At 40.3% G+C, this 72,089-nt stretch overlaps 2 protein-coding genes across 3 annotated transcripts; both read left to right on the top strand.

Annotated features, from left to right (window-relative positions):
* Window positions 1-10,568: 10,568 nt before the first annotated feature.
* On the top strand, window positions 10,569-15,546 carry EIF4E1B (eukaryotic translation initiation factor 4E family member 1B). Of its 2 annotated transcripts, XM_074292199.1 has the most exons (7): window positions 10,569-10,629; window positions 10,794-10,894; window positions 11,254-11,349; window positions 13,765-13,828; window positions 14,451-14,564; window positions 15,049-15,188; window positions 15,356-15,546. In XM_074292199.1, the coding sequence occupies exons 1-7, from the start codon at window positions 10,609-10,611 to the stop codon at window positions 15,468-15,470; spliced, it is 651 nt and encodes a 216-aa protein (XP_074148300.1). In that variant the 5' UTR covers window positions 10,569-10,608; the 3' UTR covers window positions 15,471-15,546. The 2 variants fall into 2 exon arrangements, with proteins under 2 accessions (XP_074148300.1, XP_074148299.1); XM_074292198.1 differs by lacking the exon at window positions 10,569-10,629 and having other exon boundaries at window positions 10,642-10,894.
* Window positions 15,547-21,098: 5,552 nt separating this feature from the next.
* Window positions 21,099-40,391, top strand: TSPAN17 (tetraspanin 17). Its single transcript, XM_074292200.1, has 8 exons — window positions 21,099-21,342; window positions 23,706-23,756; window positions 23,903-24,049; window positions 26,011-26,181; window positions 30,088-30,213; window positions 35,206-35,253; window positions 37,376-37,492; window positions 39,751-40,391. Exons 1-8 carry the CDS (start codon window positions 21,256-21,258, stop codon window positions 39,814-39,816), a joined length of 813 nt encoding a protein of 270 aa, XP_074148301.1. The 5' UTR covers window positions 21,099-21,255; the 3' UTR covers window positions 39,817-40,391.
* The last annotated feature ends 31,698 nt before the right edge of the window (window positions 40,392-72,089 follow it).

Raw genomic sequence — 72,089 nt, forward strand, 5'->3', positions numbered from 1 at the left:
CCCCCAGAAAATGAGAGTCACCTAGTTTGAAACTAAGCAGCTTTAAAAAAAAAATCTCATAACAAAATTTCTCTATTGTTTCATTTCTGAACGTGTAGAATCTCTTTTCTGGTTGCTATTGCCATCTGTGGAGGCAACACTCACTGTGAGTTCTCTCACCTCATGCTACCCTCCCCTAAAAGCTGTGAAAGCAGCACCAGCTCAGTTCTTTATCACCAGTGAAAACCCAGGTAAGGTGGGGGCAGAGGTGCTGCTGAGAGGAGGCAGCACCTCCAGGACGGGGCCTACTCTGGTGCCCCAGACCCTTGAGGGGATTTAAATGAGAAATGAAGGGGCCGAATGTGCTGTCCAGGCCTCTTCCTAGGAGCCCCCATCCCTCTACTCCTGCTTCAACAGCCCCTCTCAAATATTTTGATAGAAAGGGACAGGAGAGCAAGAAGCCTATTCCAGGCCCGTCCTCCTTAGCCATTCTCTCCACTGCCATTACCTTTGATCTTCCCATGAAGGCACCAGTAGGTAATGGAGTGGCTGAGAGTCCTGGACCTGGATCAAGAAGATCTGGATTCAACCCCTCTCTCAGATATATATTAGCTAGATGACATTGGACAAGTCACTTAAGCTCTTGGGGTCTATTTCTTCATCTGTAAAACAAGAGGTTGAATTCTATAAGCTCTAAGGTCTCTCTCAGCTCTAAGTCTCTGATTCTATGATACTTTCTATGTTCAGCCAAATACCTTGACTTCCCCACCCCCACCCCTTTGTGTCTCTCCACTCTACCTTTGTTAGCATATTTACATTTTCTTTCTCCTAGTTCCATCTTTCTGAGGCTCCTTGAAAACACCTTCCTAATACTAACCCTCACTTTCCGTGTTCAGCCTTCCCCAAACCCTCTCCTCCTCTGTCCCATCCTTCCACTGCCCCCAGGAGTCCCTTTATCATTAATAGGCTCTCTTTCATCTTATAATGATTTTCCCCACTCCTTTGCTTTTTCTTGGGCTCCAGGAATCTTGGCTTCTTTCCAATAGATACTTCATCCTTTGCATCCTTCAAAGTGCCTCTTTCTTCATATCCATGTATCAGGTGTGAAAATGGAATGGTTAATGACTTTATTAATCACTTTAATTTGCTCAAGCTCCCTTACTATACAAAAAGGTTGGATTGACCTGGGAATCAGATATAAAACTGAGTATACCTTGCTGGGCTATCAGAAGTTCCTTGTAATATTGGTATATTGAACCTAGAATTTCTTCTGCTATGCCAGATAACCTTCTCAGACTGATTCATGTCAACATCTAGTTCTGAAAAACAACCTAATAAAGGCCTAATAAAGAGCACTACTCAAATACCCCCCCACCTCCCCCATGATTTTTGTCTTTATAACTCGTTGCCTATGCTTATACACATCTTTCTGCATACACGTCGGCTTATTTAGGAGGAATAAAGCCACAGACACACCCTGTGTTGTCTTTCTTAGATTGAACTCTGGGGGAAAAAAAGGGTTGATATAGGGTAGGAGAGGGATCCATGCTTCCTACCTTCTCTTCCCTTAAGATTCCTACATTTTTCACCTCTGAGCAGAACCTTGCTAGCCCTCTCCCTTCCTCTCTGTTACTCTGTCTCTTTCCCTATCTTCTGTCTTTGCCTTTCTCTCTGAAATGTTTTCAGATTTGTGATTTCTTTAAACTTCTTAGATAGGAAACTTTCTACCAATTCAAATCTATGCCTTCCTCGAAATGTTTAGATAGTTGCCTGGGGATGCTGAATGGTTAAGTGATTTAACCAGCTTCTCACAGCTAGTAGTTTCAGAAGCTGGAATTGAATACAGGTGTTCCTGAATCTCAAGCCAGTTCACTCTGTTATATTATTTTGCTTCTCTCTTCTTATTTTCTCAAGGAATTCATGGAGGGACTCAGTTTTTCTCTCTACCCTGGCTATCTTTTTATTTGTGCCATTCCTGCCTCTATTAACTTATATATGTTTTCTTTTTCTGTAGAAATATGAGTTCTGTGAGTCCTTTGTATACAAGCCTAGAGATTGGTACATAGTAAATACTTGATAAATGTTTTTTTTATTCATTCATTCACCCTAATCATTGCTTTCTATAATTAGGGACTTTAATATTTGTGTTACCAAAGATTTAAATCTCTGATATCCTTAACTCCTTAACCTATGTCTTTATTTTACCCTAGTCATTCATAAGAGTAGATACAGATAGATTTTTACCATTCAATTAAATTCAACCACCAGTTATTAAGAAACAATATGCCATAGTATCAATGAATTCCAGGAGCTCCCTATAGTCTTCCGGATCAAATACAAAATTTTCTAATGTTCAAATTCCTTCAAAACTCAGCTCCTTTCCAGTCTTCGTAGACTTTCTCCCTGCCAAATATTTTTCAATCCAAGATAATGGCCTCCTCGCTATTCCACGAGCAAGACACTCTGGCTGTCTCCCATGCTTGGAATGCTCTCTCTCCTCATCTCTGCCAACTGGCTTCCCTGGCTTCCTTAAAATCTTAACTAAAATCCCATATTTTTCAGGAAGCCTTTGCCAACCCTTTTTAATTCTACTGCTTTCTCTCTGTTCATTAATCGCCATTTATCACATATATATGTAGATTTTCATTTGTTTGCATATTGTTTCCTCCTAAGAGAAGTCCTTGTCAGGGACTTGGCCTCTTTTTATATTGCTACTACAATGCCTGGCATATAATATGTACTTAAGAAATGATTATTGCAATGATCAATTCTCATGGATGTGGCTCTTTTCAATGGCAAAGAAATTCAGGCCAGTTCCAAAGGTCTTATGATTTGAAAGAGTCATCTGCACTCAGAGGATTGTGGGGACTGAGTGTGGATCACAACAAAGTATTTTCACTTTTTTTGTTATTATTTGCTTGCATTTTGTTTTCTTTCCCATTTTTTCTCTTTTTGATCTGCTTTTTCTTGTGCAGCATAATTGTAGAAATATATAGAGAAGAGCTGAACATGTTTCACATATATTGGATTACTTGCTATCTAGGGAAAGGGGTTGGGAGGGAAGGGAAGGAGAAAAAAAAATTGGAACACAAGCTTTTGCAAGGCTGAATGTTGAAACTAGTATCTGAGTCAGGATTTGGATCTAGGTCTTTCTCTCAGTACACTCCAGGCAGCTATATAAGACTCTATACTTCAGAACAGGGTTAAGGGACTCCATGCACAGTCTGGAGTTAGAAAGATTCATCTTCCTGAATTTAAATGTGGCCTTAGACACTTAGTAGCTGTGTGATTTGGGTTAAGTCACTTAATCCCATTTGACTCAGTTTCTTCATCTGGAGAAGGAAATGGCAAATCATTTCAATATCTTTGCTAGGAAAACCCTAAATGGGGTCATGAAGACCTTTGTCACCCAACTAAAAAATGACTGAACAACAACAATCAGACAGCTGCTGATATGCGCTGGGGTGGGGGAATTTCTTACATGAGAATTCTCTACGCTTAAGAAATCACAGTTCTTTATTTCTCTCCCCACAGATATTTTTAAGGTGCTAAACAGTAGTGATACAAAGACAAAAATGAAAAACATTCTTCCCTTCCAGGAGGTTACATCCTATTAGGGAATATAACATATAAACAGATAAGCAAATGCAATATAATTAGAGGAAGGATAGAGAATTAATAATCCAAGGAAGGCTTTCTAAAGCAGGGAGTGCCTGAGTTGAGACTTGAGAGAAGGAAGAATTCTTAGTGGTAGGAGGTAGGAGGAAGAGTGTCATCCCATGTGGGTGACAGACAGTTTATGCAAAGGTAGATGGACTAACAGATTTGATGAGCACTAAGTAGGCCCGTTTATCCATGACACATTCAGGGCCTTCTGCATACTCTGGGTCCAGTATTTCTGGAAAATATGGCAACTTAAAAAGTTCAAAGGACCTTAACATTACTAAAAGTATACCATAGAAAGATGATCTTGGGACCTCTGGAGGGTAGATTAGAGAGGGGAAAGACTAGTAGCAATGCGACTATTGGTCAGAAGACTATTTTTTCTCTTTTTTAAAATCTATTTTTATTTTTCCCAGTTACACATAAAAATGACATTTCACTACTATATGGCAATATTTTCATTCTTTCTTGAAAGACTTTTTATTACACTAAGGAAGCTTCTCCTTAAATCTCAACCCCTTCTCTTTCAGCAGATAACCTTGATTACTACTCTTCCAGGAGAATCAAGGTCATTTGTTGTGAGTTCTGTCAGCTCCCCTAATTTATACCTCAAACCCCCTCCTCGTCTTCTCCTATCCTCTGCTCCTTTGTTCTTATTTCTGAGGAAGAAGCATCCATTCTCCCAGCCAAAGCCAAGTCTTCTACTGAGCCATCTCCCCTCACCTATTTTTTCCCTCATCTTTAACCTTTCCCTCTCTATTGGTTCCCTCCCCGTTGCCTAAGAACATGCTCAGGCCTAATGTAACACTCTTTGCAACAGCTTTTTGCAATGCAGCCAATACATGCTCCCCCTGCACTGGCTGCAAAAGGTGTCAAAGAGATGGGAAGTGTGGGGCTCTATGGCCTCAGGGAGTGACAGTACACTAGAGAGAGAGCTAGCACAAGATGTACTGTGACAGAAGGATTTTTTTAAAAAGGACAGAGGCAGGGCTTTATGCAGTTTTTGTCTCTGTTTGTCTGTCTGACTATTTCTCTGGAACTTGCTCCCTTGATCCTCCATGGGTTTGAGTTGGTAGTTAAACTTTAGTGCTGACTACCTATGACTCCAGAAGATGAAAAGACTGGTGTTCCTTGGGTAGTAGTTACAATACTTTGTGAGATGATACAGAGAAAAGGCCTGCCCAAGTTCCTTGGGGGCAAGTGGCTAAGGTATCTGATGGCATCTCTCCATGGGAGCAACTAAAATCTGAGGGTAGATCTATAAAAGTCACTGGTAGTGAAGTGATTCCTTCTTCTCCTGGGACTCTATCAATGTTTCTGGATATGATATTTCCCCTTTTCCTAGGAGATCAATAAAACATGCCACATGAAGAGAGGGTCACTGCTGCTTCAGAGCTTCTTTAGAAATAGCACTTTGTTTAACTTTGATTCTACTTTAGCAAATATACTTTCTTTTATATACACCCATAATATATGTGTGAATAATTTTTTTTAAGGTTACCCAAGTCAAAAAAGATTATGATCCTTTGGGAATAGGGATTAGATTGGAATTATCTCCAAAGGTTATAAAATTGTGCATGCTCTTTGATTCAGCAGTGTCTTTACTGGGTCTGTATCTCAAAGAGACCATAAAAAAAAAACAGAAAAAGACCTACATGTACAAAAATATTGGTAGCAGCCTTTTTGTAGTAGAAAGGAAGTAGAAACTGAGTGGATGTCCATTAGTTGGGGAATGACTGAATAAGTCATGGTATATTAATGTAATGAAATGTTATTATTCTATAAGAAATGTTGAGCTGACTGATTTCAGAAAAGCCTGGGAAAACTTACATGAACTGATGCTGAGTGAAATGAGTAAAACCAGGAGAACATTGTACATAATAACAGCAAGAATATGTGATTATTAGTTCTCAGAAATACAGTGATCCAAGACGATTCCAATAGACTTGGAAAATGCCATCCACATCCAGAGAGGTGGCAGGAATTCTGAATGTGAATTGAAGCATAGTATTTTCACCTTTTTCTTTCTTGTGGTTTTCTTGAATAACATGACTAATATGGAAATATGTGGGTTAAAAAAATAGGGGCTATAAATATTTAGTAGGTTATGTTTTTTTTGTTGTTGTTGTTAGAATCTTTCATTTAATGTACATAAGAGGAATTTAATGTACATAGAATGAGGAAATTCTCTCTACCTATACAGATCTATATCTTCTCTGAAGCTAGACAATTGTCTGGAGCACTGAGGTTAAATGAACATGCCCCACATCACCTAGGCACTAGAACTTGAAACCAGATCTCTGAGTCTGGCCCTTTATTTGCTGAGAAAAAGAAATGAACTATTAATAATAATTCATCATGCTATCAGAAAAGATAGGAACTTGGGGTTGTTTTATTAAGCCCAATCAGGAAGGTAGATCCCCAATGCATCAGTCCTTGCTTTCTATTGGTAGGTTCATAGTAGCAAGCTTCCCCATGGGAGATTCTGAGTTCCTATGAGATATATGATGTCTGGTTGCTGACAAATTAAGTCCTAGCCTGGCTGTCTGGTTTATGCTTTCAGGAAAAAAGCATACAAAGAGGTCTTAGTTGGATCAGAGCAAGCAAATCTTGTTCTTTGGATGTCAGGAAAGATCATACTGGCAGCAAGTGGGGAATAATGCAACAGTCACACTTTAATAAGGCATGGAGTACAAAGGCAGAAGATTCAAGGACAGTTCTGTAAATAGGGTAGAACAGAGAGACAGCTAAGTAGGGAACGAAACAGGGAAAGAAGAAGGGTACATTTGTTGTTGTTATTGAATCATTTTTCGTCGTGTTTGACTCTTTGTGACCCCATATGGGGTTTTCTTGGCAAAGATACTGGAGTAATTTGCCATTTCCTTCTCCAGATCATTTGACAGATGAGGAGACTGAGGCAAACAGGCTTAAGTGACTTGTAGATTCACTTATAAAACTTGGGAGCACTTAGACAGACAGCATGGACAGATGGTTGATAATGCTCAAGGAGGAAAATTTGGAGATATTATTCTTTAAGGGTCTAGTGGAGGAAGAAATGGACTAAGTCTTATTAAAGTAATTTTTTTCTAGTTTTACTATGTGTTTAGTGCTTATCTGCAGCTTGCAGGCCAAGTGCCATTTTGTTGGGATCTAACTGGCTTATCTCAATTTAGCACTTAGTCTCTGTATGTGGCTATAATTAATTTAGGAAACAAATTTAGCAAAAGGCTTTTATGTTTCTCCTTGAACCTTTAGCTCCTATTTCCTATTTATTGTTATCTTACTGACTACTTAAATAATTACTATAATACTGGTAGGGTAGTTATGGGGGCCATAACAAGATAGAATTTCAACGCAGGGTTTTCCTGAAAAGGGTAAAACTGGGGAAAGGCAGGGACCAAGCTGGGCCCACCCATGTATGTTGAGTTTCACCCAGCAGATGGCTGAAAACCAGAACCTAGAGTATCCTGGGCCCTGCACAATGAAGGAGGGCCAGAACTGCATGAGATTGAATTGCCACCTGGTGGCAAGAATATGCATTGCATTCTGACTAGTTTAAATACCAAAATAAAGCATTTGTTCCTTTATGTCTATGTGCCTCTGTGCCTTTTATACTAAAAATAATCTTCACTTGATCATACCATCCCCTTAAGCTAATGCTTTATTTCTCTCTTTCATTGTCAAATTCCCCAAATCATCTACACTCACTGACTGTGTTTTCTTAGCATCTATTCATTTCTCAAACCCTTGAAGAATGGCTTTGATTCTCCCTGGGAAAGTGCATGGTCCTTTTGGTGACCTCAAGCTATTCTTTGCCGACAAAGCCATCAGCCCCACTCTCTCTAACTGTTCTCCACCAAACCAGAAATCATTCATTATCTTTTTCCTTGAGCCCCATTCCCCTCCCATGGAATTTTCCTATTTCTGCCAAAGACATTGCCATTCTTCCAATGGCTGAGGTTTTTAACTTCATAATTTTCAATTCCATACTTTTATTTTCTTTCCTTTTTGCTGAGGCAATTGGGGTTAAGTGACTTGCCAGGGTCACACAGCTAGGAAGTGTTAAGTGCCTGAGTTCACATTTGAACTCAGGTCCTCCTGACTTCAGGGCTGGTGCTCTATCCACTGCGCCACCTAGCCATCTCTCCACACTTTTCTTTACCCAACATATCCAATCAACAACTAAATATTGCCTTGTGGTGTAGGGGAGTTCGGGAGATGTGAAGGGGGCTGGCAAGCTCCTTTTAAGGCTGTTCATTTATCTTTGGTGTCTACCTGCCACCCAACTCTTACCTGTGGTTCCAAGAAGCAGTAGCATGCATAAGGACCACGCCAACAGGTCTCAAAAATGTTGGTGAGGTAGAGGGATGTTTACTCCAAGCTTGTGAAGACTTCCCTCTGGAATAGGTGGATGAGGACATGTTCCTCTGACCATGAAGGTGACTGGGGGAGGCACTATGGAGTGCCTAGAGCTTGACCAGATATCCAGGATGCCAGTCTTTCCGTGTATCCTTGCCAATCATAGTTGTGACTTCTGTCTTGCTATTGGACTTTGATGACTCTGAAAGAGAATGAGGCTTACCACTTTGTGCAACCCTGCCTCATTTAAATTTAATTCATGTACAAGTCAAGGCGTCCCCCATGAGCTTATTGGTCCTATTAGAAAATGAAGAGTAAACAAATCTTGTCTTAAGATCTTCAGTACTGAACTAGAACATTTTTGATTAGGGAATCATGAGAGGTTGAGTTGATATATAGAGTAGTCCATAGACATGTCTTTTGCCGAAGCAATAGCATTATTGAATAGATTATAGATAATAAGGCAGGACAGTCAGGTGTAAGGGCCCTTTAAATGGGCAGGCACAGCGCAACAGGAGATTGAGTGGCCCAGAAGTAATCTCTGCCCTGTGGGTGGGATCCTGTCCATATTGAGATAGCTTCGTAATGGGTGATTCTCTCGTTGGTAGGCTGTGTGTGTGACCTCACAGGCCCTTTATAAGCCCACTGCAGACAGCAAGTCAATCTCTTTAACCTGGCTCCCTAACCTGGGGCGGCCAAGCCAAGCTGATGGATAGCCCAGAGAGATAAGGAGTTTGGTAGTGAACACGTGGGATTTCAGACCAGGTGTTCACTAGGGAACCAACAAGTCAGGGCATCAAGTCAGGGCATTATGTGAGTAGGTATAATAAAGGCTTTTAAGATTACATGTGGCTGTTCTTGAGTGCGCTACTGGTTATTAAACTATAGATTTAAGAAATCATGGCCAGAGATCTTTGAAGGCCTCAGAGGAGGCGAGCCGGGTAGAGTTGACACTGCAAAAATCAGTGGTCAAAGGTACTCTGTTGGGCCTAGGACAGACTGGTAATATAGTAACTGCTAGGAGGGCATGTTACAGTTAGGTTCCTAGGTCCCTATGGTAAACTGACAATAAATGGGCCAGATTCTAGGACTCACAAAGTATCTCATCATATAAAATATATATATAAGTATTTATGAGTACATATATGAATACATCATATAGGATCATTGATCCAGAACTGGAAGGAATTGAGTCCATCTAGTTCAAGCTCCTCATTTTATAGATGACGAAACTGAGGTTATATTATTTACCCAAAATAACATAGCAAATCAGTGGCAGGGCCAGGATTCACACCCAGGTCCTCTGACTTTAAAGCCAGGGCTCTTTTGATTACCCCACATTACCCTTTTCCCTTTGGGTCACTTGCTTCTTGTATTCAGAATACTGGGGGAAATATACAGGCAGGTAAACTCACAGAACGATGAGACATAGATAACACCTATGCTCAATATTATATGATATGTGCATAAGAGAAATACAGAAGGAAGTGCTATATGAGAGGACCACAAATTTAGAACAGGAAGGAACTTTAGAAGCCATTTACTACCCTTTCTTTCATAGGAGGAAATCAAGGCTCGGGGAAATAGAGTGACTATCCAAGGTCAAATACTAGTCAATGGTAGAGACAAAATTTTAATCCAGCTCATTGGACTCTAAATCCAGCATTCCTTTTACTATACTATGTAAACTTTATCTGGCACAATGGATAGAGAGCTGGCCTGGAGCTAAGAAGAGCCGGGTTCAAGTCCTAGCTCTAATACCTACTGGCTTTGTGACTCTAAGGCTATTAAGTAGTCAAGAATCAATTAATTAATGTTTATTAAGTCTCTACTATGTGCTAGGCACCGTAAATAGCACTACAAATACAAAGACATAGCCTCTGCAGTCACAGAGCTCACAATTTAATGGGAATGACAACAAATAAATAAGTACAAACAAGAGAAGGTGTCATCGTGGATTGGTAGAGGAAGTTTCCCTCTCTGAGAACTCCCCATATTAATGAAATCACAGTTGTAGTTCCTATCCTTACTATTATGTGATGTCTGAGGGGACAGGTTTTTTCAAGGGAATGCAGGACATTAAAGAAGAATTAAAGAAGATATTTGATTAAGCTTTAAAACATGGGTAGGAATTCAAAAGGTAAAGAGGTTGCAGGAAGGCAATAAGTCCCTGCATGTGTTGAAGATCGATGGGATAGGGCAGTCCAATTTGACTGGAATATAAAATGCATAGAAAAGGAATAACATTATATTAGTGTGAAATAATACACCTGTGCCAGTTGGCTGACAGAGCCTTGAATATCAAGAAAATGACTTAGTCAATGGGGAGCTAATGAAAATTTTCTCAGTAGAGAAGTGACTTGACTTGATTAAATATAGATTATTCCAGCTCCTACCAGGCTAAGCTCACCCTTGAGACCCTTTAGGTGCTCAGGGGTGGGAAGAGGAATGGAAGACAAAACTAGGGAGTTAATTCAACCTGAAACATACTACCTCAACTTTGGAGGTGAGGCAGCTAGGAGATGGTGACTGTTCCTTTAAGAACCATGCCCTCCTTTGTGGTCAGAGGATAAAAGGAGTCCCCTGGGCTGAGGGCTGAGGCTAAGCATGGCTACAGCTGCTCCAACTGTGAGTCTGATACCTCCCCCGCCTTTCTCTGTGTTTCAATACTTCCACCTTGTTTTAACTCCTACCACGGGCTTGGCCGTGGCTTGATGTTGAGGGGGACTAGAAGATAGCCCTTCATGGATCTTAATCCCCCATTCCCTATCTTCTCTCCCTCTTCTGGCCAGGTGCAGGATTTGCAGACTGAAGCCCAAATGCTGGAGGAATCCCCAAGGGAGAGGAAGTTGTCTTTTGTGGACAGGCTAGAGAAGCATCCTCTGGAGAACAGGTACTGCCCCATAGCACCCCCTTCAGTTTAATAGTAAGGCTCTTTTCTTCCCTTCCTGCCCTCCTTCCTTTGTTACTTCTGCTTCAGGGCTTGGTTCCTAAGATTTAGAGCTAGAAGGGGCTTAGTCTACTGAATCATCCAGCCCAATCCTTTTATTTTACAGAAGAGGAAACCTATTTTACAAAAGAGACCCTTGAGAATTAAAATTATTTGCCTGGGCACATATTGCATCAGTAGCAGAGCCAGGACTCTGGACACCAAAAGCCTGATACAAACTTTTCCTATCATATTTTTTCAGTACTATTTGACTGAGTTTCACTATTTTGCTTTGTCTCTTTCCCCTTCTCCTCCCTCTTCAGGTGGGCGTTATGGTTCTTCAAGAATGATAGAAACAGGAGTTGGCGGGACAACCTTCATCTGGTCACCGAATTTGATACTGTGGAGGACTTCTGGTCGTGAGTATCTGGGATTTGGTGGAAGGATTTTCAGCTGGACCCAGGGAGGGAAGAGGGGGTTGGGTGGTGGGGAAGAAATACACATTTCTACTAAAAAAATTTTCATTAGCTCCCTGTTGACTGGTCAAGCCATATTCAGTTGCCAAATTCTACCAGTGAAGGAACGATAGCTTTATCTGACTCTTTCTCTCACCTAAAAAATAATCTTTTCTCCCCTCCACTGGGATTGCCTTTTGTGAGGAGGATCCTATATTTTTCTGATAGAACATCTGTCAATTCTCCCTGTGACCAGTCCCTTCATAAAGATCCTACTCAAAAGGACAACACAATCTGCCATTTGAATGTGGTTTATTTACATAAGTGTCTGATTGACTAGCCTGACCCTAGGACCATTAAGCAGGAGTATGGGGTTTTCAATATTAAGACTTAGGCTACTCTTGGCTTATATGGGCCTAAAACAAAGAAGGGCCCTTGTTGCTAATGTGATCATTTTGTACTTGAACAGGAATCCTTCCTACAACATCCCTAAGTGGTCTTCCATCAATCTTCTTAAAGATTTCCACTGAGAGTTCCCTCCTGAAGCATCAATCACATCTCTATTTTGGGACAACTCTGATTATTAGGAAGTTTTCTCTAACATCCAAGCAAAATATAGTTCCTATCTCATTGCTTCTTATTCAGTCCTCTAGGGCCAAGCAGAGCTAGTTTAATCCTTCTTTTTACTAGACAGCTCTTCAAATCCTTGAAGACAGCTATCATGTCTTTGCTGAGTCTGTTCATCAATGATGGGAGGTAGTATGGGAAAGCAAAAAGAAGATGCTGTTTTTAGAGTCAAAAGATCAGAAGGTTTAAGGTTCCAACTTCCATATCTACAAACTTAACTAAATCAGTTAACCATGGTTAGCATAGGTAATGTGATCTGCCTATAGGGACAGAGGGCAACTAATTTGCACCATAGTGCACAAAGCAATGAGCTTGGAAGCAAAAAGACTCAATCATCTTCCTGAGTTCAAATTTACCTTAGACACTAATTTTTGTGTGACTTGACCCTGTTTGCCTCAATTTCTTGTCAAATGAGCTTCAAAAGGAAATGGCAAACAATTACAGTATCTTTGCAAGGAAACCCCCAAATAAGGTCATGGAGGGTTGGATGCAACCAAAACAACTTAAACAATTGTGACATGGTGAGTCAATTTGAACCAATCTGTAAAATGGGGACAACATCAATTTCTTCTGTCCCTCCCAGAACAGCAGTGAAGAAAATATTCACATCTTTAGAATTTGGTTTAAAGTGTAAATAAAAAGATCCCTTTTGGTTCCTGAAGAAAAAAGTTCCTTCTAGTCTTGTCTGGTCCCAGATTTTCCTTGTGGCCTGGGGGGGAAAACTGGCTGGATTTAGAGTTAGTGTCTGAGTATAATTTTTGGTTCTGTTGCTTTTTTCTCCCCTGTGTGACATTGGTAAATATGTTATGTGGGTTGCATGGCATTTGCTGGCATTCTTTGCCTTTGTAGGCTCAGGACAGATGGGTCCCTTAATGGAAATGAAAGGGAGCAATACACCAGCCTCTGTTGGCCCAGAAGTGGTTTTTGAGCCTGGACAAGCCTATACATCTAACACTGAAGAGTAATAAATGACGTCAATGAAGAAATGCAGCCTTGTTCACTTATCAGACCCAGGACCTTCACATCTCTCAAACTTGCAAGTTCTCCAAGACTGGACATATATTCCTCTAGTTTGATTGCTCAGTTGAAAATATTCAGAAGAGAAAATCAAAGCAGAAAAAATTAGCCAAGTGGTCTAGGTATAATCTCAACTAATTGAGTTCATGCTCTACATAGGAGCAACCTGGAGATGGGAAAGAAGTGATACTCCTTCTGTCTGACCAGAAAGTCTAGTGACCACTTGTGAGAAAATTGAAGGAAGAGAGCCAGAAACCCACTCTTTTTTTAGTGGATGGCATGATATCCTGCTTCTTTGCAGATATCATGGTGGGACACCTGGAGAGACTATGGGCCATATCGTACTAAAAAGTAAAATCTTTTCAAGGCTACCTTGTAGCTAGAACTAGAATTCTGAAGTGTCCATGAGGCATTTTCTGTATAACTTAAGTTATAGCTGTAAAAATGGGTTGGAGGCCTCAAAAATAGAGACTCCAAGGTGCTCCTTTCTAGCTTTTCCCTTTTAGGCTTCAGTCCTTAGAGTTCTACCCACTCATCTGGTACTTGTGGTTCTGTCCTGGGACTTGATCTTCTTCTAGGCCTTTTGGGTTAACATACAAAACAGTTTTTTATATAGTAATGGGATATTATGGTGTCTCTCTAGGGTTTGGTTTCATTCCCATAAAATGAGGGAGTTGGGCTCTATGGTTCCTAAGATCTCTTCTAGGTCTAAAATGATAAGGTTTATTTTCCCAGGATTTACAGCCACATCCAAGTGGCCAGCAAACTGACCTCCGGCTGTGACTATGCCCTTTTCAAGGTAATATTCTCTATCCAATCCCCACTGAGCCTTCCACCTGAGGGAGATTGGGGAGGGAGGGGGGAAGAAACATTACCTGGTAGAATTAGCATCACCTGGATACATTGTGGTGGAGTAGGAAGGATGAATGATCCACTTGATTGTGGAAAACCCAAGTTAGAATTAACTTTCTGTGTGAACATGAGTGAATTTCTCCCCCTTCCTGGGTCTGTTTCCTCGCCTATGAAATAAGGAGGCTAAATTAGATTTTAAAGATTCCCCTTAGTTTTAAATCCTATAAAGCTGGATGTCAAAGCTTAGCTAAGTCTAGCTTCCCTAGGGACAGGGCTGGGGTAGCTGGGGGTAGAGAGAGAGATATTCTTGGGATAGTTTGTCACATTGGCCCTAGAGAGACGTTATTCCTTTCAGCTTTTTCCCTGCTGGAGAGTACCAAGTCTGGGATGGGGCACAAATTTTGCTTTCTTAGGTGAGGAGGAAGTCTTCTCTATTTTGAGGAGCTGAGTGGCAGCAGGGGTCTCTGACTTCTAACAGAAAGTAGAATGCTATTAGCACAGATGGAGATGAACTAAATGTTTTCTTCCCTTCCCACCCTCTGTGCTAACCCCTCTTCTTTCTCCTCCAGGATGGCATTGAGCCTATGTGGGAAGATAGCAAGAATAAGCATGGTGGCCGATGGTTGGTCAGCCTGGCCAAGCAACAGCGCCAAAGTAACCTCGACCGGCTCTGGCTAGAGACAGTCAGTATGGGATTGAGGGAGTAGGGGAGGGAAAGAAGGGATCCCTTATAGATACCTCTGTATCCACCCCAACAAAGTTATACACATATTCATCCAGCTACTCCTGAAAATGAGGATATGAGATGGGACTTTCCCTGTGGCCCAGCCTAACCTGGAAAATTTTTTATTTGAAATTAGAACTCTAATCTGAAACTGCAAATCACTCAAAAAAAAAAAAAAAGTGACTTACTTTAAAAAAGTCACTGTTTATGTGACTCTAAAACCCATTCTTTCCTTTCCTTCTCTGTCCGTTCTCTTTTGTAAAATGAGAAGACTAGATCAATCACTAATCACTCTACTTCTCACCAGGAGCTGGGAAGGGGATTCTCCTAGCTATCCATAGCTTTTAGGAGGGGGCAGATCTAGGGTCTAACTTCAGAGAAGGATGTTAGGCCCAGGGTTGGCCATCAGGGCTAAATATATCATTTTATTTTTCTGGGGCCAGCTTCTTTGCCTGATTGGAGAGGCCTTTGAGGAATACAGTGAGGAGGTGTGTGGGGCTGTGGTCAATCTTCGCACCAAGGGGGATAAGATAGCCATCTGGACCAGTGAGGCTGAGAACCAGCCAGCTGTCACCTTTATTGGGTAAATATGTTGGGGGGGAGGGGAGAGGGGAGAGGGAAATGCAAAGGCTTTCCATGTGGAATTTATAGCCTTGGGAAGTGAAGAGAGGAACAGAAAATGATGAGCCTGGAGGGAGGAAGATACTGGGAATGCATGGGTGGAAAACTTAGTATTTCCTATACCCCCAGACGTGTCTACAAGGAGAGGTTGGGGCTCTCCCCGAAGGTTGTTATTGGCTACCAGGCCCATGCAGATACAGCCACCAAGAGCAACTCTTTCACCAAGAACAAATTTGTTGTTTGAGGTCTTGGCACATATACCAGTTCTTTCCAACTCAGGATCTCTCATTTTACCTGAAAATAAAAACAAATACAAATCACTAGGAGTGAACCTGTTTATTGAGCAGTTCAGACTTAATACTTCTAATGAAGTATCAAAGGGGATAATTGTGGAACAAATGTAAAAACTTATGTAATGTGAGTTTAGGGCAACTATTCTCTTACTCCTTTTTAATAAGTAACCACAGAAGTCAAACCAATGGAACCTGCAGGGTTGTGCTTTTTCTATCTCAAATGATGGGCCTAACAATAGGGGAAAATGCCCCTATCCAAAACAGCCCTGATCTTGGGTGACTCCATGAGACATTTTCTCCCCTTTTCCTCCTCCCATCCCAACCTGTCCCTATTAAATAAGAAAATTGGTTATCTGTCTCAACAGTTAGGCACTAAAAGGAACCTATCTTAAAGCATGTAAAACCTTATAGATAATAATAATTAACATTTATGATGCACTTAAGTGCTGGGGATACAAATAAACAGACAGTTCCAGTCTTCAAGGAACTTAGAATCTAATGGGGAAAGACTATACCCAAAAGGAAACTGAAATTGGAGGGTGACCTACTAAAGAGTTCAAGAGAAGTCCAGAAGCAGTGTAGTTAGTGGGAAATGAGAAGAAAAATTGGGTTGAGCTCCTGGAGCCCCAGTCCTGCTCTTACTGAGGGTCTGATCAGAGGGATATAAATACTAGGCAGATTCGATCTTGTAGCATGGTGACAATTCCAATGGTGAGTTTCCTAGGGAAGAGAGGAAGGCATGAATGATAGCTCCAGAGAAGTACAAAAACTGATAGGAGGCGAGGGGAGTCTTTTCATTACAATTATTCCATTTAAACCACAACAATACTGCAACATGAATGTTATCTCAATTTTACACTTGAGTAAACTGTGGCAAACAGGTTGAAAGACTAAACCAGAGTTACTCTCACTAACCCTTGTGGCTAGTAAATATTTGAGGCTAAATTTAAACTCTGGTCTTCTTAACTCCAGACCTGATGATCTATACAATGTACTACCTAGCTGATACATACACACACACACACACACACACACACACTGTACTCTTGGGTGTATTGTGCATTTATACATACATACCCACATGCATGATGTGCATATATGTATGTGCATGTATACCAAATGGGTATATGTCATATGTGTGTGTATATATGTATGTGTATTTCTCTGTTATGTAGAGTTGCTAGCCACTCTGCAATTATCTCCAGCCATCATCAGCTAAAGCTAGTTAAATTTTTATCTTCTTTTAAAAAAATGTCAGAAGGTGTTTGGCTTTGAGATTCGTGAGCTTAAAAGACTTAAAGGAGAGGCTGACTGGGGTAGAGAAGAGAAAGCTGGCCTAAACATCAAGAAGAAGCAGCTGGGCACACAGGAAACAGAACTTTGGGCCTAGAGCCAGAAGACTTGAATTTAAATCCAGACTGAGGGCAACTCTGGACAAATCATTTGACCTCTGTGTTAGTTTCATTTTCCTCTTGATCCATATCTGGCCCCTGGACCCAGATGGCCCTGGAAAGGAAAGTGAGGCTGGTGACCCTGCCCAGACCTCCCTTATTTAAATTCAATTGACTTGCATGTCATGGCATCATTTACTTGATGTCATGGTCTTCTTCGGAAAAGGATAACCAACCACAAAAACCAATTGTAAAAAGGATATACTAGCACCTAAATCCCTGGGTTGTTAAGAGAGACTGAGTTAAGGTTTGCAAAGCACATAGTAGGCATAATGTGAATATTAGCTATTATCATCATTTAGGTCATCTCACTAAAACTGGCTGTGTGATCCTGGGGCAGTACCCTCAGGCGATTCTCTTAAGACAATCCCCTACAGACTAAATCACAGATCTAGTGTGTCATCGTGAATTTTAAATGAAAACAGTCAACACAACAAAATGGGGGTCTTTAATCTGGATAGAAGAGTCACAGCTTGTGGTGCAGCAGAGCAAGGGCTGGGATATCCCAGGAGGGGCCAGGAACAGGGTTTATATAGAGCCCCAAGGCAAAGAGAATGACTAGGTTGTCTGTGGAAAGATTAGGGATCTCACTGCGTAGGTTGTTTTGCATAATAAGCCAAAGACTGTAAAGAAAGCTTGGGAGTCTCTGGAGGGAAGAGTTGGCAAGATCCACAAACTAAGCTGAGGCTGGGAGGGACATTGTCTGGTCGCTCGAAGCAAAAGGTTTAGAGGCCTCAGAGCAGCTTCAGTCAATTTAGTTAACCCTATTCGCCAAGCGAAAAAGCAAAAATAAATTAAAATGTAAACAATTAAGGTTGCCAGGGATATTATAGACTTAGCTAGGACAAGTAGGGCTCAAATTCCACCCAATAGACTAGATGTATGAATTAAACAAATCATTTAAGAAATGTGTTTCAGTGTCCTCATTTGTAAAACAGGAGAATTGATATTCTTCTGATATTCTTTTCAGCTCTAAATCTATTGTCCTATGATCTTTCCCAGAAAGGGGAAAATGTCACTTGTCCTGAGGTTGTACACTGATTTAATATAAGCTCCTTACTGGCAAACTATTTGTTTTAATCTGCTACCCTCCAGTTGCCTCAGCTCATTTTCCTGGGATGACATCTCGGATACCTAGAGGGGATTCATTATAGGAGACTGGTTGATGTCTAAGGAATTCTCCAGTTCCTTCTGGCTGTAATCTTCCTTTGTGCTTACCTCCTGAGTAGGGATGGCTTGAACATTTGAGCAAACTTGAAGGCAGTAATATTTCTGTTGAACTTTTTTCTTTGACTCCTTTGTAGGATTATCGAACGAGTTTCTGTCCAACATTACTGTGAAATGTATTTATCACAGTGCCAGATTTAGTATTGGAAAGAGGGAAGGTCAAACCTGCCTCAGAAACTTATTAGCAGTATAATTTTGGGCAAATTATGTAACTTTTCTAAGCTTTAGTTACTCATCTATAAAATAGAGATAAGAGTACCACCTCCTGGATTTGTTGGGAGGATAAAGTATAATATTTGTAAAGCACATTACAAACCTTAAAGTACAATGAAAATATTAGCTATAACATAATAATATGAATATAATACAAAATATAACAATAATATAAAATATTATTATTAAGCTCTAGTTATCTGATTTTCCCATCTGTACAATATTTTCTAGGCTCAAGGCCTCTCTTCGTGTTTAGCTATGAGGGCCTGTACTCTTGTGTGACAGCAGTTATGACCCACTGGAATGAATGGCTTTATCTGACATGTTTCAGATGAGAAATCAACACAATTTAGTAACTGGATGTGAAAGAGAGGGAAACATGAAAGATAGCCTCAGGTTTAGGAACTTGAGAGACTGGATGAATGAAGGTTATCTTTGGAGATATGGGGCTGAGGCTAGTTGGGCTGGGAATCATCTGCATAGAGGGGAGTGAATGTAATTGCCGAGGGACTGGGAAAGGAATACATTAAGAAGAGGGCTCAGCTAGAGGTCACAACAGATAAAGGCCTGGGAGGAATAATAAAACATATAATCTCTGAAACTGAGGTGGGGAAGAATGCTGGGGTAGGAGGGACCAGTGATGTCAAAAGTATGGATATATTGAGCCCCAGATCATCTGTAACAGTTGATGGGCAACTTCTGAAGTCACTGAGGTTTTTTAATACTGCAAGACTGAGAGTATAGGTAGGTGGGTGGAAGGAAGTAGTGTAGATAAGTTATTCAACAATTTTATTAGTGAATATCAGTGAATAAGAGAATAAAAGATTTGGAATAGTAGCTAGATTGGGAAGAGGGATATTTTTTTCCTTTCTTTTTTAGGTCTGGTGGGACCTGAACATTTTAGAAGCTTCTTCCCAGATAACAGAGGGGATGCCAGACCTATTTAATTTAATAAACAAGTTTTCTGTGTTCAAGGAACTCTGTCTTTTTAACTTGGGAACTTTGTAGGAAGGGGAGGGATTGAAAGTTTCTGAACAAGGAAGTGACACTATTATAAAGATCCAGGAAGGTGACCCACTGTGTGGATTTTGGGGAGGAGAAAATAATTAGGAAGAAGTGAGGAAGGATTGTCCTAAGGCATGGATGTGGAAGTGGAGAAAGGGAGTGAAAATAAAAAACTTTTTATCTTCAGTTTTTTTTTTAATAAAGCTTTTTTATTTTTAAAACATATGCATGGATAATTTGACATTGACTCTTGCATAGCCTTGTGTTTCAGCTTTTCTCCTTCTTCCTCCCACTCCCTCCCCTAGATGGCAAGCAATTCAATATATGTTAAACATGCTAAAATACATGTTAAATCCAATATGTATAAACATATTTATACAATTCTCTTGCTGCACAAGATAAATCAGGTCAAAAAAAAGAAGGCAAATAAGTAAGAAAATAAAATGCAAGCGAACAACAACAAAAAGAGTGAGAATGTTATGTTGTGATCCACAGTCAGTTCCTACAGTCCTCTCCCTGGGTGTAGATGTCTCTCTTTGTCACAAGACCATTGGAACTGGCTTCAATTATGTCATTGTTGGAAACAGTCACCTTCATCAGAATTGATTATTGTATAATATTGATGTTGTTGTGTGCAATGATCTCTTGGTTCTGCTCACTTCACTCAGCATCAGTCCATGTAAGTCTCTCCAGGCCTCTCTGTATTCATCCTGCTGGTCATTTCTTACAGAACAATAATATTCCATAACATTTGATTACCATAACTTATTCAGCCATTTCCCCACTGATGAGCATCCACTCAGTTTCCAGTTTCTTGCTATTACAAAGAGGTCTGCCACAAACATTCTTGCACATACCGGTCCCTTTCCCTCATTTAAAATCTTTTTGGGATACAGGCCTAATTATCTTCAATTTTAAAAGAGAAGTAACTAACACTCCAGATTCATTTTGCTTTTCATCCTTACTTTGATGAGTTTCAAAGTGGCACCGACCAACTGGGGGATAAATACATTGAATCCCATCAGTCGTTTATTAAATGCCCACATGCTGGGGATAGAGATACAATTGAAACAGATCTAGCCCTGGATGAGGGGAAACAAGATATATGCATATAAATACAAAACATATACAAAGTAAATTCCAGTGGAGGATCACTACCATTATCGGGGAAGATCAGAACATCTCTTCTATAAAACTGAAGGAAGCTGGGACTCTTAGAGGGAGGAGGTGAAGGTCCAGCACATTCCAGGGACAGCTTGTGTAAAGGCAAGAAGGAATGCAGTGTGGGAAGAATAGTGCCCACAGTCTGGCTGGAATTGAAGAGTGCCCGAAAGGGATGTATAAGGAGCTCTGATAGGGAAGGCTGAGCCAGACTGTGAAGTCTTAGATGCCGAACAGTTTCTATTTTATTCTAGAGATAATAGGGAGCCCCATAAGCTTCTGGAGTGGAGGAGTGACGTGGCTATAACTGTACTTTAGGAATATCTTTGTCCGAGGTGAGAGAGGATGGATTGGAGCCTGAGACAGAGCTCGATTAGGAGGCGCCGCATTACCTAGGCCCCCAAAGCCGGGACTACCCCGGAGGTCTCGGGTCGGCTGGCGCTGCTAGGTGTCCTAGCTGGCGGGGAAAAAGGAGGAGGAGGAGGAGGAGGAGGAGGAGGAGGCCGGCTGGCGGGCGGAGCCGGGGACGGGGGGCGGGGCCTCGGCGTGGTCTCAGCCATGAAGCCGAGACCGCCAGCCCAGGCCCGGGGCCGGCGCTAACCCAGGGCTGCTGCGGGCCACGGGCCCCGGCCCCGGGCGAGCGGCTCCCAGTGCGCGGCGGCCGCCCCGGCTGCTCACCATGCCGGCCAAGCAGCAGCGCTTCCAGGAGCCCGAGGTCGGCTGCTGCGGAAAATACTTCCTGTTCGGTTTCAACATTATCTTCTGGGTGAGTGGGGTGGGGATGAGGCCGTGAGGGGTGGGGCTGGGTGGGGGGTAAAGATCAGGCTGCACTCCATCTCGGGGCTTTCTGGAGGGCAGGGGAGGCTGCCCCGCAACCACCCTGCCCGGTTCATTTCCTGGGCTTCCCGGCTAGTGTCGCCCTCCCCTCCCTTCCCTAGGAAGAGGGGGAGGGGAAAGGAAGGGAAAAGCTACACCCCACCCCCTTCTTTCCCTGGGGTTCACGGGGAGCTGCCCAGCCCCCACCTACTTGGCTTTCTTTCCTGGGGAAGGGAGAAGGAAAGAATAGTGAATAAAGGGGTCTGGGAGGGGTCGTCCGTACTCTTGGCTAGCCACTCATAGGCTAGCCTTGCTGCTTCTCAGGCCTAGAGATCCCCCCTCATTGAGTGTGTGTGGGGGCAGCTCTCCATGGAATCGATTGCTTGAGGTTTTCTTCAGGGGCCCCGTTTAAAGACCCAGTCTGCTGGTTGCTCGAGGTCTGGGAAAGAAAGATTAAAGTGTGTGGGAAGGTATTTCTTTGGAGATTCTTAGAAATTCACCCCACCTCCCAACTCCCAATTTTCTCTCTAGGAGAGTCACCCTTGTAGGACTAAATTAAGGGGGACTTGAGTAGTTGTCTCTCCAGGTCACCCAGGACCAGGGTGAATGGAGAGAGTTGCAGAATCCCATCTCTGCCGTCACCTTTACATTTTGGGGTAAGGTGTGGCCCCTGTGTTGAGCAGGGCCTGTTTCTCCAGGCCAGTGGCTAGCTCCGGCCTTTTCTGTATATCATTATTTCCTACCCCTATTCTCATTATCAATTGTAATTTCCCCAATTCCCTTCACTTAATCTTGCTTTCCCTTTAGCCTGAGCCCTCTGTCCTCCTCATGGGAGGGACCTCTTCAGCTATTGTGGCTAATGGTCAGAGAGTGGGCACAAAAGGTCCCTTTTAGCCCTTTCAACTGACAAAAGAGCCTTGGTATCAGCTAATAACTGGATTTATAACAGGAAGGGTCCTTAGAACTTATCCTAAAATCATTGACTTAGATCTGGGAGGGACTTTTCCAACTCCTTCATTTTAAAAGGAGGGAGGGGTATGGACTGAACAGGCCAGAGAACACTTCAGCGCTCTAGAGATCAATAAGGAATAATTGGCTAGCTTAAATTTGAATACAGGATGTTTTATTCTTTATCTAGAAGGCTGTCCATATGGTGCTGTTATAACCTCATGAGAGAGAACCTGAGCAGAAAATTGGCCCTTCTACTCTGGGATACCATATATTTATTACTCATCCTACAGCTGAGCAGTCTGAAATTCCCTGATTTGGTCCCCTAGTTTCTGCCAAGTCATCTGTGACTTGTTTCCTTGCCCCTCAAAGTCAAACAGTCACTAACTTCTGTCCTCCCTCCCTGCTCCATTTCCTTATCTTCCTTTCCTTGAAAGATTGCATTGACTTCTTAGCCAGGCTTACCACCCTCAGGCTGTCTGTCCCATTCATTTGACAGGTTTCATTTACTACCTTGTCTTTCTAGTTGAAATCATCCTTTATGAATTAGCTGTTCATGTCCTTTAATGATTCCAATACTCTGTACAAATATATATAATCAATATGAATCGGGTTAGCTAATTTCCATATTACTCTATAAAGTTTTTAACACACTTTCCTGGAAACTGTATGAGACGTGGAGCCAGGATTATCACCCTCATTTTAACAGATTTTAAAGTCTTTGTAGGATAGGAGGGATAGGAGGGATACTCGCTAGATTTAAGGATGAGGAAAGACCCGAGTTTAAATCCCTTATCTGATACTTAATAATTGTGTGATTTTGGGGAGGTTACTTAGTTTATGAGACAGATGAGGACATCTGTAAAATGGGACTAGTATTTTTAATATCTACTTTCACAAGCTTGAGAAAAAAGTTTGAAAAAAGTATTTTATAAGATTGAATTTTCATTATTGTTGTCTTTTTTCCTTTTCTTTTTTCTTTCTTTCTTATCTCCACATCTTATCTTTTTATATAATAGATATTATTGTTCTTAGAGATGAAACTGAAATTCAGAAAGAAGTTTCTGGCTAAGATTACAAAGTTAGTGTTAAAAATGGGACACAGAACAATTGAATTAATGAAGAGGGGCTCCTTTTCTGTCTCACTTTTACTCCCTCTTACTCCAGACCTCCAAAAGCCCAGGTGGCAGGAAAGCAGAGGAGACCATGATCTGCTCTTCTGCTCTTTCAGGTATATAAGTTGGGGTGGCAGGGACAGGTAGTACTATCACTGAATTGGAGAACATAACAGGATAGCATAGTGTAGGGCTTTTGCTGCCCACTTCTAGTAGACATACCCTGAATTCCTTCTTCTTTCTTCTCCAGCTATTGGGGGCTGTGCTGCTGGTCATAGGCTTGTGGGCCTGGGGAGAAAAGGTAAGCACCTATGGTGAGGGAAAGAGACAGGGAAGAAAGAGGCTGGGTTGTTTGGGTCCAAGTCCTGAAGTGATGGAGGCTGCTGGGGTAGAGGTGGGACTGTTTCTGTGATTCTTAATCTTCCTTCCTTAATACCCTGTGTGCAGGGGGTCCTTTCCAACATCTCCTCACTCACCCACCTGAGTGGCCTGGATCCCGTGTGGTTCTTCGTGGTGGTTGGAGGTATCATGTCTGTATTGGGCTTCGCTGGCTGCATTGGGGCCCTTCGGGAGAACACCTTCTTACTCAAGTTTGTAAGTGTGAGGGGCTCTTCCCTCTCCTCTGGGGTGGAGGATGTGGAGTTATTTAAGGGATTGAAAGTGTCTGTGCTGGGGGAGGGGTCATATATTGAAGTGGGTGAGAAGAAAGTAAGGGCCAGTGACCCACAGCTGGACTCAGGGAGCTCAGCCAAGATGGAACAATTTGAGAAATATTTTTAAAGGGAGAATATAATTAGAAATAAATATAAAAGGAAACTTTCCTTTGCCAGATTAGGCAGTCCTTAGACTTCCTAAATCAGCAGTGTCACTAAATTGACCAGGCTAAGCTTGGCCTATAATACTTTCTTTGCTAGAAGCCCCATCAGGGAGTAGGAGTGGGGGTGGGAGTCCAGCTGCCTGGGGAAGAGATGGTGTGGTAGTAGGAAAAAACTGACCTTGGAGTGTGCCTCAACTTCCTTCTCATCTATAAAATGAGAGTATTGGGGTAAATGACTTTAAAGGTCACTTCTAATCCTGATCTATAATCCTTTGATTCTTTTGCAAATAAAGGTATTTGTAGTGCTACATTTGTCCTTTCTCCAACCCTCAATTGGAGATTTGTTTCTCTGGGACCATTGGCTCAGGATTATTGATTCATTCAGTAATCCCAAGATCCCTCTCTACCCACCAGGAAGCCATCTCATGGCATGGCAGGTTTAAGCAATTTCACCTACAAATGCTTTAAGATTCAGCAGTCAATCAGCAAGTTTCTTCCTCCCCTCCCCCCCCCTTTGTGCCAGGTATTGTGCTAAGTGCCAGGAATGAATTCTTGATAAACTTTTTTCGACTTCAGTCCTTCAGAAAAATGAAAAATCAATGATTCAGGGTTAGAACACGGCGGCGCCATTCCCTTCTAGAGGGGCTTTTCATGGGCTGCTGTTGCTCAAAATATTCATCCCCTGGTGATCATCTTCCAGCTGATGAGCCTCCAGAGCACATTTAGCTAGGCCGATCTTTTGACTAGAGAAGATACAAGTCCGTTGCTGAGCTATTCCTCCTGGGCAGGCCTTGTCAGAGCTGGGGCTGCCACTTGGTTGACAGAGCTTCCTGGAAGCCCGAATCATGCTGTAGTAAGACATTGTAAGAATTGTGATTAAAAAAAGGGGAAGGAGGTCAGGTTCTGGAGTCAGAAAACTTTAGTTCAGATCTCTCCCCTGATGCTTACTGCCTTTATGACTTGTGTAAAGTATTTTATCTACCTGGACTTTAGTTTCTTCATCTGTAAAATGAAGGGTCTGGACTGGATGCTCTCAGACGTCCCTTCCAATTCTAGAAATGGGACCCTATAATTTTGGGAGGGGCATGGGCAAGGTGTGTGTGTGAGGGGGGAGAGCACTAGTAGTTAAAGGTATCAGGAGATCTTTTATGTAAAAGGTATCAGCTGAGACAAGGAGGAAGTGCTTCAGGCATAGGGGCAGCTAGAGTAAAAGTATGGAGATGGGAAATGGAGTATTTACTATGCTGGAAGAACAGTAAGAAAACCAATGTAGCTGGGTCATAGAGAAGGTAAATACATTGGGAAAATATTTGTTAAATGCTTACTTTGAGGGCAACCCCAAGCAAATTGCTCTCGAGAAACTCACATTGTAACTGAGGGAGACAACATGTATAGCCGGGTTCGTGTTCTATTGGTGGCAGATAGAAAAACTGAGTGGTTCTCAGGGGAAGTAACCGGGCAGTTTACAAGGTCCAGAGGACTTGGAAGTAGTGAGAGATGGTGCTTTACCAAGAGTGTCTGAAGGTTAGAGTGCAGTAAGTCAAAAGTTAGTGGCAGCTCCAGGGTGACCCATTTCTTTCCTTGCAGTCTAGTGTTCTTTTCACTGCTCCAACCTGCATTTGCCCATGCCCATAGTCCCCATGATCTGACTGGGTGCAGGGCAGCAGGTAGCATTCAAGCTGGATTCTACCATTTTCCACTGATTCTGTCCCCTCTCTTCCCATTCCCTTCCTTGCAGTTCTCAGTGTTCTTGGGTCTCATCTTCTTTCTGGAGCTGGCCACAGGAATCTTGGCCTTTGTCTTCAAGGATTGGATTAGAGACCAGCTCAATATATTCATCAACAACAACGTCAAAGCCTATCGGGATGATATCGACCTGCAAAACCTCATCGACTTTGCTCAGGAATATGTGAGTCATCTAAGTTTTAATCTTGGTCCAACCAAGAGTGCCCTAGACTTATTTAGATCATGGATGGTAGGATTAGGAGGTTTGGGAGGGAGGTTCACAAGAGACTCCAGCAGCCTTACCTCCCATAGAAGGCCATGATCCTTAGCAGCAGTTTGGTTTAGTTCACAAATTTTTAGGTTAGAGAGAGGAAACAGGTTTGGTTTTTGTGTGGGGTGTGTTGTGTTTTTGTAGGAATAGTAACTTTTATCATTGCCTTCAAATACAAAGTAATAAAATTCACATTTCTGTATTACTTTTCAAGTTTGTGAAGTTCTTCACAAATCAGTAAGGTAGCACATTAAAAGTATTCACTACATTTTATAGAGCAGGAATAGACTCAAAAGGATTAACTATGTATCTTTTCCTTGGGTGGTAAGTGTTAGAGCTCACCAGCCTGTAGTTTGAAGAATTTACCTTTTTTTCTCCTTCTTGTCGAAAATTGGGACATTTGCCCATCTCCAGTCCAATAATACATCTGTTGCCCACAGTTTTCCAAATATCACTGAGGGTGGCTCAACCATCATATCTGCTATTCTTTCAGTATTGTTAATGTAGTCCATGTAGGCTAGAAATCCAAATCCTGCTCTCAGACATGATCTTCTTAGCCAGCTGTTCACTTCCCAAATCTGCCTTTCTTTTCTGAAGCCCTTGCACTTTCATGGGCAGTAGTGACGAAAATACACACCTGGGTCTCTAAGTATTTTATTTCATTCCCAGGGCTTCCAAATCTTTCATTATGCTTTCTGGCTTCTTTTAAGCAATATTGTTTTTATCCCTTATCCCTGGAATCTCTAGAAATGCCAGATTTGGCAAAATTTTGCAAAGCTTTCTGTCACATTCCAGATTAGTGTTCTGACAAGGCAGCATGCTTTCTTGTTTATTGCTCATGGTCATTGATAGATTATCTCTCAAGTATCACTATTTGTCTCTTTTTGCTGGGATCTGTACCCTGGTTTGGGTCCTCATTATCAGCATGGCAGGAGAAGTTGCTTTTGCTTCCAAGTGTGCAGTCCCACCCTTCTTGGAAAAAAGCCTCAGAATGTGACATAACTCCAGAAATTCAGCAATCCTTTCTTTTGTTCTCTGGAGTTTCTTCTATGCTTCAACCTTCTGACAAGAGCTTAGGAATTCTTTTCTTTGTCAAATTCCTTTTATTCATTATTTACTAAAAACACCTCCTATTCTTTCTAGGAGTCTTTCATTCACAAAGCTAGAGTCCAGTTTGGGCTTCTCCCTGAATCCTTAAAGTTGTTTATTGAAGCAAATATTTTACTAACTAAATTCTCATATAATTAGTTTAGTTTTTTTTTCCTCTAAATTTTCCTCTTAAATTTAAATTCATTTAAAAACGTTATTTTGAGAAGAAGATCCAAAAACCATAGTGGGGTATAGGACATAAAAATGGTCAAGAACTCCTGGTAGAGTGAAAGAAAGATTCCTTCTGTCTTTTTTACCTTCTTTAGTAGAGAGTCTAAATTTTGCATACATGCAGTTGTTTCTTCATTGCCTCTGGAAGAATCACAGATGTACAATCTTTAGGTCACTGGAGTACTTTCCTCACTTTTCAGATTTGCTGATCCTGGGTTCCTTACTTCTCAGTGGCTTTCAACCACTAACTCTACTAACTGGAGTTTGCAGCTGTCCTAGGCTCTTGAGTTAGGTGGGCACGACCCAAACTTCTCATTCTGCTTAGCAGGGTCTGATTCACAGATTACTTGCTTCTGCCTTAAAACTAACACAGCAGCTCCCCTCAGCCATTGTTTGTGAGAAGGTCTTCAGAGAAAATCCAATTTCTTGTCCTCTCATTGCTGATCAGACATCAGATACTAGTTGCTTTCTTTTTCTTCTGGTTTACCTCCTACTCCATTAACTCATAATTAACTAATATCATTAACTCCTGCTCGTAAATCCTTACCCTTATGTAGATACCCTAGATGAATCCCAGACTGCTTGGATTTTTTCCTGCCAATATGTTTAGTTCTATTTATTTTGGAGATGCCGGTTCCCCCCCTCTCCTCCCCATCCTGGTAGAGATTGACTCCATGACCTCATTTAGGATGGTAGGTCTTAATCTGGAGCTGAGTGAACTTAAAAAAAAAAAAAATAGATGGCTATATTTCTCTTTGTATAGATTTTAAAACATTTTTCTGTGGTAGAGTCTCTGGACATCAGAAAGATGAAGAGGATCCTGCCTCTGATTTTTTGGTCCCCTGATCCTTAATCAGTTCCTGTTCAGAAGTGGTGACTCTCACCTTCAGCCACAGCTCATATTTTCCTTTGTTTTCTAAACTCACCTGATTCTTAGACACTGCCCTTCAGCCCTGGGCTTCCTGACCTTCCTGTCAGCCAATATCTCTTGGTGTCTGGTTCTAGCACCTACTTCTCTCCTTTTCTTCTTCCCCACAAGACCAGACATTTCAGAGCCGGTGAATGTTTTCCTAGGATTTATTTACAACACTGAAGTATTATTTTCAAGAGAGGAAAAAAATATATAAATTCCTAGGTTTATAGGATTATAGACTTAGAGCTGGAAAGGACCTTCAAGGCCGCCATCTAATCTTTTTATTTTGCAGATAACGGAATCTAGCTTCTGGGAGGCTAGGGACATACCCAAGGTCACATGAGGTATTAAATGGCAGAGCTGAGATTTGATCCCAGGCTGAATTAGGGTAAGGTCATTTGGAGAGTATAGTTAAGTAATCTACCCTGTCCCAACCTAGGTAAGAGGGGTGGAGAAATCTGAGAAAAGTATTTATTATCTCTACTTTATTGATGGAGAAACTGAATGGTATGGGAGTAATGACTCCCATTAGCCATATAATTCCTAGAATTCTAGAATTTTAAATTAGGAAAGGATGTCAGAAGTCTGCCAGTCCAGTACTCTTTTTTAAAATGAGGAATTTTAGGATTTTTCCCAGGATTACTCGGTTAACAGTGGTATGATAATAGAAACAAGAATTAGATCTAGATCTCCTGTTCCGCAGGCCTATACACCTTTGTCCTCTTTTGCTGCCTCTGGGCCATGAAGGGAGATCTCTCAGAACACTCTTGTTTTAGTTTTGCCTACCTGGGCTCTCTAGGTAGAGCTCATTCAACAGAAAAAAATATGTACAAATTTATAAGTTCATGGGATTGTAGATTGAGAGGGAAGGGACCTCAAGGGCCATCTCTGGCTATTGAACCCTTTTATTTTCACATAAAAGAATTTGTGTCCAGAGAAGGGAAGAGACTTGGCATCCTTCTTTAATGGTGAGATTAAATGATCCGTTAATTATAGATTTTCTCTCTGCCTTGCTTATATTTCATTTTCTGATTAAGGAAAAAGAAAGAGGAAGAATGCATCATGCATTTTCCCTTTGGGCACACAGTTTATCCCCAGGTTCATAGTAGACACCTTTTTTTTTTTTTTTGATCACTGAGGCTTACGTCAATTAATAATGTAGGGTTTTTTAAACTTGTATTTAATTTTATTACTTTATTTACATACCTACTATATGCCAAGTTGTACTAAGTGTAGGAGATACAAAGACAAATGTAACAGGCCCGCTTTCAAGAAGCTTACACCTGGCTCTCTAAAGCCTTAAGTCTATTTTAAAACCTCCTTTCCCTGTGTTCTGCTGCTGGCCTGATTTGGACAGTGTGACCTTTTTTCCAGAGCAGGGACCAGAGGTCTGGGATGGATTGAGTACTACAGAAGAATGGATCAGGCACTTGATCAGCTGCATTGAGTCAGGGGGTCCTTGCAGATGGGGCCAGTCCTGGCAGGGTTTGGGTATCTTGTACTGGGGATCCTGCAGGGAACAAGAGCCCTGGGAGGTAGGAAGGTTTCTCATTGTTCCACTCTCTCATCTGGGCTTCCCTTCTCAGTGGTCATGCTGCGGAGCCCGAGGGCCCAGCGACTGGAACCTCAACATCTATTTTAACTGCACTGACTGGAACCCTAGCCGTGAGCGCTGTGGGGTGCCCTTCTCCTGCTGTGTCAAGGATCCTGCGGTGAGTGGGACTGGGATAAGAAGGGAAGGGGTGGGTAGGAGCTCTCCAGCCTTGTGAGAAGTGAGCTGAAAGAAGTAGACTGTCCACTCTGGCCTCCATCCTCAGCTCCCATGTGACAAGAACCCATCTTATTAGTATGTTCTAAACAAATGGTCATCTCTCTTTGCTTGTGAATTAGATTCAGTTGGCATTTGCCCTGGAGGTAGAGACTCTGCTTTTTGACCTTAGATTGCAAAACACCATCATGTGGGCAAAGATCCTACCACCCCCCAAAACCAAATCAAATCCAAAAAATCCAACTCAGTACTCTGAAAAAATGTTATCCACACTTTTCTATTTTCTGCACTTGTAGAAACCTAGAATGCCAGAACTAGAAGGAACCTTAGAACATACAATGCAATGTCAGGCTTTGAAGGGATCATAAGATATAGAATGTCACAAGTGGAAGAGATCTGAGAATATAATGTCAGGGCTAGGAAGGATCTTAGAACACACCATGTCAGAGTTAAAAGGGACCTTAATACACAGGATGTCAGAGCTGGGAGGGACATTTAGGTATAGCACTTTAAGATTTACAATAGTCCTGTGAGGTGGACCTGAGAGAAAATTTGACCTGTCAAGTCACACAAATAGAAACTGCTGGGGCTGAGAATTGAATGTAGATACAGTGACTCAAAGATGGCGGTCTGTCTATTATAGCCAGTAATCTCTTAACATCATAATTCATCGCTACTGGGAAATTCAGTGGTCTGGAGACTGTGGATGGACCTGCTGGGCTTTGAGGGGGTCCCTAGGCCAAAAGCCCTCAAGCTTCTGTGTTTTCCTGAGGAGTTAGAGGGTGGATCTGGTCCAGGCTGGATTGATATAGAAGCAAACACATAGCCTGGGGAAATTTCGGCATTGATTTTAGGAGTTAGAAGAGATTTTGGAGATTTCTTTGGTACCTGGTGCTTGGGCAAGAGTTCCTCTTATCTCTTCCTTGACAAATGGTCTTCTATAGCCTTTTCTTGAAGACCTTCTGTGATAGGAGCTTTCCCTCTTACCATCCCCCCCAAGGAAGCTCATTCTACTTTTGGATGGCTGTAATAATGAGAAAGTTTTTCCTCATATGGAGCCAAATATCTCTACTATTTGTAGTCACTAACACTAATTCTGTCTTCTGGGACCAAACAAAAACAAATCTAATATCTTCCTCTGGATAGTCTCTCAGATTACGAGCATAGTATTTCAGGATAGGGAGAGGACTTAGAGATTATTTAGCACAAACTCCTCATTTTACAGATGACACAAAGCAGGCTAAAAAGTGAAATAGCTTGTCCAAGGTCACTTTTATTTTTAAATTTTGGGTAGTTTTGTAAACTGTTGTCTCTGCTTTTTTTTTTTTTAAATAGTACTTTATTTTTTTCAAATATATGCAAAGATAGTTTTCAACATTCACTCTTGCAAAACTTCTGTATTCTATATTCCAAATTTTTCTTCCTCCCTCCTCCCCTCTCTAAGATAGCAAGCAATCTGATATAGGTTAACCATGTGCAATTCTTCAATATTTTCATATTAGTCATGCTGTGCAAAAAAAATCTGATCAAAAGGGAAAAAAAACAAGCAAGCAAACTACAACAGCAAAAAGGGAAAAATAGTATGCTTTGATCCACATTCAGTCTCCAGAATTCTCCTTCTGGATGCAGATGGCCCTTTCAAGGTCATTCTTTAAAGACCTTTTTAAGTATTTAGATACAGATATTCCCAGTTCTTCCATCCAACTTCAGGTGTCATGACTTCCTGGACTTTCCCCATGGCTTTCCTGAGGATTATCTTTCAGTTTGTCAGTGATGTTTCTGAAATAATAGAGTGAGTGTCCAGAAGTGATCGCATCCTTGAGATGCTATTGACCACATCTGAGGAAGACAGGACTAAGTCTCCTTTGTTCTTGAGACCTGAGTGCCTACCCTATATAAAATTCTAGATAACTGGGTGGAGGAAACAAGAACAAAGACCAAGGTCTGGAAAACATCTCTTAGAGTGGTGCTTTTAAAATATATATATATATAATATTCATACAAATAAATAAATATGTATATGTAAACTACTCATATAAATAAATGTGTGTGTGTGTGTATATGTATATGTATGTATGTATGTTTTTTCTCCACCTGGCAGCACATACCTCTCTAGTCCCATTCCTATGAGGCTGAGATTGGTGGGTTTCTCAGGGTGGGGAGTTCCGAGTTGCAGTCTGCACTATATTTCTCACCAATAAGGCGGGCCCCTGGAGAGTGGAAGCACAGGGTACAGGATGTTCTCAGTCTCCCAAGTGGATCATTTTTAAAGCATAAGCATTTGATGCTATTTACACTAAATACAGGCAGATGCCATCTGGTATTCATTGGCTCCTCATACACATGACTTCAAAGCATTAAGGGACAGTTAACCCCATGGGGTAAAGAATAATACAGTGGGGTTTTGCCACAGAAGGCTGAATTTTGGATGTAGCGTGGTCATGGTGTTTTTAGAAACAGTGTAATATAATAGGAAGAAGGGCAGTTAGCTGGAACAGTGGGTAGAATAAGAAGACCTTAGTTCAAATGTGGCCTCAGGCACTTCCTAGCTGTGTGATTCTGGGCAAGTCATTTAACCTTCTTAGCTTCAGTTTCCTCATCTATAAAATGAGCTGGAGAAGGAAATGCCAAAAAGCAATAACTCTAAGGGAGGTCACAAAGAGTTAAGCATAATTCAACAACACAAAGGTAAAGGGAATAATTGTATGAAAGGTAACTGAACAATGACAACCCTTGAGGAGTTTATATTCCATAGTGAACAGGAAAACATAAGCTTTTAGAGATTTTTAGAGATTTCCTTTTAAGATTCTTCAGTACCTTTGCCTGCATTTAAAAAGGTTGGTACCTCAACAAAAGATCTCCCTAAACAGTTTATGCAATAACAATAATGTTTAAAGATAAATAACTTTTGAAAGACCTAGGAACTCTGATCAACAGAACTGACCACTATTCTAATGGATTCATAATAAAATTCACTGTCCAGTTCCAAATAGAAAGCTGATGGACTCACTGCAGATTGAAGCATTTCTCCTTTCCTCCTCTTCCTTTCTCCCTTCTTTCCATCATCTGCCTAATGTGGGGATTTGTTTTGCTGGATTCATGATAGGGGTTTTGTTTTTATTGCCTTCTTCAGTGGGGTGGAGGGGAGAATTTGAAACTGAAAATTAAATCAAATTGAATAATTTTTTTTAAAAGGTCTAAGTTTGGTAATGATGACTAATTTAAAAGATGGAGTATTTTGGCATAACCAGTTGCTTCACAGAAATATGTAGGTTTCTTGAAATTTCTACTAAGAGTTCCAGAAAATCTAGTAATAATTTTCTTTTTTAAAAAAATTATATTTCTTTTTATACCATTTGTTTCCCAGTGTAGTTCTCCCCTTCTTCCCAGAATCATTTTTTTTAATTCATCCATTTATTTATTTATTTATTCATTTATTTATTTATTTATTCATTTATTCATTCATTCATTTATTTATTTATCCATTTATTTATTTATTTATTTATTTGTTTTATTTATTTATTTTTTGTGAGGCAATTTTGGTTAAGGGATTTGTCTAGGGTCACACAGTTAAGAAGTGTTAAGTGTCTGAGGCTAAATTTGAACTCAGGTCCTCCTGACTTCAGGGCTGTATTCACTGTGCCATCTAGTTGGCTGATCCAGAGTCATTCTTTATAATAAAATAGGAAGAAAGAAAAAAAGTTTCACAGAACTAAACAGCCTGTGGGAGGGGAAAGTCTGATGTTTTATGCAGTATTTTGCCCTCTGATATCTGCAGAGAACTAGGTGCAAGTATTTTTTCTTATCTATCCATTCTTTGGGGCCAACCTTGGTCATTCTGACTCCACAATATTGATTTTCAGTTATGCTGCCATTCTTTCCATTTACATGGTTGTATATTGAAGTCTTTGAGTATATTATTTTCCTGTGGCTCTTCATACTTTGCATCAGTTCATACATCTTTCCATGCTTCTGTATCCATAGTGTCCAAAGCTTTTCTTATGGTATAGGAACATGCCATTACATTTATGCACCTCATTTGTTTAGCCATTCCCTCATTCCTAGATGACCATGTGCTTAGTTTCTGGTTCCTTACTACCTCTATAAATACTTTGGTGTATGAGGACCTTTCTTTTTGTCACAGACTGCTGTGTGGTATAACCTTATAATAGATTTTCTGGATCACAGGCTCTGATTGTAAATACTTTCATGGGATAATTCCAGATAGTTTTCCAGAATAGCTCCACTAACAAGGCATTAGTACTTTCATCTTTCCTTGACCCTTCTAATATTGCCTGTTGTCATCTTTGGCCCCAGGATGTCTTAGAGATAACATGGTGGCCAGGGGCTTCATGGGCATTGCCATGAGCCTTGCTTAAAGGGTCCCTTATCCCCTGTGGTACCTCTTAAAGTCCTTTCCCTATCACTGAGAACTAAGTTCAGTCAACCAGCCATTTCTTTGTGATGAGTCCTGAGAGGAAGATGGACTGTACCAGTGTTTGGGTTGTGCCTTTAGGAGATTGATGATATTCTAGGAATAAGAGGCCTGTAGAGCTGGAAAGAACTCTGAGGGACTGTGTAATCCAACATTCTTATTTTCCAGTTGAGGAAACTGAGGTCTAGAGAACATAAATGACTATTCATTCATTAGTGGCAGGACCTGGGGCTTCGACAATAGCTTTTACTGACATGCTAGGGATGGTTTGGGGAGTATTGTCTGATGAGCTGAGCAGAGTTGGGAAGTACAGCTGAAGCCCAGAAATGAGGAAAATGTCAGCTTCTTGATGGCTAAACTGCTAATTTACTTTTCCATTTGTATCCCCAGCTCCTAGCAAAGTTCCTGACAAATAGTAGGCATTTTAGCAAATTAATGTTGGTTGGTTGATTGAAAGATAGAGCAAAAATCCAGTCTTTAATAAATCTTGTTTTTCCCTAGGAGGATGTTCTCAATACCCAATGTGGCTATGATGTCCGACTTAAACTGGTAAGGGGAACATATGGGAGGACCAGTGGGGAATGAAGTGTGTGTATGTTAGAGGATGATTAGTGTAAGATGCTATTCTGTAATCTCAGGGCTAGAACAGACCTAAGGGGTTATTTAGTATAACCTCTGACCATATGAAAAAATTCTTGCTTCCAACATCCTTGACAAGGGAAGTGAATTGTCTAACCTCTTCTTGAAGAACTCTAGTGATGGAGAGGATCCTAGGAATGGACAATTCTACTCAATTGGTTAAAAGCTCTTCTGTGTTTGAACCCACTTTCTCTCCCTGGTACTATTAAGCTAGTATTTTTTTTTAATAATAGCTTTTTATTTTCAAAACATATAAAAAGATAGTTTTCAATATTCACCCTTGCAGAATCTTGTGTTCCAAATTTTTCTCCCTCCCTTCCCTCCAGCTCTCTTCCCTAGACAGCAAGCAATCCAATATAGGTTAAATATGTATAATTCTTTATTTTTTTTTTTATAACTTTATTGACAGAACATATGCTTGGGTAAATTTTTACAACATTATCCCTTGTACTCACATCTGCTCTGACTTTTCCCTTCCCTCCCTCCACCCCCTCCTCTAGATGGCAGGCAGTCTTATACATGTTAAATGTTATAGTATGTCCTAGATACAATGTATATGTGCAGAACTGAACAGTTCTCTTGTTGCACAGGGAGACTTAGATTCAGAAGGTAAAAATAACCTGAAGAGAAACAAAAATGCAAACAGTTTACACTCATTTCCCAGTGTTCCTTTTCTGGGGGTAGCTGATTTTTATCCATCATTGATCAATTGGATCACAGCTAGGCAGTGTTAAGTGTCTGAGGTCAACTTTGAACTCAGGTCCTCCTGACTTCAGGGCTGGTGCTCTATCCACTGCACCACCTAGCTGCCTTGTGCACTTCTTTCAAACCTATTTCCACATTTACCATGCTACATAAGAAAAAGCAGATTGAAAAGGAAAATAAGTGAGAAAGTTTAAAAAAAAAAAAAAAAAAAAAAGCAAAGAATAACGGAAAGGTGAAAATACTACATCCAGTTCCCATAGTCCTCTGTCTGGAGGCAGATGGCTCTCTCCCTTACAAGTCTTGGAATTATATGTGACCGGAGAAGGAAAGACTGGTAGTTTGACTGGAATGTAGATACACTTTGGGAGAGATAAGACTGAATTGGGAGGACTGGAGTCAAATTATAAGTGGACCTTGAAGGCCAAGAATTTATAAACTTTATTTGTAAAACAATGGGGAGGCACTTTGTTCAAAGATATGACTTGGTAGTAGATATGAAAACAATGCTGGATGAAGTTAATTCAGTTTAACATTTGTTAACTTCTTGCCAAGAGTCTTCTGGGAATTTATATTTTACTTAAGGGGAGGGAGGTGTCTGGAACTCCACTTAGACTCAGATAAGAGGAACCTAAATCTAAATGAAATGCAAAGTCTATGAGGGTGAGGCAATAACACCTGGAGAAGATGGCCTAGGCCTCTTGTGCTTGGAGCCTTGGAGATAGGAGAGTGTTCCAGGCCTGTGAGAAGGTTGGGAAACTAGAGATGGAAAGGAAACCAGTCTGGCTGGAACTAAGAATGGGCTGGGATGTGAGGTGGGGGAGGGGGTTCTCTGGGTCAGCTTCTTCACCTAGCACATTTAGGGCTTGGACTGCAGAACTCCGGGCTCTGAATCCTGTGATCTTTTCTCACTTTGAGGATCACAGAGCTCTTTACTGAGGCAAGGTAGTATAAGAATAATTTAACTTTTGGTAGACTGGAGCCAGACTGTGAATAGGTTTAAATAACAAAGAAGTTCAGGAGACCACAGGGAGCCACTTAGAAGCTTCTAGGAACATCCCTGGAGCCCTGCTATGAAGGACACTTTGAAGCTGCAGGACTGGGAAAGACTAATGGCCGGAAGAGCAGTGAGGAGTCTGTTACAATGGGTTATATGCAAATCAAAGCGCCTCAGAGCCTCAGTTTCTTCTTCTGTAAAGTGAGGTGACTATACCTCCTGGGAGCAGTTTTGAAGAAAGTCCTTGATAAGCACTATGGGGGAGTTGGGGAAGCCACAGTGATCATCCATTGATACAACAGACAGTGTTAATTGTTTATGCTTTATTCAAAGGAACTGGAGCAGCAGAGCTTTATCCATACAAAAGGCTGTGTGGGCCAGTTTGAAAAGTGGCTCCAAGACAACCTGGTTGTGGTGGCTGGGGTCTTCGTGGGCATCGCCATGCTCCAGGTACTGCAGGCTGGGCCCTGTTTGGGGGCTCCCTCATCTCCGTGGTGCCTCCTGTAATCTGCAGGATTCTTGGGCTAACCCTCTTGGGCTGTTTCCTGAGGGAAAGGGAGGAGGCAGAGGAGACCAGGTCTTGTCTCCTGCCCTCCAGTAACTGATGATGTTCTGTGAGCCGGAGGTCCATAGGATAGATTACTCCCTAGTCCAAGTCTTATTTTCCCCAAAACTGAAAGCTAGAGAAGTTATGGGGCTTTTCAGTACTTAGTAGCAGAGCCTGAGGTCCCTGACCACAATTTCTGTTGTACTACTCTTCCTTCTACATGTGGGAAGAATGCTGGATTTTGACTCGGGCCCCCGGATCCTGTCTGTCTCTCATTAACTACATGTCCTGCTAGGATAACAGAGTCTCAGTTTCCTCTTCTGTAAAGAGAGGGTGTTGTATCTGCTGGCCTCTTCTGTCCTGTGAGCGACAAGAGCCAATCACTCTAGTTAGCCAGGCAGATTATGCACAGTCAGGACAGGAAAAGAGGGTTAGAGAAAATGTTTCTGATATCAAAGGGGGATGGATTTTTCTCTGCTTTGGGGAGTGGGGGCTGGGAGGAGAGGGGGAAGAGCCGGGTCAGGAAGAGTTCCCAGAGGAAGAGGGTCCTGAAGAGCAGTAGGAGAAGAAATGGGGGTGGGGGGGGAGTATAGATGATTACAGGCAGAGTTAGAGGGACAGCCTTCAGGAAACATTGAGTCGTCCAGTTTGGCTGGGGTATCTCTTGTGAGGGGGAGTAATGGTGATGAGGTTGAGGTAGCAATACCTAGTTTGAAGTAAACATGACAAGTTCACAATGTCCATTCTCTTTGTCAAAATGAAAGTTTATTGGGGAAAAGAGTTTACAGACAAAATAAGAGGTGAAGTAGGCACTAGGAGTCACAAATATGAAATAAAGTTGGGAGAACATATAGTAAGCAAGTTAAAAAACAAGTTCTCCAAGGGAGCTCACAGTTAACCAGGAGAAAGGAAATGCTCTGTGAAGTGGGAGTAAGCCATTTACTGGCAGGTTAGACGAACTGGAGTTAAGGAGAGTAAGGAGAAAGACACCATTAGAGGGACGGCACTATGAGTGGGGAGAGAGAGCAATCTCTTAGTGGGCTTAGTCCTGAAAAGAACCTAGACAAGATCTTCAGTATAAGCAGATCTTTTTTTAGAAGGAATATAGCCTTAGCATTTCTCAGGTACAAAGGCACAAACTCAAGAGGGAGAGTCTGAGAACTAAATGGAGTGCACCCTGGCAATCCAGGTCCCAGACCTGTCTATCTGCCAGTCAAGATAGTCTGGGAAAACTAACTTCCTTTTTGTATGCCATTATGGTTGATAGAATTTACCTATGACTTTTATTAACTTATGGTAATAAGACAGTCTGGGAAAACTAAGTTCTCATCTAGATTGTCTCAAAGGTTGTGAATGTGTTTCAAGATGCTAACTAGATTGGAGACAGGATGGATGAATTAACTCTGACTCTGACTTCACATTATTCTGTAGAATAGGATTTGGGCTTTTTTCTGACTGGGGAAGAGAGTAAGTCACATCAATGTGAGGGACACAAGCCCGGCAATTAATTTGGAGCCAGATTGTGGAGTTTGGGATATCGCTCTAAGGAGTTAAGATTTTTTCCCAACATCATAGGAGCAGCCCCCAGTTTTTAGTGATGGATTAGAAATAGCCTTGGACTGGGACTGAGAAGGGGCCAGATTTGACTCCCTGCTCTGTCCCTTATTAGCTCTGTGATTTTGATCTCTTGGGATCATCTTCATTACCTAGCAAATTTAGACCTTGACCTGGAGGATCAGTTCTGGGTCCTGTGGAGCTATCTCACTTTCAGGTTCACAGAGTTCTTCTAAGAATACTGGGAGCTAGGGTAGTATAAGGATTAATACCCCCATTTTACAGATGAGGAAACTGATCTTCAGAGAGCTAAGTGACACACCCAAGGTCACATAGCTTATAAAGGACTGATCTGGGAGCCAAACTCGGGCTTTCTAACTTTTTGGGCTCTACCATGGCCATTGAAGGAAGGAGAGATGGCCTTCCCTGACCTCAGCAGGGAGGATGGAGATGGGAAAATCTATCAGGAAGCTGCTGCAGAAGGGCAGGGTTGGCTGGGAAGGGTCTTGGACCAGAATGTGGGGACATAAGGGAAGGAAATGGGATTGGATTAGAGGGGTCTCCCCAGTGCTGGTTCTTTGACCCTTTGGTTCTGTTAATTCTCCAGATCTTCGGCATTTGCCTGGCCCAGAATCTTGTGAGCGACATCAACGCGGTGAAAGCCAATTGGTGAGGGCACAGAGGGCGACTCGGAGCCAACAGCCTCCCGGCCTCACAGGGTGGGCCGCCCCGGCCAGGACCCCAGGTGGCTGTACGGACGAGCTCCGGGGTGACTGGCAGGCCCACCTTGGGGGCCCCCACTCGGCACCACGCTGGATGGCCCTGGTGCCCCTGAGCTGTAGCAGCCGGGGGGCCATAGGGAGGGTATTTATATTTAGGTTACAGAGAACTGTACAGAGTGGGGGTGGGGCATGTGTCCATGCTGGGGCAATGTAAGGGGCGCAGCTGCTTATTCCCTCCCCTGGGCACAGCTGTGAAGTCCAGAGTCCATGACAAGGACTTCTGGGGTGGCTGGTTGTCATGGAAACAGCTCCATGTAATGAGGGGTAGGGGGGGAGAATAAAAGGTTCTAAATTGGGTACTGGTTCCTGAGAGAGCTCATAAAAGGAACAGTATCCTTCCCTGATGCTGCCCAGACCCAGATCCTGTGGTGAGGGGGAGGGTGTGTGCAGGGAAAGCTGGGGTGGGGAGGGGTTCTGCTATTGCCCCCACCAGCCCCATGAAGATAATAAACTGTCCTCACCCTCACTCCCTTGCTGTGTGCCTTCTGCCTGTTACTGATCCATGCTGGGAGGCCCTGCATGGATCCTGACCTTTCCCACAGGGGGAAGCAGGAGGCAGGAGGCTGCCTGTTTTGTTCTAAGTCAGGAGGAAGAGGTGTGGTAGAAAAAACACTGCGTTTGAGGTCCAAAGGCCCGAGTTTGAATCCTCACTGTCATGTCATCGGTGTACCTTCGGACCTCGGCATCTTCTGCTGTAAAATAAGGTTCTGGGAAGACAAAGAAAGGATGGGCACAGGGCTCTCTTTGGACCTCCCCTGAGGTCTCTTACAGACGAGGAAAGCTCAGAGAAGGAAGTGGTTCTGGACTTGTATGGGCCGAGGATGTCCGAGGTCCCATTGATGGCCATGGCCAGATTTGAACACAAGCCTTTTGCCTTCTACACCACACTGACTCTTTCGGTTCAGTGAGTTAGTAAGCATTCCCCAGGTGCCAGTTTTTACTGTGGATACAAATACAAACATGAGACAGCCCCCATCCTTGAGAAACCTCATTTATATAGAAGGCAACTGCCAAGTTAAAAAGGGGCTGAGAGCCTCTTCTGCAATCCTATGCATATGTATAGGGCCCTCAGGCAGTAGCATTGTTCATATTGATTTGATAACTGACAGCTGAGCCGAGTGAAACCTGGGGCAAATGGTAAGACCCATGTGTTGACTAACAGGATCCGAGGATGCTAGTTTGGGGGAAGGGGGTCATACAAAGGGGCCTTATGAGAGGGAAGGATTTGGGGAGTCTGACTCTAAAAATGTTTGCAGGCAAAGCTTTCCTTATCCATTTATTCACAGAATTGTCACTTTGGGAATGACCTCAGTGTCCAAGTCCAGGGGTCTTATGTGGGCCATTGCCAGCCACCTTGATCTTTGTCTTGGTACTGACCTCAGGTGCCTGGAGAAGCCAGGAAGGCTGACGACTTTGTGCAGCTCTGCCTCCCCCAAATCCACCTCACATGATGCTGGTGATATCATTGGTCCTCTTCAAGGACAGACAACAGGGATCTTAACCAGGTGTCTCCAGGGGCTTTGTGGAGATGAGAAAAAAAAATTGCATCTTTATTTTTACTAACTTCTAACTGAAACTTGGCTTTTCCTTTGATTGTGAATTAAAAAAAAAAAAAATTCTGAGGAGGGGCTTGACCAAAGGGATCCTCGACAAAAAATGTCAAAAGCCCATGTTGTTGTCTAACATCTCTTTCCGTACAAGAATCCCTTCTGTAGCATTTTTGATAGATGATTATCCATCCTTGCTTCGAACATCTTCAGTGATGGTGAGCTCATTGGGCCCATTCAGTTTCCAGATGATTAAAAAAAATCCCTTAGCCCCTTTTAAAGTTCATTAAGTGCTTATCCTTATTTCTGCCTGGTCCTGAGGAAACAGACCAGAAGAGGTTAAGTGACTTCTTATTGGCTAATACAGCTATGAAAGGACAGTCAGGAGCCAGATTCTCACTGCAAACCTGGTTTTCTGGGTTCTTCACTGTTTTCTCTGTGCTTCCTTTTTGCTTTGCTCTAGGAGTCAAGGGCCACAGGGAGCGCCTTTCTTGATTCATCTTCCTTTTAACCTTTTTTGTTTCCAGAGCTTGGGAGGAAGGGAGGGGCAGTGGGGAGAGTAGTCCTAAGTCCAACCTAGCAACTCCTGTCTTGCTACTATTAGGCAGGATTTCAGGACAGTTTCCCAGGCCTCTTCCATCTGGAGGACTAGGGAATCAGCTTCTAATTCTTCCCTTAGAGGAGAACCCATTCCTCACACCTTTATAGGGCAAAAAAGTTATTTTTGAGGGCCTAATTTGCTTTTCTTGAGCAACATTCCTCCTCTCCCTGGGTCTCAGTTTTCCTATCTATCAAATCATGGGTTAGATTAGATCTTATTCGGCTTTGGCATTTCTTTTTTTTCCCCCTGAGGCAATTGGGATTAAGTGACTTGCCCAGGATCACACAACTAGAAAATATTAAGTGTCTGAGACCAGATTTGAACTCAGGTTCTGACTTAGGGGTTGGTGCTCTATCCACTGCACCATTTAGCTTGGCATTTCTTCTAAGGGACCACCAGGCTATGTGAGATCCAAAGGGAAAAGGATCCTTTTACTCATTATTGCCATCAGGGAAGGCTTCCTGGAGCCAGTGGTATTTTGAATTGGGTTTTTAAAAATAGGTAGAAATTCATTCGGTGAAGAGGAGGAAGAAAGAAGATATTGTAGGCATTGAAAAGTATAAGCATGGAGGCCCAGGAAAGAAAAGGATTAGGGAAAGAGTAGAGCATTATGGAGAGACAATATGTGGAAAACGAGGTGACAAATTGTGGAAGGCCTTAAATGCCAGGCAAACCAGTTTTACCTTTATTCAGTGGGCAATCGAGAGTCACTGAAGACTTTTGAGCAAGGAAATAACATGACTAAATTTGTTTCGTTTCCATCTCTGTAGTTCTTCCCAATCAGCCAAGGCAAGAGAACAAAGAAAGCATTAAAACATGAATTGAAAAATCATGCTCATGGGGAATACAACATACAAACAATTGTACATGTTAGATAATAGGAGAAAGGCACTAGAATTAAAGGGGCATGAGGAAAATCTTTTTTGTGGAAGATGAGATTTTAGCTGGAACTTGATAAGAGCATTCTGGGAATGGGGAGCAGCTGGTGAAGTGCCCAGATTAGGGGGAACAGTGTCAGTAGATTGTAGAGAGCATGAAAGTGTAAGAATAGAAAGATGGAGTGGTGAATAATTTGAAGTACTTTGATCTTATGTATCATCCTGTAATAAGAAGCCACTGGAGTTTATTTTATTATTTTTTTTTTTTCCCTGAGGCTGGGGTTAAGTGACTTACCCAGGTCACACAGCTAGAAAGTGTTAAGTGTCTGAGACCAGATTTGAACTCCCGTCCTCCTGAATTCAGGGCTGGTGCTGTATCCACTGCGCCACCTAGCTGCCCCACCACTGGAGTTTATTAAGGATATGTGTGTGTGTGTGTGTGTGTGTATGTGTGTGTGAGAGAGACTCTGCTTTAGGAAAATCACTGATCTTTGGAGGATGGACTAGAGTGGAGATAGACTTGTGGTAGGAAGGACCAACCAACAGGCTGCTACAATAGTTCAAGTATGATGTGATGAGGATCTATAAAGAGAAGAGAAGGGAACATTTGTGAAAGATGTTATGAAGGTAAAATCAAGGTTTGGCAATGGAATGGCTGTGAGGGGTGAGAGAAAGTGAAGAATTGAGGATGACATTTAAGTTAGTGATTGGGCGATTGGGAGGACAGCTGTATCCTTGGCAGTAATAGGGAATTTTGGAAGAGGAGGTTTGAGGGAAAGGTCATGAATTCGGTTTTGGACATGTTTAGTTTAAGATGTCTGCAGGCTGTCCACTTTGACATTTGGAAATGGCAGACTGGAAGTCAATGGAAAGGTTAGAGCTTAATAAGTAGATTTCAGATTCTTCAGCATAGATATAATTGAATCCATGATAGCTAATGAGGTCTCTTAAGTGAAAAAGTAAGCATAGAGGGAGAAGAGAAGGCCATCATCACTTCTTGCCAGGATTATTGCAATGCCTTCCTATTTGGCTTCTCTACCTCAAGCATCTTCCAACTTCAAATCCCTCCTCCACAACAGTGAGGTCAGCACAAGGACCCTACCTCTCCTCTGCAGCCTCCCAAACACTGAGCCACCTCTGGCAATGTGGACACCCCACTGCACAATAATCCTCCCTTTCACACTAACCGCATCGCCCTAACCTCTGCTGCATGTGATTTGGGAGTTGTTTTAGAATCAGTTCTTTATACCAAGAGAGGTATTGTAATTACAAGCAACACAATCTCTGTGAGGACACGAGAAAACCCACAAACTTCAGCCATGAGAGACTTGAGAGCTCAGAGGCTGTGGAAGGTCAGGAAACCAAGTGGAGCCCTCCTGATCTAGAAGAGCCCAAACCCCTCCCCTCTGCCAGAGGACATCTAGAGCCATAGCTTTTAGTGTGTGGCCCTCAGTATTAAGGCCTTCCACTGTGCCTCTGGTTTCATTAGCAATTACTTGCAAAAAGTTGTCCATTTTATTCAGGAGCACCAGACCGAAACCTGCCCTATACATAGGCAATAATATGGAAAAAGTGTGTTTGGTCTCATTCACCAAAGGGGGAAGTGTAGCAGAAACCTGGTTGGAGACTCGCTTGCTTCACAAATGTGTGTGAGGAGGTAGGGTTGGTGGGGGTCCAAGGCCAAAAGGCACTTTCCCTAACACACATCTGCCTGCTTAATTTGAAAGGGGCCAATAATTCCCTTTTTGTTACACAGGAAATAAAATCCCTTTGAGGGTCTCCTTAAAAAAAAAAAAAAAATCACTCCTCTGTGCCAGGCCTCCCAACTTTAAAATTCCCAGAAAGCTCTTTCCCTCCTGAATAGTCACCTTTCATTTCAAGGATAGGGTGTGATTACATTCCTTTTGTTATCCCATTTCCTGTCTTTGTGTTCCATTTTGCTCATTACAACTGGCTGCCTGACAATATGTTGAAATCTTGGGAGAGGGGGAGGGAGGTTGAGAATTGTGAAAATTTAGTGATCTTTTTCTAATTAGAAGTGAATGAGGGTCAGTTGGGTATAGAAATCTATTTTACTCTATATGAAAGTAGGATAAAAGAATACAGGGTGGTGGTGATAGAAGGGAGGGCAGATTGGGAGAAGTAAAAGAGAAGCAAAACCGCTTGAGGGTAGAGTGAAGGGAGAGAGTAGATTAAGTGGGGGAAAATAGTATGGAGGGAAATACACAGTACTATGAAAAATCTCTGATGAAGACTTGTTTCTCAAATATATAAAGAACTGAATCAAATTTATTTTTAGAGCCGTTCTTTAATTGATCAAAAGATATGGTCAAAAAATAATTGATCAAAAAATTGATCAAAAGATATGAACAGGCAACTTTACAGCAAACTAAAGCTATCAATAATGTGAAAAAATTTTATTAATCAATATTGATTAAAGAAATGCACATTAAAACTACTGAGATTCCACTACACACCTATTAAATTGGCTAACATGACAGAAAAGAAAAATGACCCATTTTGGAGGGTATGTGGGAAATTTGAGATATTAATGCTCTGTTAGTAAAGTTATATGCTGATTCATCCCTTCTGTAGAGCAATTGGGAACTATGACCAAAGGACTAAAAGCCATGATGCATAAGCAATACCACTACTAGGTCTGTATCCCAAAGAAATCCCCTCCCCAAAAGGACATATATATGCAAAAATATAGCAGCCATTTTAGGCAAAGAATTGGAAATTGAAGAGATGATCATCAATTGGGGAATGGCTGAACAAGTTATTGTATATAATGGTGATGGAATACCATTGTGTTATGAGAAATGATGGACAAGCTACCCTCAGAAAAACCTTGAAAGACTCATTTGAACTGTTGCAAAGTAGAATGACAGAACCAGGAAGACATTGTACACAGTAACAGCAATATTGTAAAATGGTCAATTATAACGACTTAGCATTCTCAGCAATACAATGATTTAAGATAATTCCAAAGGAGTTATGATGAAAAATGCTGTCCATCTCCAAGAGGAAAAAATGATGAAATCTGAATGCAAATCAAAGTACATTTTCCTGTATTTTCTTTATTTTTCTTGTTTTCTTTGTTTTGTCTGTGTTTTCTTTCACAATATGGCTAACAGGAAATATGTTTTGCATGGCTACACATGTATGACTTTTATAAAACTGCTTTCTCCATGAGGGGAATGAGGGAAAGAATTTGGAACACAAAATTAAAAAAAAAAATCAAAGTTAAAGATTGTTTTTACATGTAATTGGGTAAAAATTAAATATTAAATCATTTTAAAAAGTGAATGAGTGGAAACTCATTTCCCCCCTCCATGGCAGTACAATTAGTTGGATCTACCTATGTCTCATTGATAACAAAATGAAAATTACACAAGTCTTGAATATCTGCCCTTGTACTCTTTAGAGGCATCTCTTCCCCAAAGGACAAAGGGACATGTGCACATATCTAGTAGTTGGTCCAATTAAAATCATGGCTGGCATGTTGGATCAGACACACATAAGTGTTGGGCATAAAGCATAAACAGAAAATGCATGGTAGATAACAGGTAGGAGATAGGTCCTAATTATCGGGTTCATATAAACAAGTGGTCAAAATCCACTGATTGATGTTGGGGTCCCTTTTCAGCTTAATTGTGTCCAGGGGCTGATTAGGGGTTGCTTCTTCTGCTTGGCTAAGCAATCACATCAGGCTTCACTTGGGAGTGATATAACCAGGTTGTCCACTCAACAGGATCTGGTCAGCAGGATCTGGAAAAGCCTTTGTCCAATGGCTCAATTGATATCTGCACCCCAAAATATGTTGTGTTCAGTTATTCTTCAATTGTGTCCAACTCCTCATGGTGCCTTTTGGGGTTTTCTTGGTAAAGACACTGGAGTAGTTGACATTTCCTTCTCCAGATCATTTTGCAGATGAGGAAACAGGCAAATAGTGTTAAGTGACTTGCTCAGGATCACACAGTAAGTGTCTGAGGCTGGATTTAGACTCAGGTTTCCTTGACTTTGGGTCTAGCCTTCTTTCCACAGAGCCTCCTTGCTGTTCCCAAAACATATTTGTAGCCCATAGATTTTGGCAGTTCAATAAAGTCAGTATGCAAGTTTTCAAATGGTAGAGCAATAAAGTCAATCTGTGGTTTTCAAATAGGATTGCCAACTTTCTTTCCCTTTTTGGCCCAATTTTCTTTCTAGTTAAGCTAGAGATTACTTAAGGGACCTCTGAATAAACACTGTGGGCAAATTACTACAGGCAAATTTGCAATACAAGGATCTTGGTTCCCATATTGCTATCAACCCAAATAGAAATAATAGGCAGCTTACAGAATAGGTATCTAATCCATCATACACACAAAACTAAGAACAAAATTACAATGGGATGAATAAAATAACCCAATATAACCATAGAGTTAGGGGTATCAAATCCTTTGGCAGTGTCCGTGATGTTTAGGAGTCTGGTAAACCTGTGTATCTCTCAAACAGCTGTGCATGGAGCAGGGCAAATATGTGGAACTATTTCTTCAACCATCCCCAGGTCACTTATAGAAATTCTGTAGATAATGTTGCTAAAGTCTGCTAATGATAAACTTAGTTCAATTTAGTAAAAAAAAAAAAAAAAAAAAAAAAAAAGTAATCAAATTGGCCTTCCAATAATTAGTTCATGTGGTGAAAACAGTTCAAATCTACTGGATCTAATCTTGATAACAACAGAGCTATAAGAAAAAGACCAAATCAGGAGCTCATAATTCATCTAAAACTGCAGAGAATTTCAGTTTATACAATACACTTGTTCTTTCTATCTTCACCCAAACTCTTTATGTGGTATGGACAATACAGTGACATGCTGAAGGAAGTATCTGAAAAAGGATTGATTGGAAAGAGAGCCTTTCTGTTCCTTCTTATTTTCAGTCTTCAAAATAAGAGAAAAGGTTAAAAAAATTTTTAAAAATAATTATGAATTTTATTTTATGTATAAAATCTTTAACTCAATTTTTAGGACTTATTACTAAAACATACTCAAAACCTGAATATCCATCCCATCAGAAACATTTGGAGGTCAATCATATGTGTGTATATATGTATATGTTTGTGTGTGTGTGTATATATATATATGTGTGTATATATATATATATATATGTATGTATATATACAGGCACACAAATGCACACGCACATATCCTACTAAAATTTCAAAGGTACCTCTCCAGTACCTCCCATTATGACATCCTAGGTGCCTCCCCCATTATGTTATTGTTGTTATTAGCCTATAAAGAATCTTGTGTATCTGGTTGCTTTCTCAAAGTTTACTTTTTTTTTTTTTAATTTACTCCTCTCTTTTGAGGGTATGAATATTGTCCTCATATTATTCAGAAGGAAGGGATATTTCAAGGATTTAATCGTATTCTTGAATATATATTTCTTTTTTCTTTTTTTTAACAATAGCTTTTTATTTTACAAAATATACACATATTTTTCAACATTCATCTTGCCAAACCTTGTGTTCTAAATTTTTCTCCTTCCTTCTCCTTTCTCCCTATCCCTACATAGAAAGTAATCTGATATAGGTTAAACATGTGCAATTCTTCTAAACATATATCTATATTTATCATGCTGCACAAGAAAAATCTGATCAAAAGGGGAAAAACAAGGAGAAGGAAAAAAAAACAAGCAAGTAAACAACAACAACAAAAGTGAAACTATTATATTGTGATCCACATTCAGTCCCCATAGTCCTCTTTCTGGATGTAGCTGACTTCATCACAAGTCTATTGGAATTATCCTGAATCACCTCATTGTTGAAAAGAGTCAAGTCTATCATAATCATCACATAATCTTGTTGCACAATCTTCTCACTTCAGTTCTTGTAAGTCTCTCCAGACCGTTCTGAAATCAGACTATTGATTGTTTCTTAAAGAACAATAATATTCTATAACATTTATATACCATAACTTAATCAGCTATTCCCCAACTGATGAGTATCCACTTAGTTTCCAGTTCCTTGCCACACAAAAAGAGCTACTACAAGCATTTTTGCACATGTGGGTCCTTTTCTCTTTTATATGATCTCTTTGGAATACAGACCCAGTAGGGACACTGCTGGATCAAAGGGTATGCACAGTTTGATAGCCCTTTGGATATAGTTCCATATTATTCTCCAGAATGTTTGGATCAGATCACAACTCCACCAATAATGTATTATTGTCCCAGTTTTCCTACATTCCTTCCATCATTTATCATGCTCTTTTACTGTCATTTTAGCCAATCTGAGAGGTATGTAGTGGATCCTCAGAGTTGTTTTAATTTGCATTTCTGTAATCAATATTTTCATATGACTTATATCCTTTCACCATTTACCAATTGGAAAATGGATTATATTCTTATAGATTTGAGTCAATTCTCTCTATATATTAGAAATGAGGCCTTTATCAGAACCTTGGATAGAAAATTTTTTTTCTCAATTTTCTGCTTCCCTTCAAATCTTGGTTTCCTTCGTTTTATTTGTACAAAACCTTTTTAAGTTAATATAATCAAAATTATCTATTTTGTGTTTCATAATGTTGCCTTTGGCTATAAATTCCTTCCTTTTCCATTGATCTGAGAAATAGACTATCCCTTGTTCTCCCAATTTGCTTATATTACCACCCTTTTTTGTCTAAATCATAAACCCATTTCACTTTTATCTTGTTAGGGTGTTAGGTTTTGGTTAATGCCTAGTTTCTACCATACTACTTTCTAATTCTTCCAGCAATTTTTGTCAAATAGTGAGTTCTTATTCCAGAAACTGGAGTCTTTGGAATTATCAAATACTAGATTACTAGTCATCCACTCTTGCACCTTGTGAACCTGACCTATTTCACTGATTCACTATTTGTTAGCCAGTACCGAATGGTATTGAAGACCACTGCTTTTTAATATAGTTTTAGGTATGGTACAGACCTTTGTTTGCATTTTTTTCCACTAATTCCCTTGAAATTCTTGACCTTTTGTTCTTCCAGATGAATTTTGTTATTATTTTTTTCTAGTCCTAGCAGTTTGATTGGTATGGCACTGAATAAATAGATTAATTTAGATAGAATTGCCATTTTTATTATGTTAGCTCCCTACCAATTAGGCCTACAAATGAGCAACTGGTATTCTTTCTTTGAATATATATTTATTAGCAAAGGGATAATAAGTCTAAGAACTCATTTCTTAGTCTCTTAGGATATGGAGTTCACCACAAATTCAGATTAAAAATGGTAAAACTTTCATATATACAAACCACAGAGCAATTTAGATGTTTTCGTATTAATTTATGTTAGTAGCTTTATATTGCAACAACAAAACTTCTACTGTTCACCTGTTCTGATCATAGAAAGTTGCTATTAAGAAAAAAGGGAGAACATAGTCATGACAATGTTGAAACTATCCCTTTAAGGGGATGGACTGACCTGACATAAGCCGTTACTGAGGTTGGGCGAGAGGGAAGAGACTTCTTTAATTCTGCTTGATTTCAGATAAGAATTATAGTTAACAGCTAATTGTGCAGCAAAATTCAACATTATTCACAAGTATCCTAGCCAGGTTCAGAATTTACCAGGTGAGAAAATTTTCTCATTCAGAAAGGAAATAGCACAAGGGAGAAATTGAATCAAGGGGATCTTACCTTTGCTTACCCAAGGTTGAACCTCACCTGTCTCAGACACACATATCCACCTGTAGCAGTTTTCAGACTGCATTCCCTTTAGGCAGTATGGCATTTCCTTGAATGATGAATTATTGATTTAATGACAAGTTAGATAATCATAACTGAAATAAAAATTCAGAATAATATCAAATTATAGTCCAAGAGATTTTACCTCAAATGGCAAAATTTCACTAGTCCTAGTTATATTAGGGCTAGTATATTATTATTACCTTTCTTATATTGCAATAACAATTAGCAGTGAGTACATATGAGGAAATCTTATTTATCCATCATTTATAAATTAAGAATAATCATAATATGGAGTTTCATTCATTCACTAAATATATGACAATTCATTCAAAACCGCAGAAAATGACCACAATAAGCCCTTGATTGGTTTTGTTTATTAATCTCAAAGACAAAGATGAAATCTTTGCATCTATTGTCTTTTATTAATAAGTAGGTTAAAAGATGTAACTTCAATATATAAATTCATTAAAAGGTACAATTATTAATTTTCATAGGTCAAATATTCTCAAAGAAAATTTACTCTTTACTATAAACAAACTTGCAAGTCATTACTTTGAGTGGGAGTGATTCTAGTTTCTCAAATTTCATTACTTTAGCTTTTACAACATACTATCAAGAGAGTTAATAAGATTTCATGACTGCCTGAATAGAAAGTCATAAAAGCTTCAAAATAAAGATAACATTTTTAAAAAATTTAAGCTTTTTATTTACAAAACATATGCATGGGTAATTTTTCAACATTGACCTTTGCAAAACTTTCTGTTCCAAATTTTCCCCTCCTTCCTCCCACTCCTGCCCCTAGATGGCAGGTATTCCATACATGTTAACTATGTTAAAATATATGTTAAATCCATTATATGTATATATACTTATATAGTTATCTTGCTTCACAAGAATAATCAGATTAAGAAGGGAAAAAAAAACCTGAGAAAGAAAAAAAAGCAAACAACAACAGAAAAAGTGAAAATGTTGTGGTCCATATTCAGTTCCCACAGTCCTCTCTCTAGGTGTAAATGGCTCTCTCTTCATCGCTAAATAATTGGAACTGGTTTAAATTATCTCATTGTTGAAGAGAGCCATGTCCATCAGAATTGATTATTGTATATTCTTATTGCTGTGTATAATGATCTCCTGGTTCTGCTCATTTCACTTAGCATTAGTTCATGTAAGTTTCTCCAGGCCTCTCTGAAATCATCTTGTTAATAGTTTCTTACAGAACAATAATATTCTATAACATTCATATACCATAATTATTTAACCATTTTTCAATTGATGGGCATTCATTCAGTTTCCAGTTTCTTGTCAAAATAAGGACAACTTTACAGGTGTTTTTTTTTACCTTTGCCCTCAAATAATAAGTTATTTTTATTTTCCATTTTTAAAGCAAAATATGCCCAATTAAATAATTTGTTTTCAACTATTTTTACCACATTTTAAAATAATTCAAATAATCTAACAGCATCCAGATTAAAAGAGAAGTTGCCTTTTTAATGACATAATTGTAATGCTCTTTGAGTACTAATTTTTAAGTTAATAGCATTTCTGGAACAATGATTTCCTCAAACTCACAATACAATTTTTTTTAGAAACACAATAATATCATATCCAATGTTATGTTTTAAAAACATGGAATTACCAGTCAGATGACATAATTCAGTTGAATGCATTTTCAAATTACTTTATGTAGAAAATTATTCATTTTAATCACTTTTGGTATTCTATACTGATTGCATTCAAGACTAATATGGAATAATTTTGATCCAATTACATCTTTAACGAAACTTATTTTTTCAGTTTCTAAACATAGTGCCTTAATGACAAATAACAGGTGTCTTTTCCATTAATGCCTGATTTCCTCAATTGATTCCATACTGCAAATATATATTTAGCTACTGGTCAGTAGTAGCTCTAGCTTACAGGGACAAAAGGTGATAGGAGGGGCAGAGATGACTGTGGGAGTGGGGATGGTGGTCTACTTGGCAGCTTATTCTTTATGGGGGGCTCCTATTGATGATCTGGAGGATATACCCTTATATTTCTTGGCAAATTCTCTTAAAGTGGTTTTTTACAGTAAAACATCTTGGCCTCCTTTACTACGGCCATCAAAATTTTTTGCTTCCTCAGACTTACCATTTTTTAAAGTTCCTTCTTCTCTGATTATTCCCTACAAAAGTAGTTCTTAAGAGTGCCATGGTCTTTGTTTTTGGAAATGGGGATTATTTGGACATGATAATGAGGGGTAGGTAGCCTCATTTTGAAAAATCCTGACCCACAGCATTGATAATCCATTTGCCTAGAATCTAGTTATTAAAGTTTAGTGTTTAGCACATGAAATTGACAGTAATCAAAGGTCTCTGAATTTATTTGGTCAAAATTTTTCCCAATTATCTTAGTACTGAGTCTATTCCAATTTGAATTTTACCATTAAAGAAAACCTTAGACAAATGGGAAATTTCCCCTTATTCCAAGTTTTTAACAGCTTACCTAAGTAAGAGTTAGTAGGATGGTTCTATTGACCTATGAGCTCATGTAGATACTTCTTGCCTTGTGGCAATATAATATTGGACAAGACCATTTACTCACCACTTCCCTGTCCTTTCCATGCACTCATTACTCCTTTTCTTCATACCTAAATGAAAAAGAATCAATTTTGGGTTTGAAACTGATTTCTCCTTATCTTTTCTGAGTTTGAGGAGTTTAATTCTCTAGTCATTTTGTGGAAGACTATCAGGGGAATCCACTTCAAACCTATGATTAGAGAAAGGGTTGACTGGCTATTGCAGAGTCAGAAAGTGGGCTCATTTAGTGATAGCCATGTGAAAGAGTGACTCCTGCCTGGTTTGCCAAATTTTAAAAGAAATCTTGGGTTAGACCTTGTCTTGTTTAATGAGGCAAACTCAAATAAAAGGATTTGATCTGGTGCACTGAGGCAACTAATTCAGTTGAGTGTGGCTGACCCCAATTTCAAATGTGATTCTTTTTCTAGGCAAGAGTAAACATTTTCCATATAAAAGCATAAGTATTTTTGATTGGTTCAGATAATTATGAGGAGATGGGATTGGTGCCCCCTCAGCTTGTCCCTTGTTAAAGCATCATAGAGACTTGGGGTTAGTGCATATGTACAAGCCATTGTATACTGATTGCCTGTCCCTTATCTAAAATCTTCATGAGATCACTCAGACTGACTCTGTACAGTGATTGACTTTGGACACAACCTGTGTGTGTTTGTGTTTGTGTGTGTGTGTGTGTGTGTATGAGAGAGAGACACACAGAGGGAAGGAGAAGGAGAGAAACAGAGACTATGTGAGAGAAAGAGAAACAGAGAGAGTGTGAGAAAGAGAAACAGTGAGAGAGAGATAAACAGAGAAAGTGTGTGTGAGAGAGAAACAGAGAGAGTGTGAGAAAGAGAGAAAAACAGAGAGAGAGACCTCTCACAAACTTCTCACAAAACCTCACATACTTCTCAGAATAATGTTTTTAAATGCTTAACATAAAATACATAACATACAAAGGAAGCCAATTATATTGAGAAACAGTTACCAAAATATTAAAAATCATGGACCCTAGGACAGTAACTTCTGTCTTTGAGTCAAGGCATAAATTAAGGAATATGAATTATTAAAATGATGTCTGTCTTACTAAGTTTCCTTGTGGTCTTGGTTTGAGTCTTTGACAGGATTTCACAGGCTCTCAAAAACTCCATCCTGGCAGAACTAGGCCTTATTACTCACAGTCAGCTCTGCTCTGTACATATTCTTCTCCCTTAACATGAAGGGGTGAGGTATTAAGGATTGAGGGAATAGATGTCCTCAGATTGTCCTCAGAGGTCATTAACCCCACCACAAAATCTCTGACAAGAAGACATTCACTCTTTGCCTGAAGATCTGTTATTTCTGTACCTACTTCTCTGAAGGGAAATAACCTATTCCACTTTCAAATGGCTCCAATTGTTTGGGTAATTGCACATTATCCATTGACTTCTTGTGGAGTCAAGTTAAGTCAATAAGCATTTTTTTTTTTTTTAAAGCACCAACTGTCTTAAGCATGGAAATGCAAAGAAGGGCAAAAATAGTTCCTACCCTCAAGAAGATTAGTCTGAGTGGGGAAATGAGAGCAGAAATCTGCCTTCTCTGCAACTTTCTACCTACTGTTCAGAGCTTTGTCCTCTGGGGCCAAGCAGAGTAAATTAAATTCCTCATTTCCATGGCCAGTCTGGAGATCTTTGAAGGCACTTTGTCATGTTCCCACTGAATCTTCTCATATTCAGACTAAATATTTCCAGTTCCTACAACTTATCTGTGCATGGCAGTGCCTTTAGTCTCTGTACGACATAGTCATTAGTCATCTTCCTCATCTTGGTTGTCTTCTAGGCCTCCATATCTTCAAAGTTCTTCCTAAAAGGCAGTGTCCAGAACCAGACAGTGCTTCAGAGAGGAGGGGCTGTGTGAAGATGGATGTCTGACCAGGGTAGGGAATATTGGAATCATCACCCACCCCATTCTGGTGCTGTACCTCTCAATACATACTAAGACTGCAATTAGTGTTTTGTGCTGGCCAGTCATGCTGTTGATTCACCTTGAACTTGTGGCTGATCAACCTTACATCGCTTCCTCATGAACTATTTTTTCTTTTTTTTATTATAGCTTTTTATTTACAAGATATATGCATGGGTAATTTTTCAGCATTGACAATTGTAAAACCTTTTGTCCTTCCCCCCTACCCCTTCCCCCGGATGGCAAGTTGACCAATACATGTTAAATATGTTAAAGTATAAGTTAAATACAATATATGTATACATGTCCAAACAGTTATTTTGAAAATAATAATACAAAAAGAATCGGACTTTGAAATAGTGTACATTTAGCCTGTGAAGGAAATCAAAAACACAGGCGGACAAAAATAGAGGGATTGGGAATTCTATGTAGTGGTTCATAGTCATCTCCCAAAGCTCTTTCACTGGGTGTAGCTGGTTCAGTTCATTACTGCTCTATTGGAACTGATTTGGTTCATCTCATTGTTGGAGATGGCCATGTCCATCAGAATTGATCATCATGCAGTATTGTTGTTTAAGTATGTAATGATCTCCGGTCCTGCTCATCTCACTCAGCATCAGTTCACCTCATGAATTATTAACAACAGTTTTCTCATGTTTGCCTTCCCTGATGCTCAGGATGATGAGTAGGATAATTCATTTGGCTGATAAGACTAGGTTCTCATGGAGGATTACTTGAAAGAATTGAGGATGTTTAACTCTAGAAAGAGAAGACACATAGAGGAGCCAAACTTCTAAGGTTCCTTCCAGTTAAGACTATGACACTAGCCATGAGAGATTTTAAGGATTTGAATAATGGCCCCATGAAATCAGTATTAGACTTGTTATTTTTGGCTCTACAGGGCAGAAATAGGAGCAGTGGGTGCAAAGCTGCAAGGGAGGCAAATTTAGACTGAATATAAGGGAAAATGTCCTAATAATTATAACTGTCTTAAAATGAGATAGATTGCCTAAGAGGTAGTGTACCTTCTCACCTGAGGATCAGTCTATAGACTGAGAATTCAAAGTTATCTCAGAGGTCTTGTCCATTCCCCTCATTTTTTTCACTTTTTCCACTTGCATTAAAATTCCTATTCACCTACAGCATGTCATTAAACTGAAATTAATTTTTTCTTATAAATAAATTTAACAAATATAGTTATATCTAAATAATGAATAAATGTACTTCAAGCATATTTATATATTATTATAAGCAAAATAAAAATATTAATAACATGTGAATTTATGTTAATATAAAACATAAACATACTTTAAATACTTATACACATGCATATAATATATGTGCACATTATACATATATGTAAATTATACAAGCAATATAACATATATTCATACACTATTGTATAACATGTATATACATATGTACAGGTATATATGTGATACATATACACAGAATACACATTTTATAAATGTATAAATATACATTTAGATATTACCCATTTGTTTATATATAAATTTCTATTGATCCCTTTTGTTTTCATAATACAGACTGAATTGTTCTTATGACAAAAAAAACAAAACATTGGATACAGAAGTCCAACAATGCATACTATATTCTGCCTAGTAGTCCTCTACCTCTCTACCCTGAAGGCCAGTTAATATTGAGGAATTTGTCAGACCAGACAATCTAAGATCCTCTAGGAGAGTAATGAATTCCTCTCACTGATATTCCTTTGACTGGAGATCAAAAATCTAGAGGCCAAGATAGAAGATAAAAAGTTTAACTAGCATCAGCTAATGTGTCATTGCCCCAGTGTCTAGCAACTCGGCAGAACAGAAGACACACACTTCTATAGGATTTTTTTCTGTTGGGTGGAAAAAAGAACTTGACAAGTGAGGCTGCTTAGCCACTTTCCTTATTTGGGAGCTTGAGTAATAGGGATAGGTTGGCAGGTAATTTGGGGGAGGAGAGGAAGAATGTCTTAATTTTGGAATAATCTCAGTATCCCTGTTTTGGTTAGGGATGTTTGTTTATAGTTAATCACATCAGGACATCAGAAGGTCTAGGAGTTTTCACCAAACTCAGCTATTGTCCATTTGCTTCTTATTTCTCACTTTGATACTTCCTTAGAAGGACACTTCCTTCATTGTGAAGGATACTTCATTAGAAGCTTCATCCAGTATGGACTACACAATGACTAGGTTCATAATGCAATAAATCAATTTGTGCAGCAAAATAGGAATCTTACTCTAAAGAGGGTTATGGTGGTTTAAAAACTGTGGAAAATAAACCATTTAAAATCCAGAATATTTTAAGAACTACATAGCAAACATCAGTTAATAAAATTATTTTACTGCAATCAGCATGAGAAAGAACAAAAACCATCAAAATAATTTGAATAAACAACTTACAAAAAGATTAGGACAATAAAAGATGCTAGATGCTGGATAGTACTTTATAATCAGAGGAACCAAAAATCAGCTTAAGGTCCATTTAGACAACAGATTTTTTTACTTGTTCCATTTGGACTTCGCTTTCTACTTTGTGAAGTCATCTATTTCTGAGAAAAATTTCCTTTGAAATTCCAAATCAAACTCGGTCTGCTGGAGACCACATATTGTCAGCTTTGACTGCTTATCCTAGGATGGATTTTTCTAATCAATCAATAGAAGTATTTCTCCTAGAAGATCCATTTTCTATATTCCAAGTCATGCAATAACACTAGTGCATATCCCCTATGTAATGCTGTATAAATATGTCAAGGATAAGATTTTGTATGATTTGTCAAGTTCTGACAAAGCCTAATTACTATGGCTTTCTGCTAATTAGTTCATGTGATGAAAATTAACTTATGCAGTTAATCTTATCAGATCCATAAGGGGAAAAGCCATCAAACCAAGGTACCCAGAACCCATGTAGAGTTTTTTTAATTTTAGTATTCACATATCATGCTCTTTCTAACTTGTCTAAACTCTGTAAATGATGATTAATAGCTGTCTATAGGTTAGACAAATAATTCTTGACCATACCTTCTGTCTCTTGATATTATCAGTAAAAGATCCCAAACAGGAAAAAAAGCACCATCATTTAAAATTTTTTGTGCTTTCAGTACTTCTTCCCTTCGTAAATATATTTGATTCTCATATCATAGGAAATAGGAATATGAGACTGTAAGGACACAATCTTATACACGAGTATAACTATCAAACCAATGTTCTAAGAAATGACAAATCCAAGAATTGACTTATCCTAGATGTCTAGGTTAAGAGTTTAAGACAAATAATGAATATAACTTCAGAATAGTATCAATAAAAGTAATAGGGTCCTTTATACCTGCTTCCCATTGTAATTAGGCTTAATGATTCTGGGTGATTGGAGTAGTAAGATTATAAAACATTTGTAGTTTTCTTTTAATGGACAGACACATTTGCCATGAAATTAGGGAAGTGTTGTTTTTTTTTTTTTTTTAAATTTTGTTTGATTTCAGGCATTGATTATATGCCTTTGGAACAACCAGCTTCATGACCTACATAGAAGGGGTATTTCCTATTCAGAAAGGAAATAGCACAATGAGGAAACTGAGTTAAGATGGTCCTGCCATTAACTTTGAAAGTTGTCTTCTTGTCCTTCCCAGTCGTTGCCATCCACCTGTAGTATTTTTACATGACATTTCTTTTTAGCAGCTCTTGGCAATTTCTCTTGAATGGTGGACAACCTCAAACAATTTAATAATTCGAAAGGTCATATCTGGATCCAAACTCAGAGCAAGTCAAATGACAAACCTAAAATATTCCATCTCACTTAATAAGTTTCACTTCTTACAGCTTAAGAACAACCATTTCCTGAGTTAACAGTAATATCAGTAAGTTCATAACGAATAACAATTTTATTATTATGTATCCTTTCAAGTTCTTTCCAAAGCTTTCAGTTTTGGAATTTAAAACATCCTGATCCAAAAAAATCAATTATTGAAGATTAACAAAATAATAATATTCTGAAGTTTTACACATAAAGTAAACCCATGAGTTCACTCAAAATTCAAAGAAACTGGCTTTATTTGTCCTGAAAACTTAATGAACTGCACACCAACTCTTAGGACAAAAAGAGAAGTTTTATGGTTTTTTTTTAAAACTTTGATTTGGTGATCCAAAGTTGACTTAGACATAATGCTGATATATACCAATTAATTGAATTACAATTTCATCCAATGAGTTTCTGTAGATTTCTTAAGAATCAGTTATCATACAATTCACAATGTAAATCATTTTTTATACCTTATAAGCAACCTTAATCCATCCCCCTTAAGCTGTGAATGCTTGTCAGAGGGAGATTTTAGTTCTTCTGTAAACCAAATTAAAACTCTTAAAATTATTTCTAGTTTCACGGTAGAATTTACAAAACTAATTTAAATGCCACTCCCAGTAGCTTCTTTCATAGGGCTGACAAGGTTTACAATCTTACTAGAGTACAAAAATTTTAAAGGTCTGGCAAAGTCTCACAAAGCTTCTTAATGACAATGAAACATTTCAGGGTATTAAGTTAACTTTGACAACCCAGAGAATATCCATTTTAAATACTGAAGACAGCCTTTAACCAGAAGGGCACAGTGCCTCAAGTTATAAATGACAGCATTGAGACAAAAAGAAAAAAAAAATCAACCTAATCTCCTAAAGATGCATTTGTAAAAGTATCATACTCTAGGTATCATTTCATAATGCAACAGTACTTCCATATAAAGATATCACAAAATCTAATGGAAGAAATGAATAAACACAATACTAACATAATTTTTTATCACAAATTATGGATTTGGAACATGAAACACAAAATAAAACTTATTGCTGGTCAAATACATTAATTCATTTGAACGCATCTCCAGAGAAGCTACATAAATCATTTAATTCATGTATCAATTTTTGGCATTCCCTACTAGTTGCATTCAGAGACAAGAAGGGGAAAATAAAAGGATGAGTATTTATGAAGCCTACTATTTATGTGACTTACTATATGCCAGGAATTAGTTTGGCACAATTCCCCTGTTCCCCAACTTTTAAAAAATGTTATTTCATATAATTCTCACAACAGTCCTGAGAGACCGGGCTGTTATTATCCCCATTTTCCAGTTGGGGGAAAATATATAGAGTTTTTGTTCTTATAATTACAAAAGTGCCAGCTGCAGTTACTGTTCAGGCACAGATCCACCACAACACACTTTATTTTTTTTCTGGGATTATCAATGATTTTCCACTGGTCAAATTTCAGCTTCATTTTAATGATCTTTTATTTACATTGTTAGAGTCACTGTGTTTATTGTTCTGTTGATTTATTTTTTTATCAGTTCATAGAGACTACCCATCTTTCTTTTAACAGTAGCTAGTACGATTTGCCAAGTGCTTTACAAATATTATCTCATTGGTACTACACATCTCTCAGATTAGCTAAGATGACAAGAAAAGATAATGATGAATTTTGGAGGGGATGTAGGAAAACTGGGACACTGATGCATTGTTGGTGGAGTTGTGAACTAATCCAGCCGTTCTGGAGAACAATATGGAACTATGTCCAAAGAGCTATCAAATTGATCCAGCAGTGTCTCCACTTGGCTTATATCCCAAAGAGAACTTACAGGAGGGAAAGGGACCTGTATGTGCAAAAATGTTTGTGGCAGATCTTTGTGTAATGGTAAGAAACTGGAAACTGAGTGGATGTCCATCAATCGGAGAATGATTGAGTAAATTATGGTATATGAATGTTATGGAATATTATCGCTCCATAAGAAATGACCAGCAGGATGATTTCAGAGAAGCCTGGAGAGACTTACATGAACTGATGCTGAGTGAAGTGAGCAGAAGCTAGAGATCATTGTACACAGCAACAAGTTTGTATGATGATCAATTTTGATGGATGTGGCTCTTTTCAACAATGAGATGATTCAGGACAGTTCCAGTGGTCTTGTGATGGAGAGAGCCATCTGCACCCAGAGAGAGTATTGTGGGGATTGAGTATGTATCACAACATAGTATTTTCACTTTTTTGTTGTTGCTGTTTGCTTGCATTTTGTTTTCTTTTTCATTTTTCCCATTTTTTGATCTGATTTTTCTTGTGCAACATAATATTTGTGGAAATACATATAGAAGAATTGCACATATTTGATATATATATTGGATTACTTGCCATCTAGGGAAGGGAATGGGGGGAAGGGAAAGAGAAAAAAATTAGAACACAAAGAGTAAATGTTGAAAACTATGCATATGTTTTAAAAATAAAAGGGTTTTTTTTTTACTAAAATATTAAATACTAAATAATACTTTAATATTAAATACTAAGAAAACATAAATATTATCTCGTTTTAGTCATTTCTTTCTGGGCACTCTCTTCCTCATTTTATAGATGAGGATGCTGAGTCAGACAAGCTGACTTGCTTAAGGTCACCCAGTTAGTTAGTGGCAGGGTCCACACAGAGAAGGTGTCCTCACGTTGTAGGACCAGCATTCTTCTACTACATGAAGTTGTCTTCTTCAAGCAAGAGATAGCTGACTATTCTTCATGGATAGGCTAGTCTAAATGGCCTTCAACGTCCCTGAAAACCTGGAGATTTCTGTGATTCTGAAATAAAGGGAGGGTCAGCCTGGCCAGGACCACTGAGGGGTAACCTGGAAGCAGATCCTGCTGGCAGGGTCAGTAAGATGTGGAGTAACCTGATCTAAACAGGCCTGATGAAACCTGGGACAGGTATCTGAGATCATCATTAACTTGCTAAGTCAGCAGGGAGGGTTTATAGAGAGAAACAGATTCCCAAATCTCTTATCCCCAAAGCTCAGGGCTTTTATCTCACACACTCTGCGCTATCCCACTAGGAGCAGAAGCTTTGGTCTTACAAATTCAGGGTCAGTTATTCAGTTCAATTCAATAAATATTAATCGTGACAAGTGATCTCCTGGAAAATAACAGATATTAAATTTAGCTAAGATACACTTCTCTTGAGTGAAAGCTCCTTGTGAGTAGAGATTGTTTGATTTGTTGTAGTTGTAACCACAGAACACAGGCACAGTGCCTGGAATATAGTAGGTACTTAATAAATACTTGTTGATTGATCGATTGGTGAACCTTCAGTCTAAAGCTGGTTGACATAAGGGTGGATGGAATATATACAGAGAGAGACAGGAATGTCAGAGCAAGTTTCTTGTAGCCTAATCACCTTGGAAGAGCTTGGTGACAGGAAAGCTGGGAGGGCCTTTATTTTCCTGGAGCCCTGCCCAGGATGTCTGCCTTCTCAGTGGCTTCCATGGAAAACTTTGGAGGCTTCACCCTGTTCACACCTGTTCAGGGGTATGGCCCCTCATCTTCTCAGTCTTGTTTCTCTAAGGCTGTCTGATGCCTCCAGAGAAGGCCACAGTGACAGATAGCTCCAGCGACAGACTGATATTTCTATATTTGAAATCAGTATGATTTGAAATCAAACTTTTTGATCTCATATTCCCTTTATATTCTTAAAAATTGCTGGGGCCTCCAAAGAGCTCTTTTTAAAAATGGGCTATATATATATATATATATATATATATATATATATATATGTATATGTATATATTTGCTATATTGGATAGAGATATTTATAATTTACGATATTAGCTAAAGATCTCTGTCTTTATTTACAGTATTAGATATAGATATCTATCTATAGATATTAGAATGAAAAAAATGAAGAGTTTTGACATGAATCTCCGGAAAACATTTTGTTGACCCTCAGAGGTGCCTGGAGCACACTTTGAGAGCATCTGGAGTGGCTGGAGAGTGAGCTCTCTAGTTAGCAGGACCTCATTTCATTTCCACCTTCAGACACAAACAGGTAGTATGGCCCAAAGCAAGTCACTTCCAGAGCTGTTTATTGCAGAAGGCAGATCTCAGCCTGCACTGATAGAGCAAGTCACATAATAGAAGCTCCTTATTTCTAAGAAAGTTCACGTGCAGACAAATAAACGAATTGATGCCATTTTTCTACTTACATGTCACTTCCCAGTGGACTCTTCCCCAATCCCGTTGCTTGCCTCCCCTTCCTTACTCAAGACTCTCCCTAGAAACTTTAAAAAAGTGTGTCTTGGCTACATTTTTATTCAGAGAACCGATGGTTAAACATTGACTAGGACACCTCAAAGGCTCTTTCCATAACACCCTGGGATCTCTCCCAACTCGCAAACCCCAAGATTCTAGGATTCTATGGTGATGGGGAGGATGGGGGAAAAGGGGGAGCTAAAAACTTGGGCTGTTAATCATCTGGTGTCCACCAGAGGCCGCCAAATCACAGGACATAAAATCTCAATTTCTAGGCTTCAGAACGGGAAGGATCCCTGACATCCTTGTATAAAGTCTTGCTCATTACACAAAGGATGACGTTTAAGCACCTTGGGGAAGTGAAGTATTTGCCTAAAGACACACAAGTGCTATGGAGGAGGGATAGGTTTGGGGCCTAGTTCTCCCAATTCTAGATCCAGGGCTCTTGACTCTGGGAGTCTGGGAGGAGCTAATGCATCCTTATAGTTTATGACTCCAGGCAGGATATGGCATTATTCTTCAAAGATACTCTAAAGAGGAAGGTCCCCCCAGCCCTCCCGCCAGCCTTTACTCAGGAAGCCCAAGCGAACCTATATCCCTCGCCCCCCTCCTAGTTTCACAGATATTTCTCTTTCCCCCAGGCCCAATCTCTTTCTGGGTGAGCTGAGATCTATTTCAGGCCCCCATTGGCTGTCTCCTCCTGGTATTTCCATGACATATTCATCTCCAGAGTCACTTCTGCACCCCAGTTCTCTCTGGTTGATTGGACCCTTCTTCAGAGAGCGGGGTACTATCTCTGCCAGAGAAGGGAAGAGGATTTCCATCTCTGGTAAGCCTGGGTAGAGTCAATAGCCTAGAAGCATACGTAGAATTCCAAAACTAGGAAGTCCTTGGAAAGTAGAACATAGCCGAGTTATAACTCGGTTTGTTGTTTGTTCTCCCATAGGGCAGCACACAACGGAGAGCTGGATGGAGAGGTTGGCAGAGGGCCTCCTGTGCCACCCAGATGTGGCACTCATTCACACTCATTGGGGTGGATCTGGTTCTAAAAGAAAGAAGGGTGGAGAAAAGGGATGTTGGAACATAGACTGTGAGAGCTGGAAATTCTATTAGAAACCACCTAGAGTCCAGTCTCTTCACATTACTCTGTTGGCAGAAACCTGAGTCCCAGGATGAGAGTCAACTTGTTGGGCATATGAGAATTAATGGCAGAGCTGGGATGAAAGCCCAGTTTTCCTCACTGTATTTTCCATCATAATAGACCAGCAGAATGCAAACTCTCTGCAGGCAGTAGATATTTTTGCTTTAGATCCCCAGTCATTGGGATACATTTTCTGTTATTGTAAGAGATAAGGCCATTACCAAGAACTCCTCTGACTGGCTGGCGAATCCAGGAAAGATTTTATTTTACCCTTTTGCTGGTGTCTAAAATAGCAGTCACACCCTTGAAGTGCAAAAGGACAGCTTTTTATTCCCTATCTGGAAATGCAAGTTTGATGTTACCCCCATTGGCTGGATACTACAGAGGTTACAGCTTTTCTGAAGTGCCTAATTCCCCCTATATGTGCATAAGTCCCCAGCCCTGATTACATCTCCCATTGGTATTCACCTTATTTGGTCATAGTTCTCCTCCTTCCCCAATATATTGGCAACTAATTACAACTCTCATTTCCTATATTTCGGTGATAGTAACCCTTATTTGGGTATATATATATATATATATATATATATATATATATATATATATATATATATATATATATATATATATATATATATATATATATATATATATATATATATATATATATATGCCTTCTGCATCTACCAATGGATACAGAAAAGTTTCATTTATTTTGTTCCATGTCGGCCTAATCATTAGATCTTATTCCTTAGGTTTCAGTTTGATTTCTCTAAATTATTTCTCTGATTTTTTTTTAACATGACTGTGAAAATTAAACCCTCCTCCAATTCTTACAACTTAATGAAGGTGATTGATTGATTGTCCTTCTTATCAAAATGGGGGGTCAAGTCATGTGAAAGGAAGCGCTTTAGGTAGGAAGGGAAAAGAGCTCACAATTAAAATTATGTCTGCCTTTCCTCTTTCTGATGTTCCTTTCCATTTGGTAGAAACTATGAAAAGGAAGGGAAAAAGCACTGATTATCAACCACCTACTATGGCAGAGTAGACAGTGCATCACACCTGGAGTCAGGAAAACGAATTCAAATTCGGCCTCAGAGACTCACTAGCTGTGTGATCCTGGACAAGTCATTTAACTCTGTTTGCCTCAGTTTCCTCTTCTGTAAAATGAACTGGATAGGAATTGACAAATCACTCTAGTATCTTTGCTAAGAAAACCCCAAATGGGAACATGAAAGAGACTAAACGACAACAAAAAAGGAAGACTTAAAACCAGGCCCAAGTCTCCTTCCTACCCAGAGGCATTTCTTGTGCATTTCAAACTTCCTCATAATAATAGCTGATTTCATTATTATCCATTACCTCTAAGATAAAATACAAACTCCTTTATTTAACATTCCCAACTCATCTCCAACCTACTTTCCAGTCTTATTAAGTTATTCTTTTGGACACACTTTGTGGCCCAGCCAAACTGGTCATGTTGTTGCTCACACCCCAAACTCCATGGGCTGCTTTTGCAGGGGCCCCCCAATGCCCTTTTCTAGGACTCAGGTTCTTAGAAGCCCTAATTGGAAACCCAAGTCAGCATGTTCTCTACCTAAAACCAAAATTCCTTAATCCATTCTGAAATTGTTTTTCCAAATCTCCCCGACTTTGTTTTCCCAAATTTACTTTGTTTTTCTTAAATCTAAACTGACTTTGTTTTTCTAAACTTTGTTTTCCTCCTTCAACTATCTCTCCCTACTCCTCCTAGATCTCATCCTTCAAGCAAAACATCTCCCCAACTGGTTGTCAAAACAACTCTCTTGGTCCCCCCCACCACTTCTGTCTATAAAAATCGCCCCTTCCCAAAGTATGGCACAAAATCATACTTGGATTTTTTCAGAGGCCTTTACTCGTTAATAAAGATGCCTTTTGGCAGGGAGAATGCCTCATTGTGATTCTTCACAATCTTTGTGCCTCATCTCTGCTCTCCTGAATCTCTTCACGTGACTAAATCACCCCCATTTCTTTTAATGTTCAACTCATGCCCTACCATGAGATGTCTGTCTTGACATCTCACTTCTGCAGTCTTACCTACATACAAATTACCTTGTATCTGTATGCAAAGTATACAAATTACCTTGTTTTTATCTTGTATATACTTTTACATGCCCATGTTTCCTCCCCAGTCCACTATAAACTCCCTAAGGTCATTTGTGCCTTTGTCTGTCTAGTCCCCCCAGTACCAGGCTTGGACATTAAAAAGGATTTAATGAGTGAATGATCTTGATCTTTGTGGCTGTGCAAAGCATTTTCATCATAACGACCCTCTCTGGTAGGAAAAGTACAAGTATTAGTCTTAAAATCTCCATTTTACAGACAGACAAACTGAGGTTTAGGGAGAACTGATATGCTGAGGGCCACCCACATTAAATATTAGAACCAAAATTCCAACCCAAGTGTCGCCTCACTCCAAATGCCGGACCCTTTTTATTGCCCCACATTGGCTTTCCTTGGAGCAGATGGGGACAGTTTGGGGGTTTGATATATTTATTCCCCCCTCCTCCTTATGCTCTGTGTCCCTGTAAGTGGAACAAGAAGGAAAAGATAGGAGGAGGGGAAAGAGGAATCAGCTTCCACCCTACAGTTAGAGAGCTTGGATGTGGAGGCTGGGCCCAAATCCCTAGGGCCTCATTGCTTCTCATTAGCCTCTAGGGCACCGGCTGAAACTGATTGTCAGGGACACCAGGAAGCTCAGTGCCCTGAGCCGAGCTGCAGGCAGAGAAGACAGGTGCAGCAGCGGGCTCTGCTCCCTCCCCCAAGCTTAACCCTTTGACGTTGCCATGGCTATTGCCATGGTGACATCTCCCTGTCTCCCTCGAGGCCAGGCAGAGAGGTGGGGAAAATGGGTCCCATGCAAATCAAGGGGAGCCTTTCTTTCTCCCTGACTCCCCTTTGCTCAAACCCTTAGCCCACCGGGAACAGGCAGCAGTCAGTCATTGTGCCCCTTGAGCATTGTCTGGGGGGATAAGTCCTTGCCCTGCATGCTGTAGCAGGGGACACTTACTTGTTGTTTGTGTGATCCTGACAACTCACTCATCTCGTGATCCCTTCTTTCTTTTGTGCAACAGGGACATAATTTGGGCTGCCTGTGTGTGTGTGTGTGTGCTGGTTCAGGCGTTTCTGACTCTTCATAACCCCTTTTTGGGGGGTTTCTTGGCAGACTCTGGAGTGATTTGCCATTTCCTTCTCCAGACCATTTTACATATGAGGCAAGCAGGTTAAGTGACTTGCCCAGAGGCACACAGCTAGGAAGAGGCTGCATTTGAACTCGGGTCCTCCTGACTCCAAACCCACTTACCCCCGAGTTGCCCTGAACCTCTGCTCTCCATTGCTTTTCAGCTTGCTGTCTCTTACCTTTGACCGGTTTCTCAGGTGCCCTCCTTGTTTGGAACCAGTTCCCTGGCATGTCTTTCCAGCCCTGTCCCATACACAGCTCTTGGGGTTCTTCCCCTCTTCTCTCCCTTCCTGTACTTATTGACGTAGTTAAGCCCCAGCTTCAAGTCCTCTTCTGGGACTGGAGCCAGGCAGAGTCCGGCAGGAGTGGCGACAAGCTTTCCCATTGCCTGCTGACCCTTTCCCTTTCCCCATCCTCTGTGAGGTCAGAACTAAGGCTCAGGCCATTTTTAAAGTGTGTCCCGCCCCCTCTCCCAGGTCAGGGTCTCAGCTTAGGCCATCATCACCTCTTACCACAACCATTCTGACTGGTCCCTAGATGATCTTTCCATGTCTAACTTGCCCACTCTCCAATCTATCCTTCACACTGTTGCTTGGGGGAAAGCCTAATGCTTAACACACCACTCTGAGGATGTCTACTTGCAGGCTCAAAAACCGTCAGAGATTTCCGTTGCCTGTTGAATGAAGCATAGTGCTTACTATGTGCCAGGCACATCAGTGACTCTTCATAAATCTCATTTGATGCTCACTACAACCCTGGCAGTGGGCACTACTTACTATCCCCATTTTGCCATTGGGAAAACTGAGGCACACAGATTGAGTGACTTGCCTAAAATCACAAAGTATCTGAGGTCAGATTTGTGTGCAGGTTTTCCTAACACTAGACTTAGCATTCTTTCTAATCATTGCACCACCAGATGCCTCTGGGGATAGATTAGGAATCAGAGAACCTGTATTTGAATTCTTGTCCTCTGTGACTAGTACTTTAAAGTTCAACTAATACAACTCCCCTCCCTCAATTTTACAGATCGGGAAACTGAGGCCCAGAGAAGTAAGGGAGTTGCTAAGTAAGTGGCTAATGATCAAATGATCCTTCTTTTCATAGGGCAGACTAGTCAGCCTGACTGAGCATAATATAAGGATAAGGAGGACGGGTGGAATGGGAGAGTTGAGAACCTCCGAAGGTCCTTTCTAGCTCTGAATGTCTGTGTATATGGGAGACTCTGAGTGTATAAGTGTGTGATGTTGGACAAATCACCTGTAATCCCCTCACAACCTAATCTATAAACTGAGGGGATGGAATCAGCAGATCTTTCCTCCAGCTCTAAACATTCCTAAACATCTAAATAGTTCAGCTTTAGATTTCTTCTAGCTATTAAATCTATGATTCCCCCCTCTCCCCAACCCCAGTCTACTCACAGGGCCCTAGTCCTTGGTTGAGAGGGGCAGGGGAAGCCACATGAGATCTAGTGACCCCTACCCCGGCCGTGTGACCTCTGACTTGGTGGTCTGTCACTGGGTCCCTCGCTCCCCCTATTTGTGGGGGCCCCTGCTTTCCCATGAGCCTTCCTAGTTCCCTCTCCACTCCAGATCAGGGTGAGTTAGCAAGCTGGCGTAGGCGTACATCCCCATTAGCTCGGTTCAGTGGCCAGTGCTGAGAATTGATATGCCTTTGGCTGAGTGTGGACGGGTGGCCTAATCGGGATGGATGGGGCCAGGAGGTATCCGTGAGGACTTGCATACCCAGAGAAACACATCCAAGGAAAGACACAGCCAGAGTCAGAGGGGACGGCACGTGTATGGGGAGACAGACGAGAGCCACTGAGGGAGAGAATTATTATTATTAATAGATCATAGAATTCTATTAATGGGATAGAGGGTGCTCAATTTCTCTTCCTCTGAAGGATTTGAGGCAAGGCCCTGGTCTCAGCCTGGACAGTATGTTCTAGAGAATGGCACCCTATTTCTTTTGCTCTTAATGTGCTATAAAAGTGCTTTCTGACTGTATAACTCTGAGTGAGAACACAGGATCTCAGAGTTAAGAAGGATCTCTAGGACTATCCACTACTAACTATCCTCATTTTACAGATTAAAAAAAAAACAAATCTGAATAAGCCTCGGCAAGGTTCAAATGATTACACCTACTATTAACTGCTACTTTTATAACACTCCAAGATTTACAAATCATAGCTCTGAAACTCTGGGAAGCAGAGATTTCAATCATTCCATTTTATAGATCAGAACACTGAGGCTGAGTAAAACTTAGAGGTCATGTGGTGAATTGGAAATAGGACTGGTCAAATCTTGGGTCTGCTATTTGTTATATATATGAATTTGGGAAGGGATTTCATCTCACTGGGCTTCAGTTTATTCATCTTTAAGATAAGGGGTCAGATTGGCTAGAATGACAGGGAAAGATAATGATAAATGTTGGAGGGCATATGGGAAAACAGGGACACTGATACATTGTTGGTGGAATTGTGAATACATCTAACCATTCTGGAGAGCAATTTGGAACTATGCTCAAAAAGTTATCAAACTGTGCATACCCTTTGACCCAGCAGTGTTACTACTGGGCTTAAATCCCAAAGAGATCTTAAAGAAGGGAAAGGGACCCATATGTGCAAGAATGTTTGCGGCAGCCTCTTTGTAGTGGCCAGAAACTGAAACTGAGTGGATGTCCATCAATTGGAGAATGGCTGAATAAATTGTGGTATATGAATATTATGGAATATTATTGTTCTGTAAGAAATGACCAGCAGGATGATTTCAGAAAGGCCTGGAGAGACTTTCATGAACTGATGCTGAGTGAAATGAGCAGGACCAGGAGATCGTTGTATACATCAACAACAATACTATATGATGGTCAATTCTGATGGACGTGGCCCTCTTCAACAATGAGATGAAGCAAATCAGTTCCAATAGAGCAGTGATGGACTGAACCAGCTACACCCAGCGAAAGAACTCTGGGAGATGACTATGAACCACTACCTAAAATTCCCAATACCCCTATTTTTGTCCACCTGCATTTTGGATTTCCTTCACAGGCTAAATGTACACTATTTCAAAGTCTGATTCTTTTTGTTCAGCAAAACAACTGTTTGGACATGTATACATATATTGTATTTAATTTATACTTCAACATATTTAACATGTATTGGTCAACCTGCCATCTGGGGGAGGGAGGAGGGGAAAGGAGGGGGGAAATTGGAACAAAAGGTTTGGCAATTGTCAATGCTGTAAAATTACCCATGCATATATCTGGTAAATAAAAACTATAAAAATTTTTTTAAAAAGGTAAGGGGTACCTCATAAGTGGTCCCTATGTCTTTGGTTGGATATGGATAGAAGTCTAATTCAGATGAATAGGGCCAGGAAGGATTGTACTGGATGATTTCTAAAGACTCTCTATTCCATTAATAGAATCCTATGATCTATTAATAATAATTATTCCCATTTCTATAGCATTTGAAGATTTCAAGAGACTTTTCTGATAAGAATTAATATCTCTATTTAATATCTCTATTTAACAATGAACAAAACTGCACATGAGAAATGACAAACTCAATATCTAGTGGCAAAGGGGAGGATTAGAACTCAGGTCTCCTGATTCCATGTTCAACCCTCTCAACAACTCCCACTCCCATCAAATCCCTCAACAGGACTTTCAATAAGTCTATTTATTCTTTTCATATGTAATGCTGGCTGAGGGAATGCTAGCTCCACACTCACAGACATTCTTGTCTGGTATATGAAGAGGATTGTGGCGTCCTCGGCTACTTACTAGCTCTATGAGCTTGGGTTAGTCACTTAACCTCTGCCATGTAAAGGGTGCTACTGCTACTATTGTATTTGTTCTTGTTTCTTTAATCGTTTCAGTTGTGCCCTTCTCTCTGTGATCCCATTTTAGAGTTTTCTCGGCAAAACTATTGAAGTGGTTTGTCATTTCCTTCCCCAGATCATTTTACAGGTGAGGAAACCGAGGTAAACAGTTAAATGACTTGCCTAGGATCACACAGTAAGTGTCTGAGACTGGATTTTATCTCAGAAAGATGAGTCCTCCTGACTCCAAGCCAAATGCCCTATCCATTGTGACTCCCAGCTGCCTAGGTTGTTGCCTGGATGACCACTAAAGTCTTTCCATCTCTAAATCAGTAGTCTTATGATATAGCACTGGAAGGGGCTTTAAAGGTTACATAGCTCAGACTTCTCATTGTACATCTCAGGAACTTGAGGCCCAGAGAATATAAATAACTTGTCCAGGACACATAGTTTATGAGGTAGAATTTGGACCCAGTTCTTGCTGACTGCTCTATCTACTATTCCACAATGCCTTTTAAGGAAGGGATTCCAGCAGAAATGGGCACGTATCTTGTAATGCAATTTGCTTGGTTGTGTAATGCTCTGTTTCTATATCTCCTCCCTTTCAGAAAAAAGGAGCCCTTGTTGGAGATAAGCCAGGAGAGAGCACAACTAGATGGCAGGGAAAGAGTACTGGGATGAGATATGATCTCCCAAATTCTGTC

This window comes from Sminthopsis crassicaudata, chromosome 2 (assembly GCF_048593235.1).
Source record: "Sminthopsis crassicaudata isolate SCR6 chromosome 2, ASM4859323v1, whole genome shotgun sequence".
Taxonomy (NCBI): Eukaryota; Metazoa; Chordata; class Mammalia; order Dasyuromorphia; family Dasyuridae; genus Sminthopsis; species Sminthopsis crassicaudata.

Bases quoted from the DNA above. Each gene is read 5' to 3' on its own strand.
- EIF4E1B (XM_074292198.1), top strand. From the start codon at position 10,746: ATGGATCTTAATCCCCCATTCCCTATCTTCTCTCCCTCTTCTGGCCAG. The intron at 10,895-11,253 runs GTACTGCCCCAT...CTCCCTCTTCAG, and splicing joins AAGCATCCTCTGGAGAACAG to GTGGGCGTTATGGTTCTTCA. The intron at 14,565-15,048 runs GTCAGTATGGGA...TTCTGGGGCCAG, and splicing joins ACCGGCTCTGGCTAGAGACA to CTTCTTTGCCTGATTGGAGA.
- TSPAN17 (XM_074292200.1), top strand. From the start codon at position 21,256: ATGCCGGCCAAGCAGCAGCGCTTCCAGGAGCCCGAGGTCGGCTGCTGC. The intron at 23,757-23,902 runs GTAAGCACCTAT...CCCTGTGTGCAG, and splicing joins TGTGGGCCTGGGGAGAAAAG to GGGGTCCTTTCCAACATCTC. The intron at 24,050-26,010 runs GTAAGTGTGAGG...CCTTCCTTGCAG, and splicing joins ACACCTTCTTACTCAAGTTT to TTCTCAGTGTTCTTGGGTCT.